General features: G+C 38.6%; 2 protein-coding genes across 3 annotated transcripts; one reads left to right on the forward strand and one right to left on the reverse strand.

Annotated features, from left to right (window-relative positions):
* The first annotated feature begins 51405 nt into the window (after positions 1-51405).
* Positions 51406-53169, forward strand: LOC113347145 (protein ANTAGONIST OF LIKE HETEROCHROMATIN PROTEIN 1-like). The gene is made up of 2 exons (XM_026590737.1): positions 51406-51608; positions 51820-53169. The coding sequence occupies exons 1-2, from the start codon at positions 51458-51460 to the stop codon at positions 52872-52874; spliced, it is 1206 nt and encodes a 401-aa protein (XP_026446522.1). The 5' UTR covers positions 51406-51457; the 3' UTR covers positions 52875-53169.
* A 281-nt stretch (positions 53170-53450) lies between these two features.
* On the reverse strand, positions 53451-56983 carry LOC113347147 (F-box/kelch-repeat protein SKIP30-like). Of its 2 annotated transcripts, none has more exons than XM_026590739.1 (2): positions 56774-56983; positions 53451-54878 (listed from the first exon to the last, which is right to left on the reverse strand). In XM_026590739.1, the coding sequence occupies exon 2, from the start codon at positions 54780-54782 to the stop codon at positions 53739-53741; it is 1044 nt and encodes a 347-aa protein (XP_026446524.1). In that variant the 5' UTR covers positions 54783-54878; positions 56774-56983; the 3' UTR covers positions 53451-53738. The 2 variants fall into 2 exon arrangements, with proteins under 2 accessions (XP_026446524.1, XP_026446523.1); XM_026590738.1 differs by having other exon boundaries at positions 53451-54858; positions 56774-56979.
* Between the last annotated feature and the right edge of the window lie 6924 nt (positions 56984-63907).

The following is a 63907-nucleotide window of genomic DNA, read 5'->3' on the forward strand; positions in this document are numbered from 1 at the left end:
GCATGTTTGTTTATTGTCAAGTCTTCGACTTTGGGTCGTAGCAACTCGTAGTTGTGGGTGAGATCAGCTAAGGGAATCAAGTGCGCAGTATCCTGCTGGGATCAGAGGCGTAGGGAGTACAACTGTACCTTGGATCAGTGGGAGACTGATTGGGGTTCAACTAAAGTCCAGTCCGAAGTTCGCTTCGAGTAGGCTAGTGTCTGTAGCGGCTTAATACAGTGTGTGTTCAATCTGGACTAGGTCCTGGGGTTTTTCTGCATTTGAGGTTTCCTCGTTAATAAAATTCTGGTGTCTGTGTTATTTCTATTTCCGCATTATATTTGTTTATATAATTGAAATAATACAGGCTGTGCATTTGAATCAATCAATTGGAAATCCGACCTTTGGTTGTTGATTGATATTGATTGATCCTTGGATATTGGTCTTTGGTACCATCCAAGTTATTCCTTGTATTTGGGTTGAATTCGCAGTTCTTTCTTGAGTAAATCAAATCAAGAAGAGAGATATAAACTCGTTGATATACTTTTAATTGATTGAGTCTTGTTGATTCTCTTAAAAGTATATTCGACTTTGTCCATACAGATTGCTAAGCTAATATTGAGTGGTGTTGTTAGACCCCCGCTTTTTCATACACAACTAGACAATCAAGTCTATCAAAGATAAACACGATTCTAGTTGGATCACAGCCGATCAAGGTTTGTGCACTATTTTCAGAAGATACGAAACTAATAAGAAAATCTTCTTCATCTTCAAATCATTAATTTTCTTCTCAATAACCTACACAACACAAACTTGAATCCTCTTGTGATCAATCACACACATAATATAGTCTGTTAACAATGGATTATTACAAGATGTCTTTAGATCCGAAATTGGTTCTAAACATCCCGTCGATCTTATTTCAGTGACCCTTATGTCACAAGATAAGGCTCTCAAAAATAATCGAACTAGGTGCAATCAAAGTTTGAACAATCGTTAGTAAATCAAATCAATAACCGAAAACTAAAATAACAATGCAATTATCTAGTTTCCCACCAATGGTACTCGTAGAGATTCTTGATCCCACGGAAGTCTTTAAATGAGTGGTCGTAAGAGATTTCGCCTAATTCAAGTACTTTCCTCTCCGGATAGACGGCTCCACCAGAAACAACAAGAATGAAGTTTTCCTGGCTCTTAGAATAGTTTTCAAGAAATACAAACTCAACTATTTCTAGACCAAGGTTGTTTGGACAACAAGGAAATTCAAAAACCGAAAATATTCTCAAGATATGCATTAAATTACCTAATTTCGGTTTTCCTATTTCCAACTAAATATCGAACCATATTTCCGAAACCTCTCTTAGAAAGTTTCTATTATTAGTTTAGTACATTAACTAATAAACCTATTTAAGAGGATATGCTTTAATTGCTGGTAATTAAAACATATACTATGAAAATTATAATTAAATGCTTTTCAATATTTCGGTTTGGGATCACCTTGAGTATCAAGGAATATTTTTGAATAATTAATGATAAGAGTTATGTACATGTTCAAATAATGTCGACATCTAAAAGTTTCTCTTAGCAAACCCTAATTCCTGATTCACACACAATCAAGAAGAAAACGTGTGAACTTTGGAAACTAGATTTTGCTCTTGGGACCAATTATACCATGACTCACAATGTAAGTTGTGATCGGTTATACCATGCTCCCCAAGATAGGTTAACCGGTTACACATGCTCCCCAATGTAGCTTGTGATCGGATATACCTTACTTCCCAAAGTAGATTGTAATCGGTTACACATTGTTTCCCAATTCATCTTGAGACTGATTACACGTTACTTTCCAATGTAACTTGTGACCTATTACACCTTTCTTTCCAAATAAGTTTGTGACAAGTTACACCTTGCTACATACTATAGGATATAACTGGTTATACCTAGATTCTCAACATAAGTCAAGATAGGTTCTACATTGTCACCTAGTATTGATCATCCAAAACATATTCAATAAAGAACCGGACCAACACAATCATGATTTCCCTTTCAGATTATGAAACAAGTTCATACATCTACTTCCTTAAACCAATGTAATAATACATAGTTTTATAGGATGAAAACATACATATATCCCACACATAACCAGTAACTAAATACATAGATTATGTTGATGTCGTATTTACGAAGTTCAAAAGATAAGCGTTATACTTCGTAATGTAATTCCTTGACACTTTGATCATAATGATGTGACCAAGGCTAATCAGTAGAGTATTATATATACAACTTCGCGTGTTATGTTTGCAATATAAAGCGACTTAAAAGATAAGTTAGGAATGGAAACAAGATCAACTCAATACTACTAGCCTCAAGAGGAAGGATGATATCTTCGTTGCAGTCGTTACTTCTTCACATTCTTCAGGTCTTAAAAGTAATACTTGTACGTTTATACATTTCTAGACTTTCGAGTCTAACCTAAACGAAGTTGACTCTAGTAAATAATCAAGTAATTCTAGATGAGTTTTGATACTAAAATATGACAACCAAACTTGACATACCAACGCTTGGTGGGTTCAACCGAGATATGCTCTAACATATCCCCTCTTAGAGGATTCGGGAGGTATCTCAGAATATCCTCTAGGGTTTTCGTAATTAAGAAAAAGTATTACTTTAAATAGAGTATCTGACACGTATACCCAAATATCTGACACTGATACGACGTTTGATATGGATACGACACCGATTTTGAAGTACCCGTGCTTTTAAAAGAGTTACCTGCTGACGACGTCCTGTAAAAAGATAAAACAAAAAATATTACACACCAAGTAGAGAGGAAGAATGAGAGAAAAATTCTATTAACGTGTGCAAAATACAAAGTTTAATCCTCTATTTATGTAGATAGAAGAATTGGTGCCCAATATATACAAATCCTAATCTTTGACATAAGGGTATTATATTCAAGATCTCGCGCAATAAAATAAGATAAATGTGTAATAAATCTATGAAGATATGCAAGATCAATAAGATACTAACACTCGATACTATGTGAATCTTATTGTATTTTAGTTACGTTAATTTAGTTATCTGTTAATGTGAATAAATTAAATGTGTATTTAATGTTAGGATTTCAGTTTTATTTTTGGTTGATATTCTTCTGCTTATATTTTCTTGTTGTAAAGCTATAAATTCAATAGAAATAATCAACGATTTCATCAAAATCCTTACTAGGGCATCCCAAAAACAACATTAGAGATTTTCTGATTTGGTGAAAGATGAAAAAGTTTTGTTCCCCTTATGTTGTTTTACTCCTCCTCCTCATTGCCTTCTCGGGTTATTGTTTTAACTTTTAAAGCTTAATTTGTATTTTCTTTTCTTTTTTAAAGTTCTTTTTTTGGTTATATATGATAATGATTTTGTTTATTGTTATTATGTTGTGTGCAGTTGATAATTTCTTAATGAAAGTTGAAGGTAAGACATGTACAATAGCGGTGCAAGGTTGCATCACAAATCAAGACTGTGCTTCACGATGTTTAATGTCTTTTCCAGGTGGGCGTGGATATTGTTTTAAACCTCCTATAGCCCCCTTCGTTGAATGTAGATGTGATTACCCTTGTTAGGGGTTTGATCACTATTCCTGGAGAAATCAATCCTCCGTTTATTTTGATAATTTATTATTATATTTTTCTTCATTGTAACCTAAAAACACGAATAATATAATAAAAAGTATTATGTTTTAATTAGTAGAATAACTAGTGTTACTTTATTCTTTCAAAGATTTTATATAACAACATCGGTCTGAATGCTGGAGCTGTGCAAAAACCTTCCTTCGACGAAAAACAAAAGAAAAACAAAAGAAAAAAAGAATCTCTTCGATAAAAATTATTATTACAATAAGATTGATATCCAAGACGTTACTTCACCCGAACATTTTGCATATTTGAAATAGCTGCACTACTGATTTCTGGGGCTCATATTCCACAATAACTTAAAGGGGAGGGATCGACTAACAAAGTTAAATTGGCAGAGTTTGTCACATCCCCTTATGACCATTAGATATTCCCCCTTTTAATGGCTTAGATGCAGTGATAAAACACGCTGGTTTTATTGATCGATCTGTGAGACTGTGACCCGGTTAACATGGTCCGACTTTGTTTTACCATATTCCCTTTCACATATCTCTCTCTCCATCAACAGATCTCATTCCATCCTTCTCCTTCATTCTCTCGGCAATCTCTTGCATAGAGATGCAACAATAACAAAATTAAAAAATCCTACCATTAATTGATGACTTCTTGGATTTTTTACTATAAAGGTTTTCAATCTCGAAAGTGATTAGGCAAGTCAAAAATTTGAACTATTTTATATCTAGATTTTTTATTTAGCCAGAATTGAGTTAATGAGTTTTGATCATTTGAAAGTTTAATGTCTTAAGTAAACATTATTATTCATTATCATTAGTAACACATCTACTACTAATTTTCAATTAGTTTATTACAGTTTATAACCATTTTGATCTACTGGTTTTTTATATCGAATCCTTAAATTTGAATATTTCAACCTTAAAAAAGAATGCTGTTTGTCTACAGTTTAATATTCATCAATATATCTTTATATCGTTGGATACTGATTTATACCTAAATGTCACAGGTTAAGGGAACTAGGAATTCCAGTTAAAAATGGTGTAGTCTAACTCTCAATGGAAGAGAGTACCGAGAGGATGAAAATAAGATAGCGTGAACTCGGACCATGGTAACCAGGCCTTCGATCAATAAAATCAGCGTGTTTTATCAATACATCTCAGCCATTAAAAGGGACGATATCCAATGGATGTATGGGGTCGTGACTACTCTGTAAATATAATCTTGTTAGCTGATCCCTCCCTTAACATAAATCCTTATATATATTATATTCTAAATCAAAATAATCAAACCACATTCATTCTGGTCCACGTTTGAGAGGTCTAGATATTTATGGTGATAGTATTAGAAAATGTAAAAATATCCAGAGAACCCAAGAATTTCATCTCTCTTCTAGAAATCCACCATTAAGATGATTTATATCTAAAACCCATCACATCATGCTGTAAACATACAACGATAAGTTTTGAGTTGACTTTGTATTTGGATGGTTTTTGCATGGCTAAAATACCTTTATCTTCTCTTTTTTTACTAAAATTTATTGAGAAAAATAGTTACCAATTAGGTGAATAAATATCGTTCAATAGTATTGCAATTATTTCAACTTATGATAACTACGATTTTCTCTTGTCGCGATAAATATAAGTTAATGAAGATGCGCATTTCGTGTCCTTGGATTAGAGACTTTGTACGCATACCTACACAGATTTATGATCTGATGATTCGTCTGTTTGATCACCAATCATGATCAATTATGATACTCTTATAGGTGTGTTTGAGGGTGAAAACGGTTTCTGCTGGTTTTGGTAAATTCGTGTGTGTAGATGAGAAACGAGTCTAAACCCTAAACAATGTACTGCACGGGAGTACTTTTGATTTGAGAGATCAATCTGTACAATCCTGGCCTAAACCAAGAAATGGTCGTTCCAGGCTTGCTTCGGTCACAAAGTGAAGGAGAAGGGTTAGTCAAAGGGAGGGAAGCGAAGAAAGTGTTGAGACCAGAATCGTTGATCCTGAAGGTGTGGTTGCTTATGACTTGTATCATAAAGTAGAACTAGCTAGCAGAATGGAAAGCTACCAGGTGATTTCTGGATACTACGTTGTTCTCCGACCAAAACTTGTCGTCTGGTGGAAATAGGTGAAACCTATTTATACAAGTCGTAATAAAACGTACCCTAGCCTCGTAGGAAGTGGAAAACGATTGAGTGGTGGAAGAGTGGAGTAACGTATAACGTCAGGAATTATGCTTCCATAATGAAGGATCCGTTTACACCATTACTAATCGCCCCACTTTATGACACTTTCTTGTTGTTGATGGTGGTTTTTAGTTCAGGGCTAAATTTTTAAAAGTCTATCTACCTGACCCGGTATCAGATGTAGTAGATATTTATATGTCTATATTCCACAGGGAATTTGGAGAATATATCAAAATCTGATGAGTGCCCATGTCTTTCTTCATATTATATTGAAACTCAAGATCCTAGATGAATTGTTCACTAGTATAGAGCCTAATGAGTGTATAAGCTCCTAGCTACATTACTCACAAATGCCAGAGCCTGCTGAGTACTTTTATTGTGCTTATGTTCCCCGGTGGAACCCTTAATATTGGTATGACATGAAGGATTTGTGTTCACTCGCATCAGAGTAGCACGAACCTCCAAGTACCAAGGTTAAGTCCCTTGCACAAAATACTCAGTCAGAAAGCAAAGAATAAACAGAACCGCGGAGTAGGAGCAACAACGAGGGAAGCGTGGCCATGCCCTAGGTCAGCCGGCGCCACTTGGCCACGCCCTATGCTACCCAACCGACCTTTATTCCTTTATCGACCAATCATGTCGCATTAAACCTTCCAAGCGCACCAAAAGGGTGGTCACGCCCGTGCTTGGCCGCCCCCTAGTTTATTGACCAATCAGGTTTCTCTAAACCTGCAACAGTTTTAAAAGAGGTGGAAATTGTGCCAAGAGGTCGCCATACTAAGTTGGCTTCCCAAAAACGCGCCAACATGCTGACGGCATGCTAAACATGCCAAAACGAGCATGTCAGGCGCACATGCCAGGCGGCATGCCAAACATGCCAAAAAGCATGTCAATCACACATGCCAAATGGGCATGCCAATAGCACATGCCAAACGTGCCACTTACCACGGCAGCATGCCAAAACATGCCAATCAACTCTCTGTTCGTGACCAGAATCACAATAGACTTCAATTTTGTCTAGCCTAACTGTAAGAGCGGCCATTCTGTAGTGGCGGTAGATGAAACTCTAACTTCTAATCGTGGCACAAAACTATGCCGCCTCTGGCCCACAACATGCCACAAGCCGTGCGGACTTAGAAAACCCTAAAAAAGGCGCCACACCACAGCCACTCGTGGAAATATTTTCTCATGTGACCGTTTCTACATGGTGGCCTGCCTATAGCTCCTCTGGCATGACTCTGGCACCGTTTGTATAAAATGCCATGCCACGGCCACATACCGCATGCCGCACGCCAATGTGCTAATTAGGGTTTCGGCATGCCAAACCCTAAGCGAAGCTTCTACGCTAACCAAGCCAGATAATGTTCCACAGAGCATTGGGATTGATGTGGCCACTGAAACTGATGTTGCCACACCATATTGGAGTCTAACACCAATGTGCCAAAATCTAGTGACCATGGCTACGCCAGGCGCTACTTGCACCATCGCGCCGATGGCATGCACAGGATATGCCAGCCATTCCACCGTGCCACTGGCATGCACTAAAGGTTCCACTGTACCATTATCAGGCGCCAAAAAGATGTGGCCATAATCAATAGCTACCCTTCCTCATGAGATGCAATCTCAGCCATCCAAGTTCTCCACCGGACTGACAGACTTGTAGCAAGTTTTAGGCGACCAGCCGAGATGAGCCTGAATCTAGTGGCCATGGATACGCCAGGAACCACTTGCACCACTGTGCCACTGGCATGCACGAACTATATCATCCATGCCGCAGTGCCACTGACATACGCTAAAAACGCCACTATGCCATTGCCAGGCATCAACATGGTGTAGCCATATTTGATGGCTACCCTTCCTCACGAGATATAATCTCGTCCTTCCAAGTTCGCTACCGAACTGACAGGCCCGTGGAAAGTTTTAGGCGACCAGCCAAGATGAGCCTAATAGCACCACATGCTATTTTCCTGCGGCAAGTCTCTTGACTTTGACTTGCCACAAGTAGCAAACTGCTACATGTTTTCCACGAAAACGCTCGAGACATCAAACATGTCACAAACTGGGGGATACTCATCAGGATATTGGTCTGACAGTTTACAGCGTGCGGCGTGCAATAAGCCCGTTACAAGAAAGTGTCATGAAGCGGTATGGTTAATGGTGGCAAGAAGTAACGAGTGTAAACGGATCCACTTCCTTCATCATGGAAGCACGGTTTCTGACGGTTACACACTCTTCCATCACTCAATCGTTCCCACTTCCTACGAGACCAGGGTACGTTTTATTATGACTCGTATAAATACGTTTCACCTATTTCCACCAAAGAACAAGTTTTGGTCAGAGAACAACACAGTATCCAGAAATAACCAAAGAACTGATAGCTTTCATTCTGCAAGCCAGTTCCACTTTCTGATACAAGTCATAAAACCGTCACACCTTCAGAATTAACCATTCTGTTCTCAACACTTTCTTCGCTTCCCTCCCTAAGACCAACCCTGCTCCTTCACTTTGTGACCGAAGCAAGCCTGAAACGACCATTTCTTGGTTTAGGCCAGGATTGTACAAATTGATCTCTCGAATCAAAAGTACTCCCGTGCAGTGCATTGTTTAGGATTTAGATTTGTTTCTCATCCGCACACACGAATTTAACAAAACCGGCAAAAGCATTTTTCACCCACAAACAATTGGCGACCACAGTGGGAGATTAAATCTCTCGGTTGCAAATTCAATCCTCGATTTATTTCCATCCCAATTGGTCTTAGGCCTAATTCAATCATTTAACTAAAACACATTTTCGATCAAAAACCCAATTTACCATATGTATTCGGGTCATTTAAATCTTTCGGGCGCAAGGGATAGCCCGAAGCTAATCACTACGGAAAGCATGACAAACATACTAGAGATTCTCCGCCTTACCGTGGATCGACATAAAGATATTCTACAGACAATGAAGAACGGCTGGAGACTTCTCGCAGCTAGGAAGGAATCACCCATGGAACCCAGATTTACGCCCTGAGGATCCAGTTCTGTTAAAGGACCCTAAAAGCGAGTAAGTTTTGTTAGACGATGCTTACACGACCTATTGCTTTGAGTTTCCACATTGAAAATAGAAACCGAACACCATGTTATCCCAAAATTTCATATTATCCCATATTTTTCCCTTTTCATGCAACATTCATGGTTTCCCGATTTTCTGGAATAATTGTGCTGCTCACGGTCATAATCAAAGTGTCATTATTTTAAAAGTAATAATTCATTCAAAAAAAATAATAATCGAAAACCCTCAAAGGAAGCAATCATCTATCAATCCAAAAACTAGAAAATCAAGCCATAAATTAGGCATTCTTTTGCCTTTCAAAAAAAAAAAAAAACCTAAGCAAAGGAAGTTCAGAAGACATAAGATATTCAAGGGAAATCATTCAACAACGGCTTGTTCTTCTTGGAGAAAGCATCTTTCGTGCTTTGAAGAGCCGCTTGTTTCAGCTTCAACTCCTGAGACAACTTTTCGATCTCTGCTTTCTGTTGATTGATCACATCCGCGGAGGGACTTTCGATCGTTTCAGCCTGCAACTTCTGGATCTCGGAAAAACCTTGGCAGAACCAGGAGGCGTTAAACTCAAAGTCTACATACATATCCCGGTGAAACTTCCAGCTCGAGACTACTTCTTCAGAAACAATATGGCCAGTCACATTGCACATATCGTGAATCGAAGATAAATATTCTTCCACACGCTTGACTAGCGCAAATCGGCTAGTGATCTTTTTGGTTGTGGAAATATGTCCATACCTTTCCCATATTTTGGTATACAGTGCCGCATACTTAACTGGTACACTGAAGCCGCCGATCAGCACATGATCTTGAAAAGGAGCCAAGAATGGAGGGGCGAAAGCAACACCAGCAACTGAATCCGCGACCAACAATGGCTCCTTAGCAACGATCGCGCCAGCAGTCGTGGGAGCGTTTTCCGCAAGTTGAAGCACAACAACATCTTCATGATAATCAATCTCCATCCGGATTACCAGCGGGTACGGCTTTCATGATCGAAGACGAAGCCATGTCTTCATTGTGACGAATTTCCAACTCACTACAAGAATGGTTTCATCCTACAATACCACCGATTGAGTATTTATTCTAAATAAGTATCCAAAAAAAAGGATGGAAAAATGTGTGGAAAACTCACCGACTCATCTGTGGACCCACTAGAGGAAGACTCGGCGCTGCTTTCAGAAGAGATATTCTCATCATCACCGGATTCCGAGCTTTCCTTCTCTTCAGATTCTTCTTCACCTTCAGGAGACTCGGTGTTGCTATCCCTCTTCTCAAGAGGCGCCATCCTCTGACCACGTGCAAGTTTGGCAAAGGCGTTCATGTTATCGAGGCCCTGAGTGAAAACAAGAAAAGATGTTCAACGACAGAAAATTTGTGCAATTCTGACGAATCAATAAGGAGATCAATCATACATACTTGTATGTTGGAAGAACTAAAGGTCCCAAGAGATGTCGAACCCGACTGGAAATCGCCCGCACAATTTTTTTCGCTCCTTTTCCTGGGAATTGTCCACATCCGGGCTAGGAGATTTCCGCTTAATCGGAGGAAGCTCCCTCAACAATGGGTGTTTCGCCAAAACCGTAGAGGAAGGCTTGCCACGTGAATCTTTCACCACATCATGCACAAATTGATGGATGGCGAGAAACTCATCCTTTCAGAATACATTATATCTAGAGGTCGTTGGTGGATTTCATTCCGAGAGAAGGAAAGCGAGGCTTTTACCCGGTGCAAGGGCGCTGGCATCAAGAACAGATGGCAGCAATTCTTTCGGAGCCGCCGACTGACAAAGAAATGGGACCCCTTGGTCAAATCCCATGTGCCGAGTATCCCTGTCAATGTTATAAGGAACCGCCTCACAAGATCCTTTGAAGAAATATGGCACATATCCGGGTATGCAACTTCGCATGAACACAATTTCTCCAGTGCTCATATTATTTTCGACAGAATGCAAAGTTATGTTCAGTGCAGAGGCAAAAGTGTTCGGCTGAACTATGGATGCATGGACCGGAGTCCAAGGACGAAAGTTAACTGCATATGCATTATCGAGGAAGTCGATGAGCTTTGATCCAGGTTTTGGACGCTTGTTCAACCAACGGAGTATCTTGGAGCCGCTATAGGAGTCAGGAAATGAGGCCAGCGGCTTGGGAGCATAATTTTTGAAATGCTCTCACATCCACGTTTGGAGAAAGGTGACGTGGACATATGAGTCTACTTTCATATAACCATTAGAAGCATACATGTCCGAAGCCAGGTGATCCAGATGGGTGTACAAAGATCCAAGAAACAAGCCACCAATGGGTAGAACAACACCTTTCGCCAATTTGATATCTAATTTGATGAGCTCATGTCTTATCTCCTTCTTGCCAGAGCCATCATCAAAAATATCTCTGGATAGCCATAGAGCCGAAAATGCCGCAACATGGAGCGTACTATTCATCTGATCCGGCTCTGATTCATCCGGGAACCATTCAGACACCCACCAGATATAGAAGCATTTCGTCTCGTAATCCTTCCGAACGAATCCTGCTGACTTTGCGACAAGAATTGCATGGATCTTTTCTTCTTCATCAAACAAGGTGATGTTAAGGTTCCCTGTTATTGGAAGGTTCAGCAGGATGGATACACTCTCCAAAGAAATGGTCATTTCAACCCACCTACATATATCCGTGTGAGTTTCCGGGCACCATCTGGAAATGAAAGTGATCAAGCCTGTGGCGTCTTTCCTGATTTGCAGTGTTGCAGAAGCCATGACGGCGTCTATGATTTGCGCCCCAATCAGATTGTCTCTTATGCAGTCTTGGATTATCATGAATTTCATCCATTTATCAAAAGAACGCAACGGACTCTGACAGATCTTGGAGTCAATGGGAGAAGCGGGATACTCTTTCTTCTGGAGGCAAAACCGCATTACACGCCCTGGACGAACCGATTGGGCATCTCCTTCATTATCCAAACCGGTCAGAAGGATTGCCACATATTTGGGATGGGTTTTCTTAACTGTGGAAGATTTTGTAAAGAACTCATCATCCGTGTTTGGTTTGGAATTGCTAACGTTTTTCGACGCGGCGACATGACTACTTTCAGGCGACATCTTAACAAAGTTTCCTTATGATTATTTTACTTTCGAAGTAACTACAACGGAGTAAAACGGAGAAAAATTACTACTTTGAAGAAAAACCGTGCGTGAGGATTTTGTCAAAATCAAGTGCAATGATCAGGAATCAACGGAAAGTTTTCTACTGAAGATTTTATTTTAGCCACAAGTCATAGCACGTATATCCAAAGGGAGCACGCATATCCAAAGGAGTATGGATTGATGCTCGTTTCAACAAGCCATATTTGCAGCGGGAAACATGCCCCTGGCCAAAACTGTGTCTCGCCGCGGGAAGTATGCTCTCGTCCAAAAGAAAGAATGTGTTCCAAGAAAATTTTGCTCACGGCTACAAAAGGAAAAAGAAACCCTAATTCTAGGTTTTCATGGAAAAGGGATCAATGGCGGCCACTCGCCCGTGCATGTCTACTTTGCATAATAATTGGCTTCATTGCTATTGATGTGGTGGTTAATATTACTACAATACTACTAGTAAATAGGAATCATTCACATTAAAGTATTTCTACGAGTTTATGGAAGGTATGCCTATGGTTAGGGTTTACACCAACAGGAGAGCAAACCAAAAAAAAAAAAAAAAGGAGGAAAGTTGGAAGACATACCTAGAATATGCTTGCTTTTCTGCTTTACCGCTAACAAGGAGGCGCGGAAACAAAGCAAACGATACCAAAATAAAGAAGGTGAGCAGCGCCTTTTATATACATTGTATTTTTGGAGTTTGAATAGAAGAAGCTTTCTTATTTCGGGACATGCATAGATGAAAGCAACCGGGCCGGCGGAGCCAACAACATTCGGTGACCTAGCAAGCCACGCCAGCTTCATCACTCCTAGCCAGCACCGTCTCTGCCCGCTCCGCAGCCCAGCCAGCAGCGCATCCATTCCACTTTTTGACCTAGCCAAGGAGCAGCGTCGTCCATGCCGCTCTGTGACCTAGCGATCCAAAGCAGCGCCATATCCGCCTGCTCCTAGCCAGCCAAGGCAGCGACATCTTCACCGTTCAAAGTAGCGCCATCTCCACTCGCTCCTAGCCAACCAAGCTAGTTTCCACCATTCCGCGGACTGAAGCCAGTTTCCACCATTTCGCGGACTGAAGCCAATTTTCACCATTCCGCGGAAGCCAGTTTCCACCATTCCGCGTACTGAAGCCAGTTTCCACCATTTCGGGGACTGAAGCCAATTTCCACCATTCCGCGGACTGAAGCCAGTTTCCACCATTCCCCGGACTGAAGCCAGTTTCCACCATTCCGCGGATTGAAGCCAGTTTCCACCATTCCGCGGACTGAAGCCAATTTCCACCATCCTACGGACTGAAGCCAGTTTCCACCAATCCAAGCCAAGCGCCATCTACGCACGTTCCGTGACCTAGCCAGCCAGCGCCCTTTCCGCGGACCAAATTACAGTGCTATCTCTGCCGATCAGTAGCCAAAGTTGTAGCACTGACACCAACTCTCTATGGCCAAGCCAGAGTTACGCAAGCCCACAGATTCTTCATGTCTCCTTCCAAAGGTTAGCCAAATCTTCCTGGGAATCTCTTCATGACTTGTCATTTTGATTTTATCCTTGTCTGTCACCATCTCATGCTTACCCCGCAACAATGCCACTTTTACGAGCTAAGCAGGGGACTTAATCTTGATGGTGGTTTTTAGTTCAGGGATAAATTTGAAAAAGTTTATCTACCTGATCCGGCATCAGATGTAGTAGATATTGATATGTCTATATTCCGCAGGGAATTTGGAGAATATATCAAAATTTGATGAGTGCCTATGTCTTTCTTCATATTATATTGAAACTCAAGCTCCTAGATGAATTGTTCACTAGTATAGAGCCTAATGAGTGTATAAGCTCCTAGCTGCATTACTCACAAATGCCGGAGCCTACTGAGTACTTTTTTTGTGCTTATGTTCCCCGACAGAACCCTTGATATTGGTATGGCATGACGGATTTGTGTTCACTCACAGTAGAGTAGCACGAACCTCAAAGTACCAAGGTTAAGGCCCTTGCACAAAATACTTAGTCAGAAAGCAAAGAATAAAAAGAACCGCGGAGTAGGAGCAACAACGACGGAAGCATGGCCATTCCCTAGGCCAGCCGGCGCCACTTGGCCACGTCTTATGCCACCCAACCGACCCTTATTCCTTTATCGACCAATCAGGTCGCATTAAACCTGTCATGCGCACCAAAAGGGTGGCCACGCCCGTGCTTGGCCTCCCCCTAGTTTATTGACCAATCAGGTTGCTCTAAAACTGTCACAGTTTTAAAAGAGGTGGAAATTGTGCCAAGAGGTTGCCATACTAAGTTGGCTGCCCAAAAACGCGCCAACATGCTAACGGCATTCTAAACATGCCAAAACGAGCATGCCATGCGGCATGCCAAAAAGCATGCCAATCACACATGCCAAACGGGAATGCCAAGTGCACATGCCAAACGTGCCACTTACCTCGGAATCATGCCAAAACATGCCAATCCACTCTCTGTTCGTGACCAGCATCACAAAAGACTTTAATTTTGGCTAGCCTAACCGTAAGCGCGGCCATGATTTAGCGGCGGTAGATGAAACCCTAACTTCTAATCGGGGCACAAAACTATGCCGCCTCGGGCCCACAACATGCCACAAGCCGTGCGGACTTAGGAAACCCTAAAAAAGGCGCCACACCACAGCCACTCGTGCCTGTGATCGTTTCTACATGATGGTCTGCCTATGGCTCCTCTGGCATGACTCTGACACCGTTCGTATAAAATGCCTAGTCACGGCTACCTACCGCATGTCGCATGCCATATGTGCTAATTAGGGTTTTTGCATGCTAAACCCTAATTTAGGCAAAGTTGCTACGCCAACCAAGCCAGATAATGTTCCACAGAGCATTAGGATTGATGTGGCCACTGAAACTGATGTTGCCACACCACATTGGAGTCTAACACCAATGTGCCAAAATCTAGTGACCATCGCTACGCCAGGCGCTACTTGCACCATCGTGCCGCTGGCATGCAAAGGCTATGCCATCCATTCCACCGTGCCAATGACATGCACTTAAGGCGCCACTGTACCATTATCAGGCGCCAAAAATATGTGGCCATAATCAATGGCTACCCTTCCTCATAAGATACAATCTCAGACATCCAAGTTCGCCACCGAACTGACAGACTTGTAGCAAGTTTTAGGCGACCAGCCGAGATGAGCCTGAATCTAGTGGTCATGGCTACGCCAGGCGCCACTTGCACCACTGTGCCACTGGCATGCACGAACTATATCAGCCATGCTGCAGTGCCACTGGCATACGCTAAAAACACCACTATGCCATTGTCAGGAATTAACATGGTGTGGCCATAATCGATGGTTACCCTTCCTCACGAGATATAATCTCGGCCATCCAAGTTCGCTACCGAACTGACATGCCAGTGGAAAGTTTTAGGAAACCAGCTAAGATGAGCCTAATAGCATCACATGTTATTTTCATGCGGTAAGTCTCTTGACTTTGACTTTCCACACGTACCAAACTGCTACATGTTTTCCGGGAAAACGCTCGAGACATCAAACATGTCACAAACTGGGGGATACTCATCAGGGTATTGTTCTGGCGATTTACAGCGTGCGGCGTGCAGTACGCCCGTTACAAGAAAGTGTCATGAAGCGGGATGGTTAATGGTGGCAATAAGTAACGGGTGTAAACGGATCCACTTCCTTCATCATGGAAGCACGGTTTCTGAAGGTTACACACTCTTCCATCACTCAATATTTCCCACTTCCTACGAGACCAGGGTACGTTTTATTATGAATCGTATAAATACGTTTCACCTATTTCCACCAAAGAACAAGTTTTGGTTAGAAAACAAAACAGTATCCAGAAATCACCAAAGAACTGATAGCTTTCATTCTGCAAGCCAGTTCCACTTTCTGATACAAGTCATAAAACCATCACACCTTCAGAATTAACCATTATCGTCTGAACACTTTCTTCGCTTCCCTCCCTAAGACCAACCCTTCTCCTTCATATTGTGACTGAAGCAAGCATGGAACGACCATTTCTTGGTTTAGGCCAGGATTGTACAGATTGATCTCTCGAATCAAAAGTACTCCCGTGCAGTGCATTTTTTAGGGTTTAGATTTGTTTCTCATCCACACACACGAATTTACCAAAACCGACAGAAACAGTTTTCGCCCACAAATACTTGTAACGGGCGTATTGCACGCCGCACGCTGTAAACCGCCAGACCAATACCCTGATGAGTATCCCCCAGTTTGTGACATGTTTGATGTCTCGAGTGTTTTCGTGGAAAACATGTAGCACTTTGTTACGTGTGTCAAGTTAAAATCAAGAGGCTTTCCGTAGGAAAATAACATGTGATGCTATTATGCTTGTCTTGTATGGTCGCCTAAAAATTGCCACAAGTCTATCAGTTCGGTGGCAAACTTCGATGGATGAGATCACATCTCATGAGGAAGGGTAGTAGTTGATTATGGATACCTTGTGTTGGCACCTGATAATGGCACAGTGAGGTTTTGGTGTATGTCAGTGGCAGTGCGGCATGGCTCGTGCATGCCAGTGGCATGGTGGTGCAAGCGGCGTCTGGCGTAGCCATGGCCACTAGATTTAGGCGGCTGGTCGCAAAAAATTTTCCACAAGCCTGTCAGTTCGGTGGAAAACTTGGATGCCTGAGATTGCATCTCATGAGGAAGGGTAGACGTTGATTATGGCTACCTTGTGTTGGCGCCTGATAGTGGCACAATGACGCCTTTAGTGCATGCCAGCGGCATTGCGGCATGGCTGGCATAGTTTGCGCATGCCAGTGGCACAGTGGAATGGCTGTCATAGTTTGTGCATGCTAGCGGCACGATGGTGCAAGTGGCGCATGGTGTAGCCATGGCCACTGAAATTTTGGCATGTTGGTGTTAGACCCAAACGTGATGTGGAAACATCAATTTCAATGTCCACATTGATCCCCGTGTTCTGTGGAACATTTTTTGGCTCGGTTGGCGCGATAACTTTTCCTAAATTAGGGTTTGGCATGTCGAAACCCTAATTAGCATATATGGCATGTAGTATGCGGTAGGAGGCCATGGCATGGTATTTTATACAAACGATGCTAGAGTCATGTCGGAGGAGCCAAAAGAAGGCCACCATGTAGAAACGGCCACATGATCAAATATTTCCATGGGTGGCTATGGTGTGGTGCCTTTTTTAGGGTTTCCTAAGTCCGTACGGCTTGTGGCATGTTGTGGGCTTGAGGTGGCATAGTTTTGTGCCACGATTAGAAATTAGGGTTTCTTCCATGGCCACTAGATCATGGCCTCGCCTAGGGTTTAGGCTATCCAAATTGAAGTCCGTTGTGAAGCTGGTCACGCACGGAGAGTGGGTTGGCAAGTTTTGGCATGTTGTTGGGGTAAGTGTCGCGTTTGGAATGTGTGTTTGACATGTCTTTTGGAATGTGCGCCTAGCATGCTTGTTTTGGCATGTTGGCATGGTTTTGGAAAGCCAACTTAGTATGGCGACCTATTGACACAATTTCCACCCCTTTTAAGGCTGTGGCAGGTTTAGAGCAACCTGATTGGTCACTGAAAGTAGGGGGCCGGTCAAGCACGGGCGCGGATACCCTTTTGGTGTGTGTGGCAGGTTTAATGCGACCTGATTGGTCGTTAAAGTAATAAGGGCCGGTTGAGTAGCATGGGGCGTGGCCAAGTGGCGCTAGCTAGCCTATGGCATGGCCAGGCTCCTTTTTATTGATGCTCCTACCCCGCGGCTCCGTTATTCTTTGTATTCTGATTTTGGGTAGGACCCTGCTCCTACTAATCCACAGCGGATGCATTTCTTAGTTGTTTAAGCATAGTCTCGACCGACGGGGTCTGATATACTACGCATGGCGCAAAAACCCTAACTTTGTAAATTAGTCAGGTTCATGAGTTTTTTGAGTTATCACAAAATTGATTGAATTCTATGTGCTGGCACAAATTTTTTTATTTACAGAGTGCAGTGCGCTTTCTGAGTGAGTATTTTGTGCAAGGGCCTTAACTTTGGTACTTGAAGATCCGTGCTACTTTGCTGCGATTGAACAGAAATCTGTCATGCCATACCGCTATTAAGGGTTCTGCCAGGGAACATAGCACATGAAAGGTACTCAGTGAGTCTTATATTAATAAGTAATATAGGCAAGGCGCCGAAATTTACAGAGCATCTGGGATTGTTGCTACATGCGCCAATCTGGATAAATTTCATGTAAATATATTGAACGGCTCAATAAATATGCAAGTGAAGAAGTTGACACTCATGGATCCGCTTCCTTACAGAGTGACGTCACATCAGATGCAAGGTTTTACAATTTTAAACCTAAGCTATAAACCACCATCAACATTAAGTCCCCTGCTTAGCCCGTGACAGTGGCATTGTTCCGGGGTAAGCATGAGATGGTGACAAACAAGGATAAAATCAAAACGGCGAGTCATGAAGATATTATCAGGAAGATTTGGCTAACCTTTGTAAGAAGGCATGAAGAATTTGTGCTCCTTGAATTTGGCGGCTTTGCATAACTTTTGCTCGGCTATAGGGTGTTTGCGTCAGCGTAGCAACTTTGGCTACTGATCGGCAGAGGTGGCACTGCAACTTGGTCCGCGGACGAGTGCTGGCTGGCTACGGGAAGATGGATGGCGCTGCTTTGGCTACGGAGTGCTGGAGCCATGGCGCTGTTTCGAATGGCGAGGATGGCACTGCTTTAGCTGGCTGTGGAGCGGAGAAGATAGCGCTGGTGTTGATGGTGGATTTTTGACAAGGCTCAAAATCGTAAAATCATGATACTGCATGTTTCTGACCCGGCTTCAGGAACGCATGTGACGATTCATATTTTACGATCCGTGAGACGTTTTCACAATATCTGATCGAGTACCTCTCAGAGCCACGATGAATATGATTCTCGAAAGGCCTCCCACTTGCTGAGCGTTTGATGCTGTGCATTTCATCGTGTACCTCTATGTAGAAGAAAGATTGGGCGGTCCTCCATACATAATTGTTTGTTGAGAGGACAGAACGCCTTCAGGACGTCGGTGACACTCGTTGTTCCCTGACTACGTAGAGGTACCTGCCTCTACATATAAGAACGATTGGGCAGTTCTCCGTAATATTGAGAGCAATAACGCCTTCAGGACGTCGGTGATACTCACTGTTCCCTGACTATGTAGAGAGACCGTGTATAGACCCAGATGGTTCTCAGTAAGATTGAGAGCAATAACGTCTTCAGGGCGTCGACAACACTTTATGATTCACTGACTATACACAAGAGATTAAATTCTACCGTGACATTCACCATTAAATTCCTAGAAGATAATCTATCTTATCTCATTATTCCTATTTCATGATCGAAATGGTAATAGATAAATGTGTTACTCCGATTTCGTGATCGAATCCATGGATGATCTCATGAAATGGTAATAGATATTACTCCGATTTCATGGTCGAACCCACGGCTGGACTCATGAAATGGTAATATCACCACTTATTTTATTACTTCGGTTTCATGGTCGAATCCACGATCCCATGGAATAGTAATACCTATTTTATTATTCCGAATTCATGGTCGAATCCACGGTTGATCCTATGAATTGATAATAATAAAAAAAACTACTCACTTTTATTACTCAGTTTCATGAATCATTCTCCACTAAATTTCATAAATTAGTAATAAAGACTCAACAATCGGGCATCTGGACTACCACTGAATAAGCCCCATTAAATAGTACAAGTGTACTCGACAATGATGCACGAACGAGTACCCAAATGCGCGAACGCGCATCCAAAATATGGAAAAATGAGGAATCCCGCACAAAATAAGAGAGAGGAAATAATAACATTAAAATAATGGAGAGACGCCCATGGGCCGCGCCTACCGGCCGGCCATGCCCTAGCCGGTCCCATGCTTCCTCCATTATTTTTCCTTATTTTTGTTGTTTTCATAAACTCATGAAGACTCCTCCATCTCAGCAACTTTCCTTGTTTGAGCAAAACTCATGGTTACTCCATATTTTGTGGTTTCCCCAATTTTGTGTAGTTTCATGAAAAATAATAATAAAAAATAGGGAAAGGTGTTGCGGGACCGGGCAACATAACCGGTCGGCCATGCCCTAGCCGTGGCCGGTCCCACACCTTGCAATCCCTAAACTTTCATAAATTTTTATTTTTCTCATCTTGTGAAACTCCCCAGTTTTAGCAAAAATCATGGTTTCTCCATATTTTCTCAAATATTGCGCAAACCATGAAAAAGCCAAAAGTCAACATGGTCACACGACCGACTAGGCTACTCACGAAAAATATATTAAAATATTAGTATTTTAATATTCACAAAATATTGATCAAACGAGCATACTTGCTCATTTGAGCAAAATCGAGGATTTCAGGCAAAGATCGAACTCTTCTGAAAATTCGAAATATTGCTCAAAAACACATCAGAAAATGTTGAAACTCTCATAAATGAGACACATGCATGCTCCCTTGACCGACCAAGGGCGCCTCTAAGGCTTGCAATAAGCCGGTCCCACACGTTTTCACACTTTTGACCTAATTTGTGCAATCGCTCATATTGGGTCCAAACTCTTCACAACTAACTCAGAGTTTGCGCAAACGCCCATCAACGGTCCCATGAACACCAAGGGCCGGTATCATGCCACCTTGGTCGGTCCCTCACTTTTCTATAATTAGGTTTTTATCACCTAATGCTCAATCGAGCACTATTTCAATAAATGATGAAACCAACATTTAATCGTCATTCCTTCACCAACAGGTCAAACCAGGACCCTGGTGTACACTCACTCGAGCAATTGGGCATCACATGGACGTCCATAGTCCCATGTGGTCGGTCCCTCCTTCGCTCATGACCTATTTTCAGCAATTCGTCAACTAATGAGCAATTGCTCAAAATTAGGGTTTTCGAACAAACGCTCAACTAATCATCATTCTGAGTAAGTTCAAACACTAAATAAATTTATGTTGATCCAACAAACAACGCGCGGATTAATTATATAATATTCGGTAATCTACCAATATTTTAATTAATATTTTATTGGATCACGTCACCAATAAATAAATAATTCGTCGAATTGAGCAATACTTGCTCAGTTGCTCGAATATTGATCCAACTATCAATATTCAGTAATTTATCATAATTTCGTCGAATTGAGTAATACTTGCTCAGTCGCTTGAATATTGATCCAACTATCACTATTCAGTAATCTATCATAACTCGTCGAATCGAGCAATACTTGCTCAGTTGCTCGAATAATCCACATATATTCAGTAGCTCTTCAATATTCAACAACTCGTTAAATTTACAATATTCGCTCAGACGAGCAATATTAACATTCATGAATCGCTGATCATTCGTCAATCATGCTCGATTCAACAAAACCTAGACTCAATGTCTAATCAGTCAATAACTGACTAATCAATACACGTCTGTCATGCAGACTCCACGATTCGTGATACGTCAATCACGTAAAATTGGGGGAGATCAATTAGGGTTTTGGTCTGGCGGCCTACAGCATGTGGATTCATCCACAACGAGAAATGTGAGTAAGTCGTGTCAACGGTTGAAGGAGTTAGCAAAGTAGTGGGTGAATGATCAACCAAGTTTCCGCACAATCTGGAACTGGTTTCACCACGATCTCCCACTTTCCCACTCTTTCACTCAAGAAACCGTCACACTTACAGGGATCAAGGTGTTCACGACTCTGAGAATATAAATAAGTCTCTGAATCCATGATTGAAGACAATGAATGATCACTAGCTATCAGCAATTGTCAACATAGAATTTCTCGAGTAACTACTCTCAAGAATTCGTCAATCTACCAGAACTTATTCGAACTCAGCAGTTCACCATTATTGCAGAAACCTTCAACACATCCACAATCCTTGATCATCATTGATCCCATACAATTCTCAGCTTCCCTCCTACAGATCAACCCATCTCCCTTTTTGTGACTGAATTGACTCTGGAACGGCCATTGTCTTGGTTTAGGCCGGAGTCCTACAGATTGATCTCTCGAATCTAAGCACTCCCTTTGCAGTGCATCTGTATGAGGTTCAGCAGTTTGCTCGGTTGAGGAATCTCGATCATACGCTCGACTCTTCACTTTCTTAAAAAACTAGCAAACCGTTTTTCCGCATCCATAGATTTGCGACCACGGTGGGAGATTAATCTCTCGGTTGCAATCTCACGTTCTCACAAAATGGCTGGCCTTAGGTCTGGGTTAGTTACAAATGCAAAAAACGCTAGCACTAGCAACAATGATGGTATTCCAGAAACCATTCCTGCTTCCAACAATGGTGGTACCACTCCTCCTCAAACCAACGTTTAAAATCATCCTCTCTTCGGCCGACATCCCAAAGAGGTCAGAGAAAATCCACCTACCATAGCCGATCTCATGAAGGTCCAAGAAGTTCTCGCTAAAAATCAGACTGACAAGGATGCAACACTGAAAGAGTTGTGAAATTATCTCAAAATTCTCACTGACAAGATGTCAGAGAAGATTCAGGAGAAAGGAAAATCCAAGAAAACATCTCCAACTGCTGATCCTGAAGTTGTTCCAGTCCACATAGTTGACGATGATGAAGTCCACAAAGATGCGGAAAACCCACCAACAAAGGAGTCTGCCGGTTTCATCACTCGTAAAGATCTAGAGGGATTCATGGAAGATCGAGGAAAGGGAAAGGCACCATCTGTCCATCGTCATCAACCTCCCTATTCCTCTGCTGTACAGAGGATTTCTCTCCCGAAGGGATATACTTCTACAACGTTCACATTTTACAATGGAACGGGGAACGCCCGAGAGCATGTGTTCTCGATTCCTGGAGGCATTAGGAGAACATGAAAACAATAGTGTCGTCCGACTGAAGGAGTTATCAAAGTCTCTGACCGGCCGAGCATATACTTGGTACAACAACATCGCACCAAGGAGCATCGCTAATTGGGGAGAAATGGTTAATGCCTTCTACAGGAAATACTTTTTTCGTTTCAGAGCAGATTACTCTTTCTGACTTGGAGAGAATGGCTCAGAAAAACACCGAACATCCGAACGAATATGTTAAGAGGTTCAGAATTCAAGCCTTGGATTGTCATGATCCTAATGTTACTGAACAACAATTGGTGGACTTTTGCATCAACGGGATGATCTCTGTCTATAGAGCCTTGCTGGAAAATATTCGGTTCCAAACTTTCTCAGAACTCCATGAAGCGGACAAGCGATCAGCAACTACTACTCCAGCCTTACTGGAAATAACAAAAACTATCAAAACCGAGGAGCCGCGAGACACTCGAAGCAACATCATATGCCTAGTCAATAAACAATACAATGTTCAACCTTCCATGCATGTTGCTGAAGGAGGAAAAAGGAAAGCTGAGGCACAACAACATAAGAATTCTCCTCCAGCATCCCATCCTGCAAAAGCACCAAGGAAGGACAACCAGGCTATAAATGCACAACCAACGTCTCAGCGTCAGCAGAACGACCAAGAAGAGCAAGATTTCCCTTTTTCCATTGAAGAGGTGATCGAGTTATTGGAAGTCTGGATTCAAGACGGTGCGATCAAACTACCTCCCGTCAGAAGAGAGCCAACAGAAGAAGAAGTGGAAAATCTACGCTACTTTCGCTTCCATAGATATGCCAGTCATCCAACTAGTGATTCCAGAAATTTGAAACGTATAGTCCAAGAGAAATATGATTCAGTGGAACTAGGGATTGAAGGAGTGTACAGAAATCCTATTCATATCAGGACCTTCACGCTCTCTGAACCACCGGTCAAGGAAGAAGTTCAATCCCTAATTGAGCATATCTGCGAATTGTTGTACTTGTCAAAGGCCCAAAGAGATGACATGTTTACTGCACTAAACCACATTGTGTCAGGGAAACGACTAAAAATTCAGGAGACGTTCCCTGAACCTCCAGCAACAGACAAAGAGATGTATGACTGGGGACTTCTCACTACAGTCCATCTCAAAGGAAATGAATTCAAGCGAGCGTTGGTCAACGTTGGCACTGCTGTTAACATCATCCCCTTGAAAACTCTCAGAGCTGCTGGCATCACTCGATAAGAAGCAACTCATGCACCTATATCAGTCAGGGACCATGAAGGAATCTCCAGGGATGCTTACGGTTACATCATTCTCAAGCTAAGGAATGATTCAATCTGGACAGAAACTAAATTCTTCATAATTAAGAAGGATCCAAGATATGACATGGTCCTTGGGCGAGCATGGACTCATGATGGAAAAGTTACTGCGATATCTTCATATTCAGCTGCACATTTATCCGTGGAAGAAAGCTCCGACTCGAAAAATGATCAACCGTTCGAGCATTTGGGAAAAGTATAAGCCTTGATGGAACTCACACAAAAACCTGGGGAAAGCGCCCACGAATTCGTCATAAGGTTTCGCACTCAGGAAAGTCTTATTCCCCCTGATGCATATGTATTACCAACTTTCAAATATGTTACCCTAGTCCGGGGACTCAGTTCTGCTCAAAACCTTGCATCTCTCAGAAGTCCAAGGTTCAAGATATCATGGAAAGAAAATTAAAGAAAGTCAGCAAAATAAGATTTCTGCTTTTCTGCATCCTCCAAAACGTTTGCAATACTTGCATCTAGTATTTAAATTCAGTAATTTATCAAAGTTCTTTATTTAAGAAAAAATCTCTATCAGATCCAAAATTCAAAAGAAAATCCTCAGTCACTCATGAATTCAAAACCAATCAAAAATTCAAAACCAAAATAAAACCTCACATCTCTCAGAAGTCCAATGTTAGGAGATTATCGGAAGAAAAATAAAGAAAGCCGTCAAAGTATGATTTCTGCTTCTCAGCATTCTCCAAGACTTGCAAACTTGCTCTCTCCAACTCCATCTTTTTGGTCAACTCCATCACTGGTGAAAGGTGTGTTGCCTTCTACTGCTTCCTTGATAGCATCAACCTTTTGACGAAGCCACTTCAGATTAAAACCGAGTTCTTCAGCATTCTTCAAGTTGTATTCCCAATCAAAGAGTACATATCGAGTAACAATACTTATGGCGCTGGTACGAATATCATCTATAACACGCAATATGTTCTCTACTTGCCTTGTCAAGAAGTAGCTATGCTCTAGATGTGATGTGAGTCGGACAAAGGATCTTCAGTTTATCTTAACATAAACTCCGTCGTCAGGTTCTTAGATCTATCTTATGTTCAACTACCGAAGTAATTGTTAATATTTTGCAATCAATACTTTTAATCACAAAGAATTGTATTGATGCCAATATACACAACTAATCAATTCATTCTACCACAAGGATAAACCGATTATAGTTGGATCCTCTTATACCGAAACAAGTATTGTGCACACCAAAGATTATGAACCCCAAATCAGAAATCTTCAATATCTTCTTTGTCTTCAAATATTCTTAGATCTTCAATAAACACCTGCACACAACAACTTGAATCTCTTGTGATCAATCACGCACATAACGGAGTCTGTTAACAATGGATTATCACAAGATCGTCTTTAGAACTAACAACAGTCTAAAGATCCCTGTCGAAACTTCGATCAAGTTTGAGTGAATCTTATGTCAGAAGAGAATATTCTCAAGCATAAACAAACTAGGTGCAATCAAAGTTCAACCACCGTTAGTCAATCAAATCAATCGAAAACACAAGATAAACCGCAATTATCTATTTTCCCACCAACGGTACTCATAGAGCTTCTCAATCCCAAAGAAGACTTTAAACTGAGCGGCCGTAAGAGATTTCTCCTAATTAGGTTAGTTTCCTCTCCGAATAGGCGGCTACACCAGTAAAAACATAACCGAGAAAGTTTGCTGTCACAAAGGATTAGTTTGCTAGAAATGCAAACTTCAACTATTTATAGACAAGGAAGTTTGGACACCAAGTAATTTCTAAAACCGAAAATATTCTCAAAGATATTCAATATATACCAAATTCGGTTTTCATAATTCCTGGAAATGCTCTGTCCAAAATAATGACCGAAAATATCTTTGGAAAATCTCAACAAGTAAATGCACATTACTAATTCTCATTTTCCTAAAATAAAACTAACAACCTTAAATAAAAGATTCTTAACTTATTTATATTTCGATCCTGGGATTTTGTTTTTGTAGCTATTAAGGAATAACTTTGAATAATAACAGGTAAACATTACTGCACGTGTTCAAAGTATGCCGACATCCTTACTTTGTAAGTCCTATTTCGTACTTACACCCTTGAAACCGATTTGCCACACTTCCAAACAAGTTTAGAATTGGTTCATCTGACTTTCAAGAACTATGTGATTGATTAAGAAACACTCAATCACAAATCATGGGTTTAACGGTTCTACCAAAACAAGTTTCGGTTCTACCTCCATGTGAGTACTGTGCATAGTCACACTAGCTTTCCACAATTCGGTTGACTAGGTACTAGGATCGGTTCCCCATATATATATGGTATATAACTTATATGTGTTGCACATGTCCATAGGATTGGTTCCCCTTTTCCTAAAAACGTGTTGCACATGTCCATGGGATCGGTTCCCCTTTCTGCTACAAACTTGTTGCACCTCATACAAGGATTGATTCCCCTTTGTGATGTGTTGCACCTCTTCATAGGATCGGTTCCCCTTTACCCAGATTCGGTTCAACAAATTACAAACTCGATCATACCATCTCAGGTGATTACTTAAGATCGGTTTCACTAATAAAAGTCATACCAATACATAAGTCAGGCCTTTGTGAATAGTTTTACCAAGAACACAAACAAGTCGTGAGCGGTTATACTAAATCACACATATTGGATGTCCACAAGATATGCAATGAATAACAATCCCAATAACGCCTGGCAATTTCCTTTTCGATTCATAAACAATTTTATGAACTTACTTCCTTAAAACACATGTAAAACATTGTTTCCTAGGATGAAATGCTCACCTCATACCCATACATAATCACGATAGCATTTAAACGATTATGTCGATGTCTTATCTACAAAGTTTAATGGTTAAGCAATAAACTTCATATTGTATTCCTTAATACTATGTCTAACTAGAGTGTTCATGCTTCGCAGTTTTGTTTTCAATATGCACGACTTGAGAGATACGTTAGGGAATGAAACAGTTCAAGTCAAATATCACTAACCTCAAGTGGAAGGATGATGTTTTCGTTGTAGCTTCTTACTTCTTCACTTCTTCAAGTCTTGGAAATACTTGTAATGTCTCATATCCTAATACTTTCAAGCTAACCTATACGAAGTTGACTCTAGTACATAATCAAGCGACTCTTAAATGAGTTTTGATTCACTAAAATATGACAACCAAACTTGACATACCAACGCTTGGTGGGTTCAACCGATCTATGCTCTAACAATCTCCCCCTTTGTCAATTTTAGTGACAGAACTCTTACAATCATATGGATAAACAAATCACAAGAATTTATTACACATACGCTTGATTCCCGAATTCAACAACACAATAACCTGCATTCATTCAATCCTTAAATGTCGTTGTTGACATTATAACAAAGCTAATACTCCCCCTAAAGGTGAGATAGGTATATTTCATCAATCCGCGCGTCTTTGTTATACCAATTAATATGATATGCTACTCCCCCTTTTTGTTAGATAAATGTTTAAGCACAACTGTTCTTTTCCTTAGTGATACCAATCAATGTAAAATTAATACCGGTATCACTTGTTTACTTTATATATTTCTCCCCCTTTTTGTCACAAAATGACAAAGAAACGAAAAAATAAAGGACAACATGAAAAGAATTTTACAAATCTCAAAATAGACTTGCAAACCTATAGAGTTAAGCACGAGGGTTCCACACACCATTTTTGATAACAAATATCAAAACCGAAACTACAAAGTAATTTGTTTTGATATGTTATCAAGGAAACAATTGCCCGAATCAATTTTCCCAATTTAGTTTAGAAAACCAAAAATCAACTAAGAAACTTAGTCCCTTTGCTAAACCGATTGTACAAATACAACTGCTTCATTCGATAAGACCAAAATAAAGATAACTCTATTTTTCTCATCAGGTTCTAATTATCCATATAACTTAAACCTTTCAATTTTAAACAAGACAAGTACTAGGTTAGTTAACTAGCATTTCTTGTTAAGGCATTCGATTAGACTTGAATAACCGAAACCTCCACTTTGATAAGTTTAACTAAGATAAACTCAGCTTCTCTTATACAGAATCGAATTAGACTAAACAATCCGTCCCGTAAACCTTTTTGTTAAGCCATAAATAATTCATACAAACCAAATAAATAAACTTGAAAAATTATTCACCTCAACCGGAAGCAATTGAATCAACATAAGCATTAAAACACTGCAATTGCACCGAAATTTTGTAAGCCTAAATAATTGATACCACACAATAAAGCAAGATAACAATAGTTTTTCTTAACCGGAAATAATTGAATCACTCTCACATCCACACACACATCATGGAATAAAACATCAATTGTACCGAAATTTTGTTAAGCAAAAGCAAAATATATATGAAATAAAATCAGGCTTTTCTTAAACAGGTGTTTGAGGGTGAAAACGGTTTCTGCTGGTTTTGGTAAATTCGTGTGTGTGGATGAAAAACGAGTCTAAACCCTAAACAATGTACTGCACGCGAGTATTTTTGATTCGAGAGATCAATCTGTACAATCTTGGCTTAAACCAAGAAATGGTCGTTCCAGGCTTGCTTCGGTCACAAAGTGAAGGAGAAGGTTTGGTCTTAGGGAGGGAAGCGAAGAGAGTGTTGAGACCAGAATCATTTGATCCAGAAGGTGTGGTTGTTTGTGACTTGTATCAGAAAGTATAACTGGCTAGCAGAATGGAAAGCTACCAGGTGATTTCTGGATACTATGTTGTTGCCGACCAAAAACTTGTTGTTTGGTGGAAATAGGTGAAACCTATTTATACAAGTCATGGTAAAATGTACCCTGATCTCGTAGGAAGTGGAAACGATTTAGTGGTGAAAGAGTGGAGTAACGTGTAACGTTAGAATTTATGCTTCCATGATGAAGGAAACGTTTATACCATTACTTCTTGCCATTACTAACCTCCATTCTTCATGAAACTTTCTTGTAACGGGCGTATTGCACGCCGCACGTTGTAAACCGCCAGACCAATACCCTGATAAGTATCCCCCAGTTTGTGACATGTTTGATGTCTCGAGTGTTCATCATGGAAAACATGTAGCACTTTGGCAAGTCAAAATCACAAGACTTTCCGCAAGAAAATAGCATGTGATGCTATTATAATCGTCATGGAAACTTCCTGAAACTTGCCACAAGTCTATTAGTTCGGTGTCGAACTTGGATGGCGATTGCATTTCATGAGGAAGGGTATCCATTGATTATGGCTTCCTTCTGTGGGGACCTGATAATGGCACAATAGCGCCTTTAGTGCATGCCAGTAGAATTGCGGCATGGATGGCATAGTTTGTGCATGCCAGCGGCATGATGGTGTAAGTGGCGCCTGGCGTAGCCATGGCCACAGGATTTAGGCGGCTGGTCGCATAAAAGTTTCCATAAGTATGTTAGTTTGGTGGCAAACTTGGATGGATGAGATTGCATCTCATGGGGAAGGATAGACGTTGATTGTGGATACCTTCCGTTGGCACCTGACAATGGAACAGTGGCGCCTTTAGTGCATGCTAGTGGCATTGCGGCATGGCTGGCATAGTTTATGCATGCCAGCGGCACAATGGCGCAAGTGGCTCCTGGCGTAGCCACGATCGCTGGATTTTTGGCACGTCGGCGTTAGATTCAAACGTGGTGTGGCAACATCAGTTTTTATGGCCGCATTGATCCCCATGTTCTATGGAACATTTTTTCGTTTCGGTTGGCGCGGCAACTTTGCCTAAATTAGGGTTTGGCATGTCTAAACCCTAATTAGCGTATATGGCATGTAATATGCAGTGGTTGGCACGTTTGGCATGTGCACTTGGCATGCTTGTTTGGCGTGTGCGATTGGCATGCTTTTGGCATGTGCGCCTGGCATGCGCGTTTGGCATGTTTGGCATGCCGTTTGGTATGTGCGCCTGGCATGTTTGTTTTTGGCATGTTTGACATGCCGTTGGCGTGTTGGCATGGTTTTGGGAAGCCAACTTGGTAGGGTAACCTTTTGACACAATTTCCACACTTTTTAAAGTTATGGCAGGTTTAGAGCAACCTGATTGGTCAATGAAAGCAGGGATCCGGCCAAGCATGGGTGTGGCCACCATTTTGGTGCGCATGGCAGGTTTAGTGCGACCTGATTGGTCGATGGGAAATAGGGCCGACAAGTATGGGCCCAGCCACAACTTATGTGTGTGTGGCGAGTTTAAGGCGACCTGATTGGTCGAGCGAAATAGGGCCGGTTTAGGATGGGGCGTGTCCGATGGCAAATGGAGCCGGTTGGCCTAAAGCATGGCCACGCCTCTCTTTGTTGCTGCTCTTATCCTGCGGCTCCTTGTTTTCTGATTCTGGGTAAGATTTTGCATCTACTAATCCACGGCGGATTAATTACCTAGTTTTCCTAGGCTTAATTTCGACAAGCAAGGTCTGATATACTGCGCAAGGCGGATAATCCTAATTTTTGCAAATTAGTTAGGATAATTTATTGGATTCTATGTGTTGACACAGAGTTATTTTAAGTTCGTTGCCAGAGAGCAGTATGCTTTCTGATTGAATACCTTATGCAAAGACCTTATCCTTGATATTTGGAAATTCGTGCTACTCTGTTGCGAGTGAACACAAATTTTCATGCCATATCAACATTAATGGTTCATCCAGGGAACACAACACAGAAAGCATTCAAAGAAACTTATATTAATTGAGTGTTGGCAAGGTGCAAAAATTTACAGAATGCCTGGGATTGTTTCTACATGCACCATTCTGGGTAAATTTCATAAGAAAGCATTGAGTTGCTCAATAACTGTGCCAGTGAAGAGGTTAACACTCATGAGTTCGTTTCCTTACAGAGTGACGTCACATCAGATGTAAGGTTTACAATTCTATCCCTAAGCTAAAAACCACCATCAACAACAGGAAATCAATTAACTAACAAGATTGTTACCTCAAATTTTGCATCCACTTCTCCAATATGTTGCATCTTCTTCCAGGGAGAATTGATATCGAAATATCATTATGTTGTCATCCTTATGCAAGACAAAATAATAACAACAACCAAACTTCACCAGAGAAAGGTTGAAAATAGGTTTTAACAATTGCAAGCAAAAGTTGAAAACCGTCGAAACACATATGCTTTTATGCTAAACCAAAACCGATTCAACATATTGTGAATTTTTCACATATTGTTTCTACCAGAACCCCTCATGATCCTTTGATAAAGCCTACCAACATGGGCTAGATCTTATTCCTACTAAATCAAAAAGTCACCCAAACCATAAGGGTTCACAACATTATGAAATCGAATATTAAGTTCATGAAGACCGAAAACATACATCTCATAAATCAATTTGCAATACACCATAAATATTCAACATGAAATCAAGTATTGCAATTACCTCTATCTTGTAGTGAATTAAATTGTAAAACCAACACAAAAAAAGAGGTCTTTCCGTGTTCGGACGAAGAAGTTAGGGGAAAAACAGTTTTACACTTCTTCGTATGGGGACCTCTCACTAGGATCAGTTCCCCCCATTGCACCCATCACTAGATCGGTACCCAAAGTGTTACTTGTGACGGATCACAACACTAGGGTTTGGACGGGAAGGAGCTCCGATTTTTTCTCCCTTTCTTTTCTTTGCGTTTCAAGTTTTCTCGGCTTTGCGCGTTCATGGCGCAAAATCAAGTTCCGCCTGATTTAGGCGAACAATCACAGCCCGCATATCATGCACGTGGTCATTTCTTCAACAATGCTAACCATGCTAGATCACGCTCAAAATCAAGATCACGACAGTTCTATAGGCCGAAGGAAAATTCTAACCATAACCTTAATTCTAGCGGTTCTGGAAAACAGGTTGTAGATGGTAATATGGTTGCGGATGATGGTGGTAATCGATCATGGGCATCCATAGTTAAGAAGAGAACTCATGTTATTTCTAAGATTGATGCGGACTCTTTGTCACATCCTCCAGTTATAACATCAACAGGTGAAGTTTTTATTACAATTCCGCGTGAAACTCATGTTAGAATTAAAGTTGTTTGGAAGTTTAGTTTGGTTGGTCGTTTATATTTTAGAACACTCAAATTTGATGATGTTAAAAGGGAGTTATTGAATCAATGGAAGCTGGGAGGTTCGGTTAAATTTATTCCATGGATTAAAGGTTATTTTGTCATCAAGTTAGACAATGATGATGATCGCAAGAGGGTTAGCTATGATGGTCCATGGAAGATTAATGAGCAACAACTTAAAATTCAGCCATGGACGTCAATGTTTGATCCTGAGTCGGACAAGGTTACAAGGGATGCTGTTTGGGTTCGTTTTACAGCTCTTCCATGGGAATATTGGGATGAAGAATCATTGTTTAGAATGGCTAGAGGTTTAGGTAAGCCATGTACGGTTGATCCGCGAACCTTAAATTATGAGTATGGTTATTTTGTTGCGGTTTTGATTGATATTGATTTCTCGAAGCCACTTGGTAAGATTATTATTAATGGTGAAGATGGTGAGGAATATTTTGTTCAAAACTATGAAATCCTTAATCGACCTAGCTTTTGTGATCACTGCATATCCATTGCTCATATTAATGTTGAGTGTCGTATTAAGAAACATAGGGATTTACAAGAGCAAGCTGATGCTGAAAAGGATCCAGAGATCAAGAACAGAATTGAAGCTGAGATTGCTGAGCTACAAAAATTTTGTAAGAAGAAGAAAATATCAAAGGATAAAGTCCCAAATCTGGTGGATCAATCGGACGCAAAAACTACGCCACCATTACTTATTCCAACAACGAAAGTCCCAATTACAAAGGTTTTTGCTGGAACCCATAGATATATTGATAGCCCTTCAACGAGTGTTTTTGATGAATCTATTCCTCCAGTTAACAATGTTGGTGCGTCTGATGATGCTCTGCATAGTGATAATTCGGAGAAGTGCAAAGATAGTTCAATCCAACACAAAGATTGCGCTTCTTCTGAACGTAATGATTGTGTTGCTGCGGGGATGCACAATGATGGTGCTTTAAGTTCTGCTTTAGTCATAACTTCTTCTGAGGATATTGACTTGGTGGATGATGAAGAACTTGATGCTATTAAAAAACTTGAACAATTGAAGAAAATGACTTATGATTTGCAGAGAGATGCGGAGGTGGCCAGAATTGAGCAAGAAATGGCGCATACTAGGGTTGAGACCCTTAGAAAACTATCACTTGAGAAGAGGAATCTGGACCTTGAGCAGAAGAAGCAAGCTGAGATCAATTTTGTTCAAGATAATATTGAAAACCTTGTTGAAACTATAGCTACAGTTTTGCTCCCTACAAATTCTGTGTTGGAACCTGTTGACGAGGCTGGTTTTAGTGCTGCTACTAAGACATCTAGAAGATCATCTCTGGCAAATTCTGTAGATAATATAACTTTATCAAACAGATTTGAATCTGGCACTGAGGAAGTTAACAAAGAGGCAGAGGAGGTTGTCTCTGATATTCCTCCTGATACTTCGCAACCAAGTACTAATCTTGTAAATGTTGAATCTAAGAAGATTGAATGGAGTGCTCTGATGGATCAGGAGGAGCGGGAAAAGAAGGCAGCGGCAGACAAATTAAATCAAGAAACTTTGGAAAAGAAAGCGGCTGGCACTACAAAAACTAAACCAAAAAAGAAACCGGGCACTAAACCTGCAGAGAGTACTAGCCATGTTGAAACAATAAATAAGATGCAATTAAGGGGTTCGGCAAGCCCTCCATGTGATAGGGGTAATCAATGAGGGTATTCTATTGGAATGCTCAAGGCTTGGCCAAAGATGGTGCAAAGGCCAAGTTAAAGGAGCTCTATCACTTGCACAAACCTGATGTTATTTGTATTGCAGAACCGAAAGTTTTTTGCACTACACATTTTGTTAGGTCTTTGAGATTGGATGAGTTTTGTGAAGATGTTATCACTAATGAGGATGTTGGTGAAAAAGGTAACATATGGGTTCTGTGGAAGAATTCTTTGGCAAGACCAGGTATTTTATCTTCTTCTAAACAAGCAATTAATTTAGACTTTGATGGTGGTTGGATTACGGTTGTTCATGCTTCTTGGTATCCGGTTACAAGGAGATTATTGTGGCAACAATTAGGGTTGGGTTTTATATATATTCCTTGGTTGGTGCTTGGTGATTTGAATTGTGTTCTTCGTCTGGATAAAAAGAAGGGTAGTAGGCCAACTTTAAGTACTTATATGAATGAATTTCGAAGTTGGATTTCTGATAATGGGCTAGTGGAAGCGGATTCGATTGGCAAAAAATATACTTGGTCTAATTGTCAGAGTGGTGATCTTCGTATTGTTTCAAGGAATGATAGGGAGATTGTGAATGATGCTTGGAGTTACAAATATGAAAATTGGAGGTGCAAAGCTTTGCCAAGGATCTGTTCAGATCATTTCCCTCTTTTTGGGTTTGCTTTTGACAGCCCAAGACCGGCAAGAGCTCCATTTAGAATCCAGAAGATGTGGTTTGATCATCCGGGTTTTATGCAGCTGGTAAAAGATAACTGGAAGTTGCACCTTGTTGGTGCGCCTCCTTTTGTTTTTGCTGGAAAGTTAAAACGTTTGAAGGAAGTCTTGAATCTATGGAATAGAACTGTGTTTGGTGATGTTCAATTTCGTTTGAGAAAGGCTAAACTTAGTCTTGAATCTAAAAATGATCTTCTAGATTTAGATCCGGCGGATGAAGTCCAATTCACCAAGGTGGTAGATACCAAGAATGATGTGGATGCAGTGCGGACTGATTTTGCAGTAATGCTTAAGATAAAATCGAGAGTTACTTGGTTGGAGGATGGTGACCAAAACACTCGATTTTTTCATAATAGCATTCGTATAAGGAGGAGTAAAAATATAATATCTGAACTTAGGATTTCATCTAACTCTACTTTGGTTTTGCAGGATGAAATTAAATATTTCATTGTCAATCACTATAAGGATAAGTTTAATGGTGGAGCGGTTGTCATTGATCCAAAATTGTTTGAATTTGAGCATGAAAGAATCTCAGACCCTGAAAGTTCTTTTATGGATGTTGTGCCAACTCTAGACGAGATTAAGAGAGCTGTTTTTGACTTGGGAGCGGATTCGGCGCCTGGCCCAGATGGTTTCTCAGCATACTTTGAAGTTAACAGGAAAGTCATTCGAAAGAGACCGATAGGGTAACGAGCTTAACAGGAAAGTCATTCGAAAAATATTGGTTACTCTTTTAAGCATACTTCGAAGTTCTTGACGGTTTCTATAAGTTGAATGCTTGACTGCGCCGCCTTGTAATACCGGCGAGGCCTTGGGTATCAAAGCTCCACCGAGCTTCCCTCGCCTTTATTCAACTTACTTTAACTCGGATTGATTCCAGAGGGGTTTGCTTAAATTGTAACGAATTCCCTTTCGAAGGATTAGAAACTGGTCTACAAACAATCTAAGTGGAGCCATCATGCTTTTTGTTTGCTAGAAATCAGTAGGTTTGTTGTGGTGGAGTCAGCCTTGTCAGTGGGTTTATTTTGAGAATGTCAAACTGGTACAATAGCCAATACAACGAATATCCAACTGAACAAAATGGACATTAATACTTTGACCATAGTGTGAATAGTGGTTGGGAACATCCTCCTTTTGAAGGTTATGGGTCATACAATGATGAGCCTAATTAATATTCACACACCCACAGGTCATACGAGCAAAACGATCCTCCTATTTCTCTAGAAGAGTCTCTCAAGAGTTTCAATGAGTCAACACATAAGTTTCACTTATTTATGAAAGAGACTTATAATATTTTGCTTCTAGAAGAATCCATAGAGCAGTCAACTAAGATGTCTCTAGAAGAGTCCCTCAAGCAGTTTAATGAGAGTACAAATAGGATTATGGAAAAATTTGCTCAAGATAGTCTTAACTTCCAATATAGTGTTCCCAATACCACCCTTGAAAATAAGGATAGTTTTTATTCACATAATCAAGATGACGAGGTTGGAATTGGTAACACTACTAGTTTAGATGAGGTTCAACCATTTTCATATTATTATAATGATGATTATGATGAGGATGGTGTTGATGAAGAATCAGACACATATAGGCATAGTGATCAGGAATTTGTTACTCCAATTGAGATTTACAATAATAATATTATTTCTAGTTCAAATCCAAATAATTTTAGTCATTAGTCACCTATTCAAAAGGACGAGGATTTGACTAGAAGTATCCCCGTTTTATACGATGTAGTATCTCCTTTTTGCGAAGCCAATAATGGTTTAGAGGAAAGAGTTTACCGTGAGAATATTGTTTTAGAATCTAGCGAGTTAAAAACGCTAGTCTTAGAAGAAGATAAAATCGTAGAGATAAGTGAGGATGTTGATTGTAACTTAGAAGAATCAATTGACTATTTTCAATAATCTGATGATCTAGAAATTAGGGAGATTGTGACTAGTCTATCTAGAGACACTGAAAACTCTAAGTTGGGGGTGATTATCACTTTCCTAATGCCTTACCTTTAACTCTCAGAAAGGTCCCTCACTTGGGACTTGATATATGTTCCTCAACCATTGTGCCAGAATACCTTCATACTAGATCTCCTGGACCTAATAATGTCCAGGAAGAAGTTCAGTTGTTAGAAACCCATCCTCTGGTTGATGTGGTTTACCCAGTCGATAGTACCCAAATTGACTTTGTTTTCCCACCAAATATTTTTCAACCAATTGTGGGAACGTATAAGTTTCAGATGTGTCAATTATTGAGTTTTGAGACTAAACCTAATTATTTTAGGAGATTAGGGTCGACACATTTGTTTAAGGAAGACCATCACGTTCATTATGGTCAGCTATGTAAGTCAAATTTGATTGACTTAGAGGATCCCCAGTTATTCAGGTTACTTTTATGTTCTTCTAAATTCTTAGTTGAGTATTTCCAGACTCTACAACCTGACCTTCAAGATCCTTCCTTTGAGGAAGTCCAGTCGATGAACACCTTTTATCTAGACCCAGTTATAGAACCCGAACCTGAACCACAACTAGATATTATTATCTTAAAGTTAAGTAAGGGTATGTTCGGTATCTTCATGGTATGTTGCGATTTTCTCTTCGTTTGGGTAACACTTTTTGATTCAGATGACCCGCAATTATTCCGGCTGTTGCTATATGATTCTACGTGCTGACTAATCCTTTCTTAGTCTAGCTGAAGACTTTAAACTTAGCACTTCCTGGGAGGTAACCCATGCTCATGCAACACGGTAATATCTTTCCTTAACTCTTTTGCTTCAAGTGGTAACAGTTTCTCCTTGTTCATGTTTTTAATTTTATCTTTAGAACATTGAGGACAATGTTAGGTTTAAGTTTGGGGGTATGGGAGAAACTTTTAGTTGCATTAAATAAACTCCAGAGACTAGAAATTTATGCTTATTAAGGTTGGCACTGACCAATCTAAGTGGATGGGAACATCTTGGTTGTAGGAGTTGAGGAACCAATCTGATTAGATGGAAACATCTAAAGATTCTATTCATAAAAGCACAGAGCTCAGGTGTTAAAATTAAAAAAAAAAACATGGTAGTTTCGCCATATCTCGTTGAATCCTAATCCTTCTGTTTTTATTTTTTAAGTGATTTGGTGGGGCACACGATTCAAGTTGTTACCTTTGCTAGGGTGGAATAGAGTGACTGAGATACAAAAAAAAAAAAAAAAAAGAGACCAGACCATTAGACCAACCGGAATAAAATCAATAAAGTCGACCACTGGTGTCCTTGTATATGCCAGTTGTGCTGACCTAGAGTTAGGTTTATCGACCACAGGTACCCTTGTATATGCCAGTTGTGTTGATATTAGTCAGACCGGTATCTCAGTCCATGAGGATAGGTTCACCTTGGCAGAGGCCTTCAGACAGATATGGGAAACACCGTTCACTTTTAACCATCTCTTTATCCATCTTCTTAATCTTTCCATGTGATTGGTTGACTCCGGTTATGATGTACATAAACTATCTGAGTAGAGCTCTGTCACTTATATATGAATTTTAGTATGCTGAGTGCAAACTCGTGTACAACAATTGGAATTCCGCATCAGGGTACTTCCTCCTATAGTCAATGTTTGTATCCCAACCAAGGAGATTCTTTAGTTCCTTCCAAGGTTCTGCATAGATAGCTAGGGTCCGGAGTAATAGTTTTGTGGGTACACCTCTGGTAAACCCTCCGGAGACAACACTCCGCCGCTAGGGCCACCTAGCGGTTTAACGGCTTGCTTCACATGCTAAGTGTAGTCATTTTATTTTCTATATTAGTTTTGCTCGAGGACTAGCAAATAATAAGTTTGAGGGTATTTGATAGACACATTTTTGTGTATACGTTGTCCTTAATTTCATGTATTGCTGGTACTCGATTTTTGTACTAATATTGTGTTTTTATGTATTTTTAGGAAATAAACATTTTCGGAAAAATTGGCTCGAAAAAGTGTTAAAGGCAACCTGGAGGACATTTACTATTCGGAGCTGCGTTGAGAGATTATCCTGTCACGAGTTAGAATCAATATATTTCGAGAAACATGCATGTTGGAACACGTCAACACTAAACAGACGCGTGATAAGCTAAAACAGGGAACAAATATATTTTCGTTTCACTTACTGTTGGTGTTACTGTGGGAAATATACGTGCAGAAAAGAAAAAAATAGGAAATTATTCCCGAGAATAATATTCCTTCACTGTGAAGATTTTGAGGAGTAATTGGAGATATTTCACAGCTCATTCATGCATGCAGAAAAGAAAAAAATAGGAAATTATTCCCGAGAATAATATTCCTTCACTGTGAAGATTTTGAGGAGTAATTGGAGATATTTTACAGCTCATTCATGCATGCAGAAAAGAAAAAAATAGGAAATTATTCCCGAGAATAATATTCCTTCACTGTGAAGATTTTGAGGAGTAATTGGAGATATTAGTGGTTACTGCTGGGTTATAAATAGCTCCTGAGATGTAAGAGAGAGGGGATGAGTGATTAGGGAGTGATTAGGGGAAGAGTTTTAAACACCCGATTTTCATCATTTTCTCTCCATTTTATCTTTGTAAACAATTTTTGAAGCAATGAACAAATATTTTGAGCATGTTTACACAATGATGAGCTAAACCCAATCCTTGGGGCTATGGAGGAAGCCGTTGTTTCGGTAAAAGTGATATATTTCTACTAATTAATTACAACAACTCTATTATGATTTTTGCATTGAACTAAAAATTGTTTATATGATTTTGATTAGTTAGGTGTATTTTCTCTTGATAGAATATGCTTGCTTCAGGGTTTTGATATTCTATGCTTGGATTAACATCTATTCTTTTGGAAATCTACATGTCTAGGCAATACTATTAGAATCAATTTGAATGTTGAGTTGCATAGTCATTGTTTTATTAAATCACTAATATCAACCAATGATGGAATCCTAGCTCTATTCTCTCCATAATTTTCACAACATCTTTTTAAATTAGTTCGTTATTTTTATTTATTAAAAAAAAATCTAAAAATCCGCTTTCACAAGTCTTGAAAGAAACATACTACTACAACAACTTTGAAAATACACCAGTTAGCCATATGATTACTCTCATATCAACCTTATTCATTTCAACCATAACTAGTTCAAATGACTCAAATGAAACTAGTTAAAGAGTTGTTCAATTGCTAAAGAAAATACAATTGAAACCAAATCGATTTGATTCACTTGAATCAATCATGAACATTATATCCACGGTTTCCAAAGATTGTATTCCTTATGATTTAAATGTTTAAGTCCATGAACTGACCAATTTGACAAAGTAACCAGCTTAAGTATGCGTACGGGTATGCGTACTTAAGCATCCGGATTTGAGTTTGTTAAGTTTCCAAACTTAACAGAAATTTTCAGTTCGAAAACTTCCGCCAGTATGCGTACGGGTACGCATACTTAAGGTGACTAGTTTAGGAGTTTGTAATTCCCAAACTCAACAGATATTTTCGGTTCGAACTTCCGCCAGTATGCATACAGGTCCGCATACTTATCTTGTCTCCTTTACCAATTTCGTATATACACATATGCATACTCTTGGCTCCCGGTTTGTGGATTTATACACTAATGTGCGAACACACTATATATTCTTATATCCAAACATGGTTACATCCTCAACTCTTTATTTCAATCATTGAAACATTCTTCTATAATGACAATAGCCGTTTTCACACACTATTAGCATCAAAGCAATTTTCAAGATATTGAAATAATCATTATCGAAACATTCCAAGTCTTACACCAAATAATTGTATCACACAAACCATGTAAGATGTTACTCGGAAATTTTCTCATGATATAAAATGAACTTGTTCGAAGCGAAAGCTTACCAACACATATTTCGAGAAATATGTAAGCGAGATATACTCAGATCGAAATCTCAAATGTGTATAGAGAAAACTATATTGTAACACGACTTATGTCTCAATATAGGAGATAGTAGAAATAGACTTTCCAAGTGATAGATGAGTTCAAGTCTCCACATAATTTTTGTCGAAGAAGTTCCACAAGCTCCCCTTAGTAGTTCTTTGTCTTCAAATGATGAACTCTGTGAAATCTAAGCTCAACTACACTATCTATGTCCTAGTCCAAGACATCTATAAACAGGCTAGAAATCAAGACTTATAGTTTTGATCACTAACATTGACAATCATGCTTGAGATAGCAACCATACGAGTTCGACCGAGCAGTGCTCTAACACTTTTTGTTGTTAATGAGCATGCTTTTATTGTGTACAATGAGAATCGTAGTCGAAAAATGATCATGGAAATGAAGTATGATGCATCAATTCTTAGGGTTCAGAACCTCCCTGTATTCACGAACTCTCATGAATGGGGTTTCATTCACCATGGTATGGGAACTGCCTATTCCGAAATGGCGAGTCAATTTTATGCTAACTTGCATAATGCAAGTTCAGTACCATTGTTAGGAACAGAACCTTTGTTGTCACTCGTGCTTGATTGCTGAATTATTAGACTTGCAACACAACGGTGATTTTGAGGTTCCTCAACCCGAGAATCTGCGACATTCTCAAGCCGAAGTGTCTAACCTTCTTATGGGAAAACCTATACCTTGGAGAGAAGGTAAAATACCTGTGCATGATGCTGATTTATGTTTAAAAGATGTTGTCAAACGTGTTGTTGCTAATCTCATGCCAAGCACCATTCATAAGAATCTATGGACCAAGACTGTCGTTGAGCTAGTCTACTATCTCGCTCAAAAAAGGAACATTGATTTTTGTGGACTAAGTATCCGTCAGATTATCAGTGTTAGTCAGGTAAGGAAATCTATTGGCTTTTCGTGTCTCATTACCAGAATTTGTAGTCATTTTGTAATTCTTCCTTTCGGGTAGTCCTCTGGAAGTCCAAAGCCTTTGACCATGGAAAACATCAAGAAAATAAAAAGAAACATCACACCCGCCTCTCATCCTGAAGTTTCCCATCTCCGACAAAGAGTAGCATGTCTGGACGAACAGTTCAATTATGTTGTAGTTATCCATCCTGATCTAACAGAAGGGATGTCTGATATTGCTGAGCGATATTTTGGCAATCAAGCTGATTGAAGCATGAGTGTTTTCTTTATGTTTCTTTGATGTTATGGTTGTAAAACTTCTGTTGAACTTCTTTTGAAATCTTTTTCTATAGATGGTTGTTAACTTTGGCGGTATTGTAGCTTTGAATGTTTATCTTTTAATTAAATATGTCAAATTCATAGAAGTTTCTCATTTTGTGAGATTTGTTCTTTGCTATCATATTATGGTGATTAGAACATATATATCATGTTTTTTTCATATTTAAGCTCTTAACTCTTGCAAATAAGGAGTAAACTATTTTGAGAATGACAGTATTGATCTCTCCACGATTACACTTTTGTGAATATACTACTACATGATTCCTTAAGATGTTATCTAGGAATCTACCTACTTCCTCGATTGCATAACCGCCAGGGGATAAGTGGTGAACTTTAATCTCTACGTTCGTACATGGCTATAGTAGTTGTAATACTTATGTTGAATCATATCGCGCTAATTGTTCTCTTGTTCGTAATTGGCGTAGAGAATAGTTTTTGTCGATGATTATTTTTCTCACGAAAATATTGTATCTTAGTGCTTCTAACATTAAGATCGTTATTTTTAACTTCTTTGTTCGTAACTGGCGAGAAGATAGAAAAATATTGGGATACTTATTTACTTTGTTCGTAACTGTCTAGTAAGTTTGTATATATAAGGAAAATTCTTCTCTTGTGATTAGAGTTAAGGTCACTCATGTTGTTTTTTCGGTAATGACATAAAATGTGGGAGAGTTTCTTTGAACTTGTGCTTAACGGTAATATCTTTATGGGGAGAGTGGATGTGGAATGTAGGAGATTCTTGTATCGTATGTCTTCTTGACGAAAACCGAGCTTTATTGGTGAAATCGTCTAAACTAAATGTTGGTATGTGTTCTCTAGTCTTGGGTTGAAACTCTTTGATCCCGATTTTTCTCCTTTGCCAATTTTGTTGAAAGTCGTATCTTAATACATTACATATGGCTTTTCGGAGCCTCATGTAAGGGGGAGTGGATTATTGTCTATAGGTTTTACCTATTTTTCAAAAGTAGTATGTATTGACTAACGGGGAGAACATATCACCATAGTATTGCTTCAAAGTTGTGGTGCAATTGAACTTTGAGGAAGGTAGAAATACCATGTTTCTGTATAACAACTAGAGTGTGATTACCTCATTCTGACAAATCTCTTTTTGAGTATTCTCATAAGTTGTTTTCGCTATGGATCTTCAACAACAATGGTGCTAAACGAACACATGGAGAACCATAGAAGAACTTGAAGTACAAAAATTCAAGACGTGTGTTGAAGAACCAAGGAGATCAAGTATAATGGATGAGCTAAAAAGTTCTATTTATTTTGAATCCATATATATTGAATAGTTTTGTCACTAAAATTGACAAATGGGGAGATTGTTATAGCAATGCTCGGTTAAACGCACAAGTTTTGCTATCTCAATCTTGTTGTCAATGTTAGATGAGAAAATTTATATCTTGATTTTTAGTCTACAGAGTCAAGTCTCGGACTAGGTTATAATTAGGTAGTTGAGTATCAGACATCACCCTTGAAAACTGAAGATCGACAAGATATTTGGAGAAATTATGTATCAGGTATGTAAATACTGAACCATTTTATTTTACTCAGTATCTTACCATTCTATCTGTTGAGACGATGTTGTATGACTTCTATCTAGTAGATTTACAACGGAGAAATTTCGAGTCAAGCTTGTGTTGATAAAAATCTCGAAATATAATTTTAGCGGAGATGTTCAATGGTCCTTAACAATATTAATTCTAAGCAATTTATTGTTTGTGAATTAATTTGTGGATCAATTGAAAATTGCCCATGTAAACGATTTTATCACTTGGGAATGTTTCAAATATCATAAGAGATAAATTCATAACTACTGATATTTTCTCAGGGTAGGTTGGCGAACCAGTTCGCAAACCATTGATATCTGAGCTTCAGAAATGCAGGGAAGGTTGGCGAATCAGTTTGCAAACCGTTAGTTCAGTTAGGAACATTTCACGAACCGTTGTGAACTGAATTCTTGAAGTTGGTATTTTAGGATAGCAGTTGGCAAACCCGGTTCACAAACCGTATTCAACTGAGTCCGATAGTCTTGTCGGGTTGACGAACCCAGTTTACGAATCGTGGCACTCTGAATCGTAGACAAATCTTACGGTTCACGAACCGTTGTACCAACTATACCAGCAGATGCTCAAAGACTTATTTTTTAAATATGTTTAGCACTGCTATAACTCTCAAACACTTTGAAGGCTTAATTGATCACTCAAACACTTGTGTTTGTGTAGCATGATTAAATTCCTAAGTGTTTAAAGGAACATAAAGCTGCTTTTAGCTCTTTGGCATACTTGCCAAACCGAACAGTCATTATACAAGGTTCGAGAACTGGTCCATAGTTTATATTCTTCTATTGTATTCTCAAGACCTAAAAGTGTTTGCTTGATCCCCAAGTTATCTTAGCTTGAATTCTAAGCAACCCGTGGTCTTTGAAAACTATGACTAGAGATGATCTTTCAATTGGGAAATCCAATACCGGGCACTCTGTGAGATCGTCCAAGTACTCTTCTTAACAATTAGGTCCACACACTCCTTATCTATATACATACTGATTGAGAAGGGTAGAGAAATAAACTATATATACATATTTTCAAGGATCATGCAGTTGGCCTACTTGCAATTATATTAGGTTTTGTCCATACAGGTTGCCGAATGAAAAGTTGGTGGTGTACTTGGTACCCCTGCGTTTTAAATTAAAATCCCTACACTTTATACCTTCGCCAGTTTGTGATGAAAAAAAAAATATGTCTTTTTGAAGCAATGTCTTGGGAGGGGGGAGGGAGGAATACTTGTGCGTATAAACGTCATATTTAGCAAAGAGAGGCAAGTAAACACTAAGAGAGAGAACATATCACGGTAATATTACTTTAGGTTTTTGGAACAATGAACTTTAAGGTATATAAAGATACTAGCCACTAGTATAAGAACTAGGATGGATTGATTTTTTATCCAAATAGCTCAATTCGGAATGTTCTTAAAAGTTGTTATCAAGCTACATATGTTAAAAAAAAGTACTTAATGAACACAAGTAAAACCATATAAAAAACTTTGAAGAAAAAATAACTTAAAGGTGGTGAAAATTCAAGAAATTAGGAAGCATTATGGAAATTGAGCCGAAAGATTATTTTTTTACTATTCCATATATAATTAGTAGTTTTGTCATTATAATTGACAAAGGGACAGATGTTTAGAGCACTGCTCGGTTAAACCCATAATTGCTGATATGTCAAGCTTGAATTATTATCTACTAATCTCGGACTAGAATTAAATATAGGTAGTTGAATATTACAAATCACTGAATACGCTTGAAGACTGAATATCTCGAAGACATCGATGTGAACCTCATCAACAAAGGTATGTAAGGACTGACTATATTGTTTACTCATTGTTATACAATTCTATCTTCTGAGACAATGTCATATAGCTTTACTAAATGATGAGATACAAATAAAAAGTTTCGAGTTCAAGCTTGTAGTTGACTAATCTCGAAACTTGAACTCAAGCAAGGGTGTCCAAGTGCTATTGCATTTGAGTTTGAGAACAACTATTCAACTATATTTGCGAAAGAAGTTCCATAAAGCTCCAAATTGCATAGTTCGAGAACCACCTTTGTATATTACTATCGATTTCCAAACTACCTTGATCGAAATATGTTTTGATCGTAAAGGAAATCACTAATATAATATTAATCTGTGGGATGCAGATTGGTTCAAAGTCTTAATTTGAGTTGAAGCAACTCTTAGTTGGTGTGACGTCATATAAGGGAAACAATTGCACGGAGTCCTGCTGGGATTCAAGAGGTGTAAGGAGCGCGACTGTATCTGAATCGTTGAGAGACTGAATTTGTGCTCAACTACATTCCAGACCGAAGTTAATTGGTAGTAGGATAGTGTCTGTAGTGGATTAATACAGTTTGGTGTTCAGTCTAGACTAGGTCCCGTGGGTTTTTTTCTGCATTTGCGGTTTCCTCGTTAACAAAACTTTTAGTGTTTGTGTTATTTCTTTTTCTGCATTATATTGTTTATCTTTATAAGTGAAATATCACAGGTTGTGCGTTAATCAATCATAATAGATACTTCCGACCTAGTTTGTTGGATACGACTTGATTGATTCTTAAAAGTTGGTCTTTGGTACCGTCCAAGTAATCTCTTTGTGATTAGGTTCACGGATTTGATTCAGTAAACGTTCTAATCGCAACAGAGAGAGATATAACTCTAGACACATTTCCTTGATTGAGTTTAGCTCTCGGAGTTGTGTTGAGTTTTTTCATACGGATTGCTACGAAAAAGTTGGTGGTGTATTTTGGTACCCCCGGTATTTTCAGGATCAACATAAAAATCATTGATGTTTGAACCTGTTCATAATTATGCACTACGGAGCATTAGGTTCAAAACCTTAATTTTGGCAGATGGATGATTTATCAATCATTGTGACAATGGAAGAGAGAGGGATCGGTTATAGGTGGTGATAGACTAACCATGTGGAGTCTAGATGCTTGACTGAGCATTCACCAAAGTCAGTTGCAGAGCAGTTGGTGAAAGAATGATCAATCAGTGTTTTAATCATAATTAAGATAGTTCTTTACTAAGCATTATGTAGTAAAACCTAATTATGGAAGGAGTATTAACCATCCAAGGGGTGTAGAAACTATCCCTTGGTGGTCGTGAGACCATATAACGGTGAATGGATGATCTTCCAAGTTGTTGGAGAGAGTTTGAACCAAATATGAACTCCAGAAGATTAATTAGGTCAATAATCAATGATGAAGGTGGGACCAACTTTTGGCAAGCAAGGAGCCGACCATGGCCGACCATGGTGGCATGATCGTATCACTATGTTTTCCGCGGACCAATCCTGAGAATTGTGGTATTTTCTGATGGTCAATCGAGCATTATTTCACCATTTTATGAAGAATTTGAGTTTGATTGAAACTCTTAGTTTTGCTTGAAAGACCAACTATTGGAAATATTAAAATAGTATTACTTTAATGTTTTTATGGTAGAAAATCATAATGGTCGCATGACCAGTTGCTTTGCTAACCATATGGTCCATGGATCAAGATTTAACAAAATACGGAAATAAAAGAGTTTTTGGTTGAAAGAGGAAACTCAAGGCACCGGCGGCATAGCCGACTGGCCGGCCGGTGGGCTTGGTCCCACATATTTTCTTTATTTTATTAATATTTTTTCTATCTTCATTTTTCTTCTCTAATGAAATTTCCATATCCTTGTTCTTCCATGTTTTTGGATGCTCCTTCGAGCATTACTACTAAATACACTTGTGCCTTTCATTCGGGGCACACCCGGGGGTGCCCTTTATGCCCAAAAGGTGAATATCGATTACAATTCCATGGAATTCGGCTGAGAAAAGCCATGAATCGGGATAAGTGAAAATTAGGGTTTCATTAGGGTATTTTTCTAGGAATTCAACCTATGAATATAACTCTAGATTCAATTAATTAGGCCCTCTATATTAGCAGCGAATCTGTCTAGGAGCATTTAATTGATTAAGATATGAGTCGACGGTCATCATATTAGTTCTAAATATTATTCTGTTAAAGTTTAGACACCAGAGATGAATTCCAGATTCAAATAATAAATGATGAGTCTTTCAGCTTAATTGAAAATACATGGAATATTGAAATTTCTACTTCAGAAGCTCTAATATTGTCGTCATATATTATTTCATTCGCTGAGGTTACAGAACTGCAATTTACTTCTCTTGTGGAAGGTGGAGACACAAATTTCTTATGATTTTGATGCCGATCAGAGATGCATAATTTCCGATATGATTTTAAGAATTTAACCTTCGTCAAAAATCCACCATTAACTACTACGTAGATCAAGTTTAGTGAACACAGTTGACCTAGCTAGTAAATCAATCATATCATCAATATGTGGAATATGAAACCTATAAGGAGTGTTGATACGATTCAAAGCTCTGCAATCAATCCACATTCTCCAAACAATTTTGTTTCTTGGGAACCAAAAATGCAGGACAAGCACAAGGACTATTGCTAGGACGAATCAATCCTTTAGCTAATAAATCATTGATTTGGCCTTTTCAAATTCCATGTTCTGATGGACTTAACCTATAATGAGGTTGATCAGGAAGAGAAGCTCCAGATATAAGATCAATACTATGTTGAATATCTCTTGAGGGGGTAAAATCACGGTTAATTCTTTAGGAAATAAATCATTGTATTGAGACAATAAAGGTTTTACCTGTGTGGGAACCATAACCATTGGTTTGTTGTCTTGATGGGAACTAAAAGTGTAAGTTGAATTCAAAGAACGAGAGATAGTAGCCACCAAAGCACTAGTCTTGTCATTACAATGTTCTTTTATAATTGAAGAAGATTTGGAAGAAAAAATAATCTTCATATCCAAATAAGGTGTGAAGGTCTCCCTAGAAAATATAAGTATTCTCAAATATAAATATTCTTAAATGGAATGCTTTAATAATATACTTCCAAGGTCTCCCTAGAAAAAGGTGTGAAGTATTCATATTTATAACATCACACAACACAAAATCCTCATATCCAATAAAAGAGAAATTCACTACACATTGATGTGTAATACCCTGTGTGAAAGAACTATTAACCCATCTTACAAAATAAGGATTAGGATGTGGTGTAGCTGGGAGGCCTAACTTCTCTACCACAATAGATGTTATGTAATTATCTACACTACCACTGTCAACAATCATGTCTCAAACTTTTTCTCCAATAAAATACTTTGTTTAAAAATTATTATGCCTTTGAGAATAACAAGGCTGAGTAAGCATGAGCAGACAAATCATACCTACAAAGTGATCAGAATATACTTCATGTAACTCAGGATATTCAAATTCATCACATTCCTCATCATCCAATGCTTCATTATCTTGTGATTCATTCTGAACTTGAGTTTCTCAATAAAACCATTAAACCTGTGACAGTCAACAAAAGAATGACCAGTTTGATGACACTAATTGCACTTATCTCCACGAAATTTAGAATAAATGTTTGCTGGCTTCGAAGGAGGTGGAAACTGTTGCTGATTTCTATTAGAAAAACGAATGCTTGCAGGTTTAGATTTTGTCTACTAAGCAGATGTATTCTCAATTGGAGATGAAAGAATATGTGAAGTTTTTGCAGGTAAAAGTATCTAGGAATATGTAAAATTGATTGGTGGTTGTTGCAGACGTTGAGGTTGATTTAAACTCTCATCTTGATAACTATAAATTGGATTAGACGAATAAGAATGAACTTGGTAGTTAACAGAAGAATGTTATAGTGGCCTTTATTCCTTGATAACGAGTTTGACGAGGTTAGGAAAGGTTAGAAGAACGTAGAAGACATCGTTCAATTTTAATAGGCTGTTGAATAGCTTCCGCCATAATAAACACAGATTGTGTCATACTGTATTAAACTAATCGATTTAGAACCTCAATAAACTATACCACCAGCTGCTCTTTAGTTTCATGTATTTGATTATGAGCAACCAAATTATGAAACTCAAATACATACTCTTCTACAAGCCTAGTTCCTTGCTGAGAATTTTGTAACTTAATAAAGAGTTGTTGTTTGTAATCTTGAGGAAAAAACTTATCTCTAATCAATTTACGCATACATTCCCATGTACGTACTGGAAGTCTAGAATACTTGATTATATCCTCACATAACTTTCCTACCAAGCAGCAGCTCCACCTTTAAGCTTATAGGCAACAAGCTTTACCTTAGATTCATCAAGTACTTCCATAAATTGAAAGAAAACTTCTACTTCGTATAACCAATCCATCAACTCCTCAATTATAAAACTCTCGTTAAAGTTAGAAATATCAGCCTTCAATTTGTATTCTGGTAGAGAACTATAATGTGTTTGTCCAGTTTTAAGACGTCTCTCCCACATCCATTTTTTCTGTTGTTCATCTCCAAGAGAATCATCATCATCACTGTCTATCTGAAAAATTGGAAAAAAAGAATCTTGGATTGTGAAGAAAAGCTTCATGTTGTTTCTTTTTCTTTAAAGCTTCCAATATATTATCTGGAATATCACGGGCATAAAGAAAACCATGTTTCTTAGGTGAATGGGTGCCTTTGTTTTTAGAAGATAAATCTAAATACTTCTCTGGTGAAACAAGGGAAGTCTCTAATGGTTGAATACACAGAACTTCCATGAATTTAAGCGTGTTTGAATTCATCAGATCGAGTCGATTATTCATGGAAGTAAAATTAACCTTCATGGCATCAAAATCAGAAGTTAACTTCATAACCCTAGTTTCCAAGTCATCGGCCATTGAAAAGGTTAAATAATAGGCAGGGGATTTTTCGTTTTGTTCCTTTTTTGTTTTTATTTTTTTGATTTGCAGAAACGATAATAAGGATCGAATCATATATGAGAACTAAGATTAGGAGTCTATGATACCAATTTGTGTAGAATGAAAGGCAACACAAAGATTGCAAATATGAGAAGAAAAACAGAGTTGCAAAAGAAAAAAATTAAACTTGATCAGTAAGTTAAGAAAATTGAGAGAATAATTATTCAGTATCTTTAGCTTCGATGTAATTCTATTGTCTAACAGAGTCTGCTTATTACTATAGGCTCTAAAAACCGACTGGAAAACTAAAATAAGAAGTTTAATAGAATACCTAATCATAGATTAGAAATATAAAGATAAGTACTCAAACTAGAAAACAGAGAAAAGAAAGGCAGCTTCTATGCTACGTCTTCAATTGATATGGGATGTACTGCATCAATTGATCAAATAAAATTTGTGAATGTGGATGAGTAAAAAAAGTCGAAAGAGAAGGAAGAAAATTCCCTCCATGTAGTCTCAGGAGAGAGATTTTTTCTACCGGTTAATTAGGATTTGAAATAATAAGAGTGTTTCTGCTTTGGAAACAAGGATTCAAGGTGTTGTCCACCCACTGTAGGCGACAGTGACCTGGTACAATTAAGTGTTAGGTGTAAAAGAAGTGTAGTACTTTAACATATAATAAAGAGTTTCCTTTACCACAAAATATTTACACCAATTAAACTTTGTCAAGTATCCTCACTATTGCTCCTCCATTAGAGAAGGCCTATTTTAACCAATATGAAGTATAGGTTTTCATCACCAATCAATGAGGAAGCTTTATTTGTCATGGCCTTTAGAGCACCTCCTATAGATAGTCTCAATTGGAGACTAACTCATTTATAATGAAGAGAACTAGTTCATACGAAGGAGGAAAACTACAGTGCACAACTTTTTGAATTTAATAAATATGAGACTACACGGGGGACTGCCCCGTCCAAATATGAGACTACACGAGGGTTATCCCACGCATATACCCCATTTTTTGCTCACACGAAGGACAGTCTGCCATATACTCCTATTTTGATGTTTACACGGGGACAATCTGCCATTTATGATGATTTTTCTACACAGAGACAGTCTGCCATTTATGATGGAGTGTATGGAAAAGTTAGATTAATGTCACCTAATGGTGGAAAAGAGCAGGAAAAAATGGGGAAAGTGCAGCAGCTTCGCAAATTAGTGGTCCGTGTTTCGTTATGAAGAAATGACACTAGCCATAGGATATATGCTTTTAAGGGGGAAGAGGGAAAAAAAACCCATTAATCGTCTGCACCCAGTGGGGATGAGGCTAAAATCGGTCCAATCCCGGCCCTGCCCAGTTGCTCACCCCTAGAAGTTGCTCGAAAGCTACTTACACCCTCTTGAGTGTTGAACCAACACCTCTCTCTCTCCCTCTCTCCCTAAGAATGCCTCCTGCGAAGAAATTCAAAAAGAAATCAAAGAGAAAACCCAAAGAGTTGGAAAATGATGAAAGCATTAGTATAACCATAGACTCTTTAGAGCCCAAATCTATTGAAACTGACTGGTGGAATAGTTTCTGGCAGAAGAATTCTTCCGGTAATTTTTTTCTCACTATCTTTTTGGAATTTTTCATTTCAATTTCCTTTCATTTAATTTCATATGTCTAGTGAAAGTTTAATCAAACGTCAAGAAAATGTGTAGTTGGGGATTCATTAAACTTTGATATTACTGAAACCCTAGATTGCCAAATTAAGGTTTTAGTATTTTTTCAATTTTTATAACCGAGGATGGATTGTACAAACTTCAGGTTCAGAGGTACCTAAGGATGAAGCTGAAGGATTCAGATACTTTTTTAGGGTAACAAGAAACACTTATGACTATATATGTTCATTAGTTAGAGAGGATCTTGTATCGAGGCCTCCTTCGGGTCTAATAAACATAGAAGGTAGACTACTAAGTGTTGAGAAACAAGTTGCTATTGCACTAAGAAGATTAGCATCTGGGGAGTCCCAAGTTTCAGTTGGGCGTTCTTTTGGAGTTGGACAATCTACTGTTTCTCAAGTTACATGGAGATTTATCGAGGCTATCGAAGAACGAGCCAGGCACCATTTGAGGTGGCCTGAACCTGACCAAGCTGAGGAGATTAAGGCCAGGTTTGAAGTGTCTTTTGGTTTGCCGAATTGTTGTGGGGCTGTTGGTGCAACCCACATTATCATGACACTTCCAGCTGTTGAAACCTCTGATGATTGGTGTGATGAAGTGAAGAACTACAGCATGTTCTTGCAGGGTATTGTGGATGATGAATTGAGATTTCTAGATATTGTAACTGGATTGCCAGGGGGGATGACAGTTGATCGGCTATTTAAATTTTCTGCATTCTACAAACTCTGCGAGACTGGGGATCGTCTGAATGACAGTGTTAGAGCTTTGTCGAATGGAGCAGAAATTAAGGAATATATTGTAGGTGGGCATGAATATCCCCTTCTTCCATGGCTTATCACTCCTTATGAAGATGATAATCTCTCAGGTTCCATGGCTAATTTTAATAAGAACCACATTGCAGCTAGTTCACTTGCTGGGAAAGCGTTTTCCCAATTGAAGGGTGCTTGGAGAATTCTTCACAAAGTTATGTGGAGACCCGATAAGCAAAAACTTCCAAGTATAATTTTGGTTTGCTGTTTACTGCACAACATTATGATTGATAGCGGTGATAAAGTTCACCCTGATGTTCCATTATCTGATCACCATGACATTGGATATGGAAATGAAAGTTGTCAACAAGTCTATCCCCTGGGGGAATCCATGAGAGATAACTTGGCAAAACATATGGAGCATCAGAAACAGAATCTTTCTTCAAGTTGACCTTCACCATTGTATCTTCAATCAAAAGTCTGCCTTTCTTTTTTGTTCCTGTCTGTCACAGTATAAGGTTAGAAAACATAGATGGAAAATGCTTGGAGCAGCCATTAGTTGCTTGTATCATCATTTATGGCTTCACCTGATTGTTATTCAGTGCTTCAGTCACCATAATATGGTTATTGTTTCTGTTGTCAAGGTTTTTATCTGTTTAGGAAACTAGATGCTTCATTTTGTAACATAAGAACGCATTCAATCAAATTATCTTTTCAATGTGATTTGCTTCTACGCTTTTTGATCAGTTTCGATAGCACTTTCGTTATTATATATTTATTTCATTAAGCAAAATTCTAAATTCTGCCAGAAAGCGGATGGCTTTCATTCCCAAGCTTTCATCTAAATGGAGTCCGACAGTTCGGCTATTCATTTTGTGTACAACCCAAGGGAATCAAATTGTACAGATAGATTTACATGGAATGACACAAACCAAAGTTGGAAGTGGAAATACAAAATAAAAAACCTAAAACAATCCTAGTACTGCAGTTTTAAGTTTAGATTTTAATTTCCAAACTCAGAGTAAAATCAAGAAGCAAACGAAGAGTATTTGTAACTAATTCATATAAACTAATGTGATACTTTTTCAAGTGTTGTGTTTCACTAAAGTAACCTGTGAAAACAATCCTCCTTCTCAAAACTCTTACAGAATATAATGAAAGAGAAGGTCAGAGTTATATGGTTATCAATCAAAGCAGAGGACTCTTTTCTACTCAAGGGCCTTCAATTCTTCTGACTTCACATTGGGATATCACCTAAAAACACCATACAAAGTACAACATCCAATCTTACAACTAAACCTTCACTCAATAAGGCCTATATCTTCAGCACTGTACACCCAAGAATAGTGCCCTGGCATTGTGTCATTGGTGCAACTTGTCTCCAACTAGGTCTGTCACTCATAACTGTCAAAACATCCACGTCTGATAAGGGTTTGATGTCTAGGTTCCACCGGCCGGGCCCAATCACACCTCCAATCATGTAAAGTTCGTCACCAATCCCAATCATTGCAAAACCAATTCGACTTTGGAATTCTGATGCTGAAGCCACAACCCTTTTTGGTCTTGGCTCCTTTTCCTGCTTAAAAATTATCCCATGACTTAACACATAAGGCTCTCCTCTGACGAAAGCAGTTGGACCCTGAAGCCAGCCGTAATCCACAACTGCCCATTGGAGCATCGAGTTCTCCAAAACCTGTACTGTCGATAGCCCCTTGTGCAATACATGTACCTTTCCACCAATTACCATCCCCGAGCAAGCTGAATTATGTGTGAGGTGGAGATCTGGTATAGCAATCCAGACATCCTTATCTGGATCATAGATTTCAGCTTTTGATATTGATTTTCGACAGTTGGTGAACCCACCTGCAACAACAATCTTTCCATCCAATACACAACATGCAAACATTGCACGAGGTACAAGCATGGACGCCCGCTGAGTCCATTGACGGAGTATCGGATCATAACACCAAACCTCATCTGTTGCAAATATCCCGTAATGGTCACCAGTCCCTGGATCAACAGCATCGCTCCCACCACCTAGAACGAACAGCTTTCCACCAGTAGATACTATGCCAAATTTTGCGAGGTGCCTGATCTCTGAGGGCAAAATTGGTAATGTGATCCACATGTCTTTGAGAGGATCATAGAGTTGCCATAAATTCTCGGGATCATACGTGCAGACGCACAAGAGCTCCTCAGATGCTCCGAGTTCATTACGAGTTTTGAAGAGTTCAGAACTACGAACTGCAGCCCTCCATGAGCGGCAAACAAGCTGCATATTCGGATGACTATAAAAGGGCACACGTGCAAGACACTGAAGAGCAACAGCATGAGGGAGACCATCGATCAATTCAGACATGGTGCTGGTCACCACTTAGCTCTGGGTTGTCTTTATCAGATAAGATGGTGATTGATGCAGAGAGGTGAATAATAATCTGAGACATGAACATGCACACTGCTCAGGCATAAAAAGATTACAAAAAACTACTTCAGTCAGAAACAACTTTTTTGTTGGTTAAGTTCCTACGTGTAGGACTGATAATGCTCTTCAATATTACATCACCATCTAGAACATATAAATTTTGTTTCAACTTTATATGGCCTATTCGAATCTCAAGTTGAGGAATTCAGCATTCATTCTTGCTTCATACAGAAAAATCAATGACTGAGTAGGGGTTAGATGTATAATATCATCCTAAAAGTATTAGTTGCAAAAGAGGTAGCTATTAACAGACTTTTCTCAGACAAGTTAGAAACTTCTAGACAAGGGAGAAATACAATATCCTGAATGGCTCACTATATGCACTTGAATGAACCACCAGGTCCAAGAACCTAACAAATAAAATCTCCCTGACTACAATGTATATTCAATTCATTCACCATAAGTTCCCTGTGCGCCGTTCATTTTATAAGAAATCAAAATCTTATGGGGGCGAAGTTATATGATGGCTTCTGAAGCTACCTAAATTAGCAAGTAAAGCTTTCATTAATAAATCTATTTGAGGCACGATTTCAATACCTTTCCTATGTTTTAGATACATAATTGTCTTTTGCTTTGCAACATCCCAAATATTAGCAAACCAATAGTAAGATGATTCATTTTGAGCAGAGAATGGTCGAAAAGATAAAGAATAAAGTAATGTATGACTTCCAACAAAAAGTGGTGCAGCTATGATTCTTAATGAAATATCAGAAATTCACAACTCAAAATCAGTATCTAGATTGGTTCATAGATTAAGACAACTTTCCTTTGCATCTAACTTTTCAATTGAAAGTCAAATTCATACCCTGATTTTCCCTCCTGTTAAAGAGAAGCCTTTTCATGCAGCTATGGAAAAGAACCATCTATGCAAGTCTAGAGACATGATGCCAGTGTATAGAGGATGCAAAAAAATTCTACATAAAGCTTTGTTCCACAAAAGGCTAGAGGTATTTTACAAATAAGCATCTAACTGATTTGATGTGCTATTCACTGGACACTTGGTACTTCAATTGGTTCTAAAGATCAATAAGTGTTTGTTCTTGTTGTGCAACGAAAGGAAGAAATATTCCCACGTGCTTGTATTGTAGCAAGGATAAGGGAACGGTTTCGTCATACAATCAGACTTAAGGCCTCGAATTGAAGAATGCTAACTGTGTGACATGGTAATATTCGAAAGAAAATGTCTTAACTTCTAAATAGAATTGTCAAGTTTCAACTAACTAATGGAATGACCTACCTCAATTCTGTTATCCAGAAGGAACCTCAGTACTAGTCAGCCTAATACAACAAAAACATCTTCAATGCCCTCTCCTGATCTGCGGACACGAAATACTGACCCTAACCACATGTGCACCCTACACCCATGGAAACTAGCACTCCCCAACTACAAATTATGCAAAAAAAAACTACACTTTCCGAGTGTGTGTAGGCAGATATCAACAAACCCAAACCTATAACACAACCCTCATTATTCAGGACTGAAACCATGAAATCCAACAGAATCCATTATTATTCCTTCAAGAAACTAAATCTTGATTCACTATTTACAATCATTAAAACACCAGAAAGCATTCACATCAAATTGAACAGCAAAACCCCAAATAACACCTAAGCATTTCCCAAATCAAATTCCTAACTGAACCTAACAATTTGAAGAAAATTTTACCCAAAGAAAACATTAGGCACAGCAATCCATTTAACAATCAAAAGCACCCCCACCATCCTCTATATAATCAAATTAAAATTCTCATGATCCATTCAAGAAAAGAAAACAATAAGTTAATATTGAAAAACCCTAACAGTAAAAAGATACCCACTATCACAACCCCAAAAACACAATTAAATTGGATGTGAAGAGACAACGTTACCAGGAAACTGAAGATTTGATCGAAGAAACCAGAAATCAATCAAGAATCGCTTTCATTTTGGTTCTTCAGATTAGTAGTAAGTTTACAAGTAGCGTTGGATTGCATTTGAAGATATGTGTGTGTGAAACATCAGGGGAAAAAAATAGAGTTTTCCTCATTTTATTCTCTCTCAAAAGTCTCTCTAAGTTGTACTCTATGCGTGTGGAGCTTAACCTGCGCTTACCCTAAAACAGTGGTACAACATTAGTCCCTATAATGGCAAACTGGTTATTGTGTAGCTACACAAATGGCGCGACATTATTTTTTTCTGCACTAGGAACCACCAATTAGCCCAGTGGATTCGTACGGCCTCCCCTTTGGTGATGGGTATTCCGTATAGGTGACACTGGCAGACACGATATATATGTGAGCGCGACTGTTTTAACGGCGGTTTTTCATCCCTAAAGGCAGTCAAGGGGTGGTATCCAAGGATTCAAAATGGCATATTGTCGTTAAATTTAGTGTGGTAAATTTTGGCCAAAGAAAACGAAGTTAGGCATACTGTTTATTTAAATTTTTGACTAAAATCTTGACTTAAGAAGATATAGTTAGGATTGAATTTCATAATATCTTAATTTGATGTAGATTTACAAGAAAGAATAAATCTTGATGTCGATTGGTGAAGTATTGGAGTTGATGGATTAGTACATTTCTTGAATGATGGGATGCACTAATATTGTCCATAAATAAAGTCGTCGTCGTGCAGTTTTGGTGATGAATGTAGACATTAAGAGCCTAGTTAGCAATTCGGGATTCGTCAAACGTACGTAACTGCAAACGTACGAGTATTATACGGTTTTGTAAAATCCAGATTCGGTCCAAAATTCGATCAACGGGACGTGATTCGTCAGTAATTCGGAACGGCATACATACGTGTATAATTCGATTTATAAATATGAGTTCGGCTCTGAAAATTCGGTATCTATATATAACAAATAATTTGTATTTATAAGGTCATAGACCAATTTTTATGCATATGTGTGAGTTATTTAAAGAAAAAATAAACTTAATATGATGATATTAATAATATATACAACATTAGTTATCCAAGAGGACGTCGTATGGTGGTTTAGATGCTTGGTTAGTGAGTTTGAGATCTCTCTCACCTTCACCTTCAAATCTCTTCAGTCGTTTTTGTTTCATAAAAATTACAACACGTCTAATATTCGGTCGTGTATGCTCGGAAGGCAGTAAAGCCCAAAAAATGGAGTTTTTGAAAAGTAAAAGCTAAAGAATTTATGGCGAATTAAGCGGACGCATCATTCGAAATACGTAAAATTCGTGAACGGTTCGCGAATAATCCGGGAATGCCACAGAATACGCGACTTGGGTTCGGAGTTGCAAACGTATGCGAATAAGACGGTAAAATTCGTGATACGGAATCATTCGCGAACTTACTAACTATAATGTTCATTTTTCCTGTTAACTTGATTGTTCATTGTTTGTACATTAAGTTAACGTGCTTCTTCACCTGCAAGTAAATGTGCTATTTTTGGAATACATAGCCTTATTGTGTCAATAGGTATGTTCTTTCCGTTTCTCTTTTTTGGTAACGTGACGTTGCTCATTTAATCATCAGTAAGTAAACAGACGTACATGACCTATGCACCAAAGGCAAATACATTGCTTCTGACCTATATGCAGCAACATCCTGCCAATAGGTACGCCGTACGATCTACCTCTTACATTATTTGATCTGTAGTGCAGTAAACGAATGCTATTCTTTCCGACCATTAAACCAAATGCCATGCCAATTAACAAGATGAATAGACCAAGTTTTTCAAACCTTTCTAGCAACGTGGTTAACCAGAGCTTCTGGTTGATTCTGACCCCATCATTTAGAATTTCAGCCAATAGAATTGTAGAAAAATCTTTTGGACCCACAAAATATTATTTGACCAATCACATTTTAGAAAAACATTTCCTAAAATTACTAAATCTTATCAAAAACAAATAAAAGCAACTTTAACATTACCAAAAAAAAACGATTCATCATGATAAAATAAAATAAAATAAAATATTCATCATGATTTCATCGTAAAATTAAATCTATCATATGATTAAAAAAAACAATCATATAAATAAAAATAAATAAACCAATGTCCAGTGTTCATTTACAGTTTTTGTAATAAAATCTCCCTAATTACATCTCCAAACTACGGGTAAAAGAAAAATGCTTGCAATTACACTTTCTCTATTAGTATTAAATACCTAAATAAAATCATAAGCATGAACCTGAATAAAATAAAATACTTAATTTGTGGGAGTCACGCGTGAATAGAGTGAAGGGTTTGTTAATCCTGTATAACCAAAAATAATACAAAACCACTAGGGGTACGAATTCCAAAAAAGAAAAATCAAGATCATCAACAAAAAAACAAAATCATTAGGAGTGATTTCCAAAGAAAAAAAATCGTTATTATTAACAAAAAAGAAAAAAAATGGGAATATAATTTTGAAAGATACCGATATAAATGTTGATATCAAAATAACAAGGAAGAAAATATTGGAATATGGTATCGAAATTAATGTGAATATCAATATGGAATGATACGTATATTATTTCCTAAGAAGAAGTTTTTTTTTTTTGGAATTTTTTAGGTTTATCAGCTCTCTATTTAAGGCCCTTGCGCATACGTCAAAATCCCTTTTTTTGTGGGTTTTAAAATTCTTTATTGTTTCGTTGATTGATTTGATTCAGGTTTAATTTTAGGATCGTAGACTCCAGGCTACATCACGGTGAGAAAACTCATCATTTTTAGTCTGCTATTCCCCTTATTTATTTTTTACGATCTGTTTTTATTTTTTTGTCGTTGTTGTTTGATCTGTGTCTATTATATGTTTTACAGGTAACCTCGATCTCAATGCGGCTCTATTTTTGTTTTTAAAAAATATTTTGTTTGTCGTCTGATCTGTGTCTATTATATGTTTCTCAGGTAGCCTAAATCTCAAATAGTGTATTCGATTGGCGCTGCATTTTCTTTCAGGTCAAAAGTTGCTAGGGACGTTTTGTTCTTTGGTAATCCCAAAACTTTCATTTGTTTTCTGAAACTCTTTTCTTTTCTCCTGCGTAATTTTGCTAATTCTTATCTTATTGTTTTTTAATGTATTTTTTGTACGGGGAACATGCCTTTGTTTTTGCTCCGGTTGTACTTATATACGTACTATACAATTTGCATTAGCTTGAATTCCGTAGATTTTTAGCTTTTTGCATGTCCAAGAACTCTTTCACTACGAAAGCCTTTCTCTGGTTTTCTATTGAATTTACGGTTCGCGAGTTATAACACCAAAGGTGTCACATCCATGCACAAAAACTCCACCAAAACAAAATGTTCACAAAAACCCCATTTAACATAAACTGTCTACATTACCCTTCTATTATTTAAATCACCCCAACAAAAACAAAAATCAACCCAACCTTTAAATTTTATTATATTATCACCACGAACAACAACCCACCACCAGCAACACCACCACCGCCCGTCGTCGCCGCCGCCACCGACCACCTTCGCCGTCGCCGCCACCAACCACCACCGCGCCACCACCAGAAAAATGATGAAACCAAAAATTGGTTTCACCAAAATAAGATGAAACCAAATTTTGGTTTCATCATAAAAGAAAGGAGAAAGAAGAAGAAGAAAAAATGAAACACAATAAGATGAAACCTTCCACCACCGTCAACTGCACCGCCCCCATCGCCACCACAACCATAATCACCACAACCACCACTACCATTACCTCCTTAACCTACTTTCAACAAAAAACAATCCACAATAAGATGAAACCTACCACCACCGTCAACTGCACCACCCCATCGCTGCCACAACCACCACTACCATTACCCCCTCAACTACAACCAGTTTCAACAAAAAATAATCCACCTATATCCCACCATCAAAAATTGGCTTCACATATATTAATATTCAACAAAATGAAAAAAATACGATGAAACCTAATTAGGTTTCATCAACTTCATCCAATTCATTACACTTTTAACAATGCAGACATACACCTCTTTAATTGTAACCCATACCAGTCCTTTATGCAACACCTGAAGCTCAACTACAACTCTCATTGCATTAGCACCACCCTTACTCAGTTAATCCATTCTTTATCACTTCCATAACTTCAGTTAAGGCCACCACTACCAACAAAACTTCTTCATCAATACCTGGAGTACCAGTACCAGACCCTGCTATACACATTCTCCCAATTCATACACACATATAATCAAAACCACCATTGTACATACAATCGAAACCACATACTGTCATTTCACCAACATAACTTCAATGATGAAACCAAACATGCCGTCTTCCAAGTCAGACCGAATAAACTAGACAAAAATCAGGTGAAACCAAAATTTGGTTTCATCGTAAACTTAATTTTCATCATTAAAATCTTTGGTTTCATGACAGAAAATAGGCAAGTTTATTATGAAACCAAATTTGGTTTCATCATTAGTTTATTGTTTTCACCAACCAAAACTGTCAGAATTTGATGAAACCAATTTTGGTTTCATCATAAATCTGTCATTTCCCAATACAATATTGATTTCGACTTTGAAGATGTATCATCATTTGCTGGTGATGAAAACATCATAAGGTGGTGGTGGTGATTGTAGAGGATTGAACGAGGAGGCGGAGGTGATGTTGGGAGCGGATCTGCAGGTACTGGTGTTGATTGTAGATGAGGTGTTGTTGGTGGCCGATTTGAAGGTATTGGTGGTGGTTTTAGATGATAAAAGGAGGAGGTAGAAGTAGTGTTGGTGGCGGATCTGATGTACTGGTGGGAAAAACAAAAATAAGAGGAGGTGGTGTTGTTGATGGAAAATCTGTAGACGGAGAAGAAGAAGGTGATGATGGTGTTAATGGAGGAGAAGGAGGTGATGATGGTGTTAATGGAGGAGACGGAGGTTCTGTTGGTGGCGGATCTGGACACATCGGTTGGTTTGATGGTGGCGGAGCTACTGTTGGTGATAGATCTGAATAGAAATAGAAGAAAAAGAGACGAAGGTTTCGTGGAGGAGACGAAGGTGTTGCTGCTGGTGGTGACGGAGGTGTTGTTGTTGGTGGTGACGGAGGTGTTGCGATGGTGTTCATGGAGGGATATTTGTTGCTGCTGGTGTTAATGGTGGTGGGAAGATGAAGACCGCATAAATAGAAAAAAGAAAGGAGAGAAGAAGAAGACAAGGTAAAAAAGGTATGTTTGGCTTTTTTTAAAGTAATAAAAACTAAATTTGCACATTATTATTTGTCCTGGAGTTTTTGTGTCACTTTTTAATTAAATGGTTTTCATTTATTAAAAATAATATGGCTGGATTTTTTGTACCACATGTTTGGTCACCTTGATTTTATTTGACTAGTTTTGTTGACTTTTTGCTTTTTGTGTTTTCAGATGAATCAGGTCCAACAACTATTTCACTACGGAAGTCCAAGATCAACAAGTGATTAATGTGATATATTATAAATGACAGCAGTTTTGCGTGTGTTATCATCCGGATTGATTGATCAGTATTACATGATTTTCTTTCTACATAGACAATATTCCATAGGTTTAACGAAGAAATAGAAAGCTTCATGTGCTGAGCTAACACTAAATTACCATTGGTAATGCTCGCCTAAAAATTCTCATGTTTTTGTGGAATGGAAACATTGTTGAATCACCATGTTGTTATAAAATATTTGTTGATATCTAGGAATGCAGTTTTGTTAATGAATCGACAACGTTTTACTTTGCATGGTCTGTAGGGTGATCAGGTTCTGTTGCACTAAATGGGGTTCTGACTATGTATTTTAGCTTAGTTGCCTTATCCTGACTATTAGTGCTAACCCTATTTTCGAACTCCATGGTCATTGGGGTTAGCAAAACTGCAAAAGTTTCCAGAGTAGGATAACTTAGTAGACATCACATATGAAAAACTAACTATTGCATATGGTAATCGTTACAATCATAGCAGAAGTGTGTAACAATGTTGCTGGTTGCAATGCCACTAATACTTCATCATTTTTCTAAGGTAGGAAATACAAATTAGGAAGAAGAAATGGAGGTGGTACTAAAACTTATTCGTTACCCAAAAGGTACAATCTTTTTGTTTTTCTTGATAAAGATACGTGTATGCAAGTTAATAAGTGCGGGTACTGAGATTCATCCTCCGTTACCTTTCTGTTGTATCATTCTTCGTCACCAAGGGGTTTATCTACCTCAATGTGTTATGTGAATCGGAAACTTGGGATCCTTAATCAAATTTTTCTACTTAAAATTTTGAATACTGCCGACAGTTTATGATCACTAAGATAAGAAGGTTCCTTGATTTGGTCTCTCCTTTTCATCAACACATGACTGTTTAAAACGTTAAATTTTGACACTTTGGACGATATTTTGTATTTCACTCTTGATGGGAAGCAATCATCACCCAAGTTGTGCCGTACAATTGTAAGACACTTACAATCTAAAAGAAAGCTCCAACTGGCAGCAAAACAAGCGTTGAGAAAATTAGCATATGGAGAGGCATACATCCAGTTTAGGTTATGCACGGGACACTCTTTGTCCAACTAGAGGTTTGCAAATGTTGTCCGTATTAAACTTCTACTTTCAAAGTCAAGTCAATCTTTCTATTTTTTATCAGTTTTCTCATTTTCAGTATCCAACACAATATCAATTAGTTGAACGATGTACAACTCATGAAATTTCAAAATCTAAAAAATATGTGTTTGCAGTATTTCCCATTTCCTCCTTATTAGCCACTCTTTGTTCTGATTTTGGTTAAAGCACATCTAGCATTTGATTCGAGGTTTGTCCATTTCAAAAAATATAAATAGTAAATTGTAACTTTTATTTATGCTGATTTTGGTTAGTAAATTATTTTTCTCATATTTATGCTTTAACCGGGATAAAATATCTTAGACGATATTCATATGATCAACCAAATTGGCAAGGTGGTTATGGTGGTAGTGTGGACAGGCGTATATGGAGTTCGGAAATGAAAAGTAAAAATCACGTCGTCATTCTTACTATTGTTATTCTTATAAAGAACTATCTATTTTGTATCTGGCGATACACTACATGGATGAGACTCTTTTCTTTGCTATTAAG

The sequence above is a fragment of the Papaver somniferum genome, chromosome 2, assembly GCF_003573695.1.
Source record: "Papaver somniferum cultivar HN1 chromosome 2, ASM357369v1, whole genome shotgun sequence".
In the NCBI taxonomy this organism is placed as follows: Eukaryota; Viridiplantae; Streptophyta; class Magnoliopsida; order Ranunculales; family Papaveraceae; genus Papaver; species Papaver somniferum.

Bases quoted from the DNA above. Each gene is read 5' to 3' on its own strand.
- LOC113347145 (XM_026590737.1), top strand. From the start codon at position 51,458: ATGCCTCCTGCGAAGAAATTCAAAAAGAAATCAAAGAGAAAACCCAAA. The intron at 51,609-51,819 runs GTAATTTTTTTC...TACAAACTTCAG, and splicing joins CTGGCAGAAGAATTCTTCCG to GTTCAGAGGTACCTAAGGAT.
- LOC113347147 (XM_026590739.1), bottom strand. From the start codon at position 54,782: ATGTCTGAATTGATCGATGGTCTCCCTCATGCTGTTGCTCTTCAGTGT.